This window comes from Zea mays, chromosome 9 (assembly GCF_902167145.1).
Source record: "Zea mays cultivar B73 chromosome 9, Zm-B73-REFERENCE-NAM-5.0, whole genome shotgun sequence".
In the NCBI taxonomy this organism is placed as follows: domain Eukaryota; kingdom Viridiplantae; phylum Streptophyta; class Magnoliopsida; order Poales; family Poaceae; genus Zea; species Zea mays.
In genome coordinates, this window is record NC_050104.1 from 62,582,556 (window position 1) to 62,654,644 (window position 72,089).

Consider the following 72,089-nt stretch of genomic DNA (forward strand, 5'->3'; position numbering starts at 1 on the left):
TGGCGACACCTCCAAGCAGATCCGGGTCGGTTCCGGGCTCGACCCCAAATAGGAAGCAGTGCTCGTCGACTTTCTCCGCGCAAACACCGACGTTTTTGCGTGGAGTCCCTCGGACATGCCCGGCATACCGAGGGACGTCGCCGAGCACTCGCTGGATATTCGGGCCGGAGCCCGACCCGTCAGGCAGCCTCTGTGCCGATTCGACGAGGAGAAGCGCAGAGTGATAGGCGAGGAGATCCACAAGCTAATGGCAGCAGGGTTCATCAAAGAGGTATTCCATCCCGAATGGCTTGCCAACCCTGTGCTTGTGAGGAAGAAAGGGGGGAAATGGCGGATGTGTGTGGACTACACTGGTCTCAACAAAGCATGTCCGAAGGTTCCCTACCCTCTGCCTCGCATCGATCAAATCGTGGATTCCACTGCTGGGTGCGAAACCCTGTCCTTCCTCGATGCCTACTCAGGGTATCACCAAATCCGGATGAAAGAGTCCGACCAGCTCGCGACTTCTTTCATCACGCCCTTCGGCATGTACTGCTATGTCACCATGCCGTTCGGTTTGAGGAATGCGGGCGCGACGTACCAGCGGTGCATGAACCATGTGTTCGGCGAACACATCGGTCACACAGTCGAGGCCTACGTCGACGACATCGTAGTCAAGACAAGGAAGGCTTCCGACCTCCTCTCCGACCTTGAAGTGACATTCTGATGTCTCAAGGCGAAAGGAGTCAAGCTCAATCCTGAGAAGTGTGTCTTCGGGGTGCCCCGGGGCATGCTCTTGGGGTTCATCGTCTCCAAGCGAGGCATCGAAGCCAACCTGGAGAAGATCGCAGCTATCACCAGCATGGGGCCCATCAAGGACTTAAAAGGCGTACAGAGGGTCATGGGATGTCTCGCGGCCCTGAGCCGCTTCATCTCACGCCTCGGCGAAAGAGGTCTGCCTCTGTACCGCCTCTTGAGGAAGGCCGAGTGCTTCGCTTGGACCCCTGAGGCTGAGGAAGCTCTCGGGAACCTGAAGGCGCTCATTACAAAGGCGCCTATCTTGGTGCCCCCAGCTGATGGAGAAACCCTCTTGGTCTACGTCGCCGCGACCACTCAGGTGGTTAGCGCCGCGATTGTAGTCGAGAGGCAAGAAGAGGGGCATGCACTGCCCGTTCAGAGGCCGGTCTACTTCGTCAGCGAGGTACTCTCCGAGACCAAGATCCGCTACCCACAAGTTCAGAAGCTGTTGTATGCAGTGATCCTGACGAGGCAGAAGTTACGACACTACTTCGAATCTCATCCGGTAACTGTGGTGTCATCCTTCCCCCTGGGGGAGATCATCCAGTGCCGAGAGGCTTCGGGCAGGATTGCAAAGTGGGCGGTGGAGATCATGGGCGAGACAATCTCGTTCGCCCCTCGGAAGGCCATCAAGTCCCAGGTGTTGGCGGACTTCGTAGCCGAATGGGTCGACACCCAGCTGCCGACGGCTCCGATCCAACCGGAGCTCTGGACCATGTTTTTCGACGGGTCGCTGATGAAGACGGGAGCCGGCGCGGGCCTACTCTTCATCTCGCCCCTCGGGAAACACCTACGCTACGTGCTACGCCTCCATTTCCCGGCGTCCAACAATGTGGCTGAGTACGAGGCTCTGGTCAACGGGTTGCGGATCGCCATCGAGCTAGGGGTCAGACGCCTCGACGCCCGCGGTGACTCGCAGCTCGTCATCGACCAAGTCATGAAGAACTCCCACTGCCGCGACCCGAAGATGGAGGCCTACTGCGATGAGGTTCGGCGCCTGGAAGACAAGTTCTTCGGGCTCGAGCTTAACCACATCGCTCGGCGCTACAACGAGACTGCGGACGAGCTGGCGAAAATAGCCTCGGGGCGAACAACGGTTCCCCCGGACGTCTTCTCCCGGGATCTGCATCAGCCCTCCGTCAAGATCAACGACACGCCCGAGCCCGAGGCACCCTCGGTCCAGCCCGAGGTACCCTCGGCTCAGCCCGAGGCGTCCTCGGTTCAGCCCGAGGCGTCCTCGGTTCAGCCCGAGGTACCCTCGGCCCCCGGGGCCGAGGCACTGCACGTCGAGGAGGAGCAGAGCGGGGCCACGCCTGATCGAAATTGGCAGACCTCGTACCTGCAATATCTCCGCCAAGGAGAGCTACCCCTTGACCAAGCCGAGGCTCGGCGGGTAGCGCGACGCGCCAAGTCGTTCGTCTTGCTGGGCGATGAGGAGGAGCTCTACCACCGCAGCCCCTCGGGCATCCTCCAGCGATGCATCTCCATCGCCGAAGGTCAGGAACTCCTGCAAGAAATACACTCGGGGGCTTGCGGCCATCATGCAGCGCCTCGAGCCCTTGTCGGGAACGCTTTCCGGCAAGGCTTCTACTGGCCAACGGCGGTGGCTGACGCCACTAGAATTGTCCGCACCTGCGAAGGGTGCCAATTCTATGCGAAGCAGACCCACCTGCCCGCTCAGGCTCTGCAGACGATACCCATCACCTGGCCCTTTGCTGTATGGGGTCTGGACCTCGTCGGTCCCTTGCAGAAGGCGCCCAGGGGCTACACGCACCTGCTGGTCGCCATCGACAAATTCTCCAAGTGGATCGAGGTCCGACCCCTGAACAGCATCAGGTCCGAGCAGGCGGTGGCGTTCTTCACCAACATCATCCATCGCTTCGGGGTCCCAAACTCCATCATCACCGACAACGGTACCCAGTTCACCGGCAAAAAATTCTTGGATTTTTGCGAGGATCATCACATCCGGGTGGACTGGGCCGCCGTGGCTCATCCCATGTCGAATGGGCAAGTAGAGCGTGCCAACGGCATGATTCTACAAGGGCTCAAGCCCCGGATTTACAACGACCTCAACAAGTTCGGCAAGCGATGGATGAAGGAACTCCCCTCGGTGGTCTGGAGCTTGAGGACAACGCCGAGCCGAGCCACGGGTTTCACGCCGTTCTTCCTGGTCTACGGGGCCGAGGCCATCTTGCCCACTGACCTGGAATACGGCTCCCCGAGGACGAGGGCCTACAACGATCAAAGCAACCAAGCTAGCCGAGAGGAATCGCTGGACCAGCTGGAAGAGGCTCGGGACAAGGACTTACTACACTCGGCGCGGTACCAGCAGTCCCTGCGACGCTACCACGCCCGAGGGGTCCGGCCCCGAGACCTCCAGGTGGGCGACCTGGTGCTTCGGCTGCGGCAAGACGCCCGAGGGAGGCACAAGCTCACGCCCCCCTGGGAGGGGCCATTCGTCATCGCCAAAGTTCTGAAGCCCGGAACATACAAGCTGGCCAACAATCAAGGCGAGATCTACGGCAACGCTTGGAACATCAAACAGCTACGTCGCTTCTACCCTTAAGATGTTTTCAAGTTGTTCATATACCTCGCACCCACGCAAAGTTTAGTCATCAAGGAAGGGTCGGCCTCGCCTCGGCAAAGCCCGACCCTCCCTCGGGGGCTAAAAGGGGGGGACCCCCTCTGCGTCGAAATTTTCCTCGAAAAAGGATCTCTTTTAGCAGAATATCTTTCGTGCTTTTTGACTACTTCGAAAAGCAGATCCTGAAAACGACGGAGTACACGTAAGCAGCCAAGGCTGACCGAGCCGAGGGACTCCTACGCCTCCGGGATACGGATACCTCACTCATCACCTTCTGCGATAAGTAACTCGCGTTCGGATAAAGTGATTCCGCGGACCGAACAAGTCTTTACGTTCGGAAGCTCTTCTGCCGAAGTGGTCCTTCAAGCCTTCTCGACCGAATCGGTGACAGGGCCTCATGGACGGGTGAAAGTACACGTAAGCGGCAAGGCCGACTGAGCCGAGGGATTCCCACGCCTCCGGGATACAGATACCTCACTCATCACCTTCCGCGAGAAGCAACTCTCGCTCGCACAAACATCCCTGTTACCGACGAAAAGTCCAGATGCTCGAAATAACAGGAAAGGAGACGCAGCTTTACAACGCAGCGAGGGTGTGTTTTCTGGCCTCAGCGGCCGCAGAAGGCACACGCTACAAGACAATCTGATCCTGCAGGCTCGGGTCTTCACGCTGGAAGGGGGCTGTAGCACCCTCGGCATCGACGACGCCTTCGGCGAGATCCGACCCAGCCTCGGACGGCGACGCGGTCCAGGGACTTCTCCGGGAATCCGGCCCGAGCAGGCGGCTCGGCCGTTACCCCAGGGGCCTCGGCTAACCATCTTGCAAGGGCGCCAACCCGGTCCGAGGCCTCGGCTGATCAACTCCGGCGTCGGCCCCGCTGACGGACAACCCGGGTAGGCTCCGGCCAACCAGGTTTTCATTTTCGAGCCAACTATGCCTCTGTTCGTGCTGATATCGCTACCCCTGGCCTCGGCTCGTCAAAGAGCGGCCAAGGGGTCTCTTTAACCAAGCTAGAGGAGCCTCAGACAACAAGGCCGATCGAGCCGAGGGACTCCTACGCCTCCGGGATACGGATACCTCACTCGTCACCTTGACACGGGGTGACTCATGCTTGGTGAAGCGGTTCAGATAATCAACAGGCGAGACTTAGTGCTCGAAAATGAGGAAAAAACACGACTCCGTGCAAAAATTACATACATGTTCAGGCCTCGACAGCCACAATGAACAAAAACACTGGCATTCAAGGTGCCATTACCAACGGAACTCCAGTTCCATCCCCGCGGGTACGAATAACCCCACAAGATCGGGGAACCCGCGGAGCGACCGCGAACCGACGGGCGGCCCGCCGCCGCCCGATCCGGCAGCAGCGGCAACCACCCTCGCCCCGGGCGGCGAAGCAGCTTCGACAGCGGCTTCGGGGCAGGTGTTACGATAGGAGGGCTCTCACTCGCAGAGGACGAGAACCAGCCATTCAGGCCGGGAGACGGAGACCCAGGGCTACTGGCGCCCTAGCCGAGTGACGGCGGCCCACCTATCCCGGCATGGCTGGAGGAAGTCCCCGCGCAACTGGAGGATGCCTTTCTCCCCCAGACGCCAGGGGAAGAAAAGGGCAGCCGACCCACGCGGGGGCAGCCCCCCGACTCGCCTCATCCTCCATCTTGGCCTGGATGACGAAAATCCTTGAGGCCGAGGGAGGGGCAGAGGCCGCAGCCTGGCTCGCTTTCCCCACCGTCAAACTGGAGGTCACCATCTTGGGTGACCACCGGCGGGGGGATACAGCCGGGCTGCATGACGAAAATCCTTGAAGCCGAACGATGGTTGAAAGGTACCAACTCCCACGGAGTTGCGTTCCTCCAACGATGAGGCGGAAATACGGCGGATACCCCCCATCCGGGGGCTTGGAAGATGGAAAGACACGACGCATAAGGGAGGAAGAAGACATGGTCGCCTTCCGAAAGGGGTCACCCTCCTTTTAAAGGCGACTCTCCCTACGTGCGCCCCCAAACGTCACGGGCTGAGTCTTCTCCAACACGCTCCAAGGCCCTCCCCTGCGGCGCGGGGGCTGGGTCCCGCATGTCATGCAAACCGGCTCAGAGCAGAAGAAGCCAAACCGCCGCGCGTGGTGCACACAACCGCCCAGCGGTTACAAGCGACCCCCCACTTTTGCCCAGACCAACGGGCGGAAGGAGCGGGCAGCCATGCAGGCGGCATGCAACCGCGCCAAGTGGACACGCTTCTCCGACTCCCAACGCGCCAGCATGGAGGCCCAGGCCCACGCGTCGCGCAACCGGCGCGCCGGATGCTGCATGCAGGCAACTGCACCGCCACCTGCGCCACCATCGCGCCTCTTCGGTTGCAGAACCAATGCCGCGACTCGAGGCGACCCAACGCATGACCCAGCGGCGCCAGCCTGGCGCGACGGTCAATGCGGCCGAAAGTGGGCCGGCAGTAATGACGGTGGCAGGCGGGCGGGAGCAGCAGTCACGTCGTCAGCCAGGCTCACGTCCCATCCTGGGGCAGCAAGAGAGCCTCCTCTCACGGCGTGAAGACGGTGCGCCCGTGATCCGTTCCTCGAACGGCTCGCGCACTCGCAACGGCCGCCCCGCCAACCACTCACCCCGTCGCATTAACTCCGCGGCGGGACAGGCGGCGCCCCTGGCAGGAGAAGCGGGCGACGCTTCGCCTTCGCCGTAATAACCGCGCCAAAAAAGGTACGCCACGTCGTTCGATTTCGTATCCTTTTCCTTTTTTCCTCTTTCTCTATCTCTTGCAACAGGGACCGGGAAAGGGGGATACCCCGAAAAGGATCCTTCCCCGCGAAGGAACCGGGCTCCGAGCCCCCCCTACTGATCAGAGGTTCGAAGGCTGGCCCTCCGAGGGGTTCAACAGTCGCCTCAGATCGCGTGGGCCCTACACCCACTACTGGTCAGAGGTTCGAAGGCCGGCCCCCCGAAGGGCTCCACGGCCGCCTCAGGCTACTCGGGCTCCGCGCCCATTACTGATCAGGGGTTCGAAGGCTGGCCCCCGAAGGGTTCACAGTCGCCTCAGACGCCGAGCGAGGGATGACCAGGGGTACGTTCGATACATAACCAAGGCTCGGGCTGTGCTCCCGAGGTACCCTAGGACATTTCCGAGACCAGCGGGAGCGATCTTGTAACGGAATCCCATCGGAGGGAGGCATCGAGCCCTCGGACCCCGTCGCCAGGGGACCGGGTCCGGCAGATCACCCGCAGGTACTTTTGGGCGTGCCTCTGGGCCCCTAGCCGACCCCCAACGAACGGGACACGGACGTCCACTCGGATTACCCGCTCTCAGCTCACCGGAGACACCATGTTCGGTGCCCATCGAGGGTAACATAGCGCTCTCCCCCCCTCCTCCTTGCGGAAAGGCGACGTAGGGGCGTATGTAAAAAAGCCGAGTCTGTCCCTGATCGCCCTCTCGCCCTGTGCGGAGGCTCGGGGGCTGCTCTCGCAAGCCCGGCTCCGGCCGAACCGTTGACAGCGTCAACATACCAGCCCGAGAACTTGGGCCCCGACCGTGCACCCGGGCTACGGCCAGTTCGCATGAGGGAACAACCAGACCAGCCAAAGCATTACGCAAGGCATTAAGACCTCGAAGGAGTGAAACCACTCCTCCGAGGCCTCGGGGGCTACACCCACCGGAACAAAATGCAACCGAGAAAGGCTGGTCCCCTTGCAAAAAAGTGCAACGAAAGCCTCCAAGCGAGTGCTAACACTCCCTTCGAGGCTCGGGGGCTACTGTCGGGGACCATAATTAGGGGTACCCTCAAGATGCCTAATTCTCAGCTGGTAACCCCCATCAGCATAAAGCTGCAGAGGCCTGATGGGTGCGATTAAGTCAGGGATCAGTCCATACGAGTGACTCGATCACGCCTCGCCCGAGCCTAGCCTCGGGCAAGGGCAGCCGACCCCGAGGGATTTCCGTCTCGCCCGAGGCCCCCCTTTAACGGCGGACACATCTCCGGCTCGCTCGAGGCCTTGCCTTCTCTAAGAAGCAACCCTGACTAAATCGCCGCACCGACCGACCGAGTCGCAGGAGCATTTAACGCAAAGGTGGCCTGACACCTTTATCCTGACGTGCGCCCCCCCGGCTGAGCCGAAGTGACCGCCGTCACTTTGCTGCTTACTGACCGGTCTGACAGAAGGACAGCGCCGCCTGCGCCACTCCGACTGCGGTGCCACTTGACAGAGTGAGACTGACAGGCAGTCAGGCCTTGCCAAAGGCGCCATAGGAAACTCCGCTCCGCCCGACCCAGGGCTCGGACTCGGGCTAAGCCCCAGAAGACGGCGAACTCCGCTCCGCCCGACCCAGGGCTCGGACTCGGGCTAAGCCCCGGAAGACGGCGAACTCCGCTCCGCCCGACCCAGGGCTCGGACTCGGGCTAGGCCCCGGAAGACGGCGAACTCCGCTCCGCCCGACCCAGGGCTTGGACTCGGGCTAGGCCCCGGAAGACGGCGAACTCCGCTCCGCCCGACCCAGGGCTCGGACTCGGGCTAAGCCCCGGAAGACGGCGAACTCCGCTCCGCCTGACCCAGGGCTCGGACTCGGGCTAAGACCCGGAAGACGGCGAACTCCGCTCCGCCCGACCCAGGGCTCGGACTCAGGCTCAGCCCCAGAAGACGACGAACTCCGCTTCGCCCGACCCCAGGGCTCGGACTCCGCCCTGGCCTCTGCCGAACGACCTCCGCCTCGCCAGACCCAGGAGCTCGGGCTCGGCCTCGGCCACGGAAGACAGACTCGACCCCAGCTTCGGAGGAGCCCCCACGTCGTCCGACCTCGGGCGCAGGCCCACCACGTCAACAGGAAGCGCCATCATCGCCCTACCCCGAGCCGACTCGGGCAGCAGAGAACAAGACCGGTGTCCCATCCGGCTAGCTCCGCCAGATAGGCAATGATGGCGCCACGCTAGCCTTGTGATGACGGCGGCTCTCAGCTCCCTTACGGAAGTAGGGGGACGTCAGCAAGGACTCAACCGCTCCGACAGCTGTCCCTCTGCCAGGCTCCGTTGCACCTCCGACAGCCACGACATCACGCCAGCAGGGTGCCAAGATCTCTCCGGCTGCCACATTGGCATGTACTTAGGGCGCTAGCTCTCCCTCCGCTAGACACGTAGCACTCTGCTACACCCCCATTGTACACCTGGATCCTCTCCTTACGCTTATAAAAGGAAGGACCAGGGCCTTCCTAGAGAAGGTTGGCCGCGCGGGGACGAGGACGAGACAGGCGCTCTCTTGGGGCCGTTCGCTTCCCTCACCCGCGTGGACGCTTGTAACCCCCTACTGCAAGCGCACCCGACCTGGGCGCGGGACGAACACGAAGGCCGCGGGATTTCCACCTCTCTCTCGCCCGTCTCCGGCTACCTCGCTTTCCCCCCTTCGCGCTCGCCCACGCGCTCGACCCATCTGGGCTGGGGCACGCGGCACACTCACTCGTCGGCTCAGGGACCCCCCGGTCTCGAAACGCCGACAGCTATCAATAATCCAGCTCGAGCCCCCGGATGCATAAACCTGCAAGGTAATTAAGCTTGGGTTTTAGATACCCAACTCTTGTTGGGTCATACAAGGTTAGTTACAACAGATTTTGGAACCCAAATGCAAGTTTTGTCTCTCTTGCATTTAGATCCCATCTTTCTAGCAACTACTTTAGCACTTTTACATGATAGTACAAATGAAGCATCACATGTATGATAAATAGCAGTTGGACTAGTGGATACTTTCCTAGGCACATGAGGAACAACATGATTACGCCTAGGCCTATTCCTACCATGAGCATACGAGGAGCTAGTTGCAAACATGGCATGAGAACTAAATACATCATCATGACACATAGGAAAAACAGAATGATTATGACATTTATCATGGTGAGTAACATTAGGAACTTCCTTATACAGATAGGCATGATTCTTTTGAGAACTACTAGCCATAAGAGCCTTCTCTTTCTCCTTGTTGAGATTGGAAGTCCTATGGCTTGTAAAGTTCTTGATCTCCTTTTGGAAACCAAGTCCATCCTTAGTTGAGTTGTGTCTACCAATGGTGTAGGCATCCCTAGCAAATTTTAGTTTTTCATAGTCATCCTTGCAAGTCTTAAGTTGAGCATTAAGACTTGCAACATCATTATTTAATTTAAGGATAGTAGAGGCATGTTCATTACAAGCATCAATATCAAAATCTTTACACCTATTGCAGATTACAACATGCTCTACACATGAACTAGCCACATTAACTTTTTCTAGCTTAGTATTTAAATCAGCATTCAAATTTTTTAGACTAGAAATAGAATCATGACAGGTAGACAACTCAGAAGACAACAGTTCATTTTTCTTAACTTCTAGTGCAAGAGATTTTTGAACACTAATAAACTTATCATGTTCCTCATAGAGAATATCTTCTAGTTTTTCTAGTAACTTATCTTTTTCATTAAGAGCATCAATCAATTTATTTATTTTGTCTACCTTAGATCTATCTAATCCTTTAAAAAGATCACTATAATCTATTTCATCATTATCAGAGAATTCCTCATCACTAGAAGAAGTGTACTTAGGTGTATCTCGTATACATACCTTCTTCTCCTTAGCCATGAGGCATGTGTGTCATTCATTGGGAAAGAGAGAAGATTTGTTGAAGGCCGAGGCAGCTAGTCCTTCATCATCGAAGTCGGATGAAGAACAGTCCAAGTCCCACTCTTTTCCAATGTGCGTCTCGCCCTTCGCTTTCCTGTAGTTCTTCTTCCTTTCCTTCTTCCCATACTTTTCTTGTGCCTGGTCATTGTTATTATAGGGACATTGTGCTATGAAATGACCAGACTTACCGCATTTTAAGCAGGAGCGCTTTCCCCTTGATTTGTTCTTGTTAGGGTACATCCTTGCATCCCTTCAAGGCAGTTTTGAAACGCTTGATGATGAGCACCATTTCGTCCTCGTTGAGCCCGGTAGCCTCCACTTGTGCTACCTTGCTAGGTAGCGCCTCCTTGTTGTTGGTTGCTTTGAGAGCAATGGGCTGTGGCTCGTGTAGAGGAAGCGGTCCGTTTAAGGCATCGTCCACATACCTCGCTTCCTTCACCATCATGCGTCCGCTCATGAATTTTCCAAGAATTTCTTCAGGCGTCATCTTGGTGTACCTGGGGTTCTCACGAATAAGATTTACAAGGTGAGGATCAATAATGGTAAATGACCTTAGCATGAGTCGGATGATGTCATAATCTGTCCATCTTGTACTCCCATAGCTTCGGATCTTGTTAATAAGGGTCTTGAGCCTGTTGTATGTTTGTGTTGGCTCCTCTCCCCTTATCATGGCGAACATCCCAAGCTCTCCTTCCACCAGTTCCATCTTTGTGATCATGGTGGCATCATTACCCTTGTGAGAGATCTTGAGGGTATCCCATATTTACTTGGCATTGTCCAAGCCGCTCACTTTGTTGTATTCATCCCTTCATAGAGATGCTAGCAAAATAGGCTTGGGCATTTTTATGTATTTGTTCATTTATGAATACTGGTGGGGCGGAACCGCCCGAATTATTCCAGCTTAAGTGCCCAAGTCGCACCCTTAAAGGCAGCAACACACTTAAACAGAAATAACCCGTCAGTCCCTCGGATCTAGTCCGATAAAGCCACTTATCCAGGATCGAATACCACTAGCTCACTCGAAGGTGAGGCATAGAGAAATACAATAAAGCATAATACCACAAATTTAATAAGTATCAATAGTGATTACATTATCAGAGTTTCAGAAATAATAACCATAAATTTTAATGCAGCGGAAATAACTAACGGAGAAAATCGAGTAACATGGCGAAGCCTGGCCACGCTACTCCTCCTGGTCCTCTCCTGCGGAAGTAGTAACCCACTCGACCGTCTGTCCCGGTGGCAGGGACGAAGGCCAAGTCACACCATCAACCAATCATTCTAAGGAGTACCTGCAAAAATTATGCCACAAGCAAGGCTGAGTATACTAATACTCAGCTAGACTTACCCGGTGTGAGGAGTCTACTCCTCTACCTCTAGACATGCAGCTGTTTGGATGAGGGGTTTGGTTTGCCAAAAGCACTAGCTGAGTCTAAAATCAAGTTTTAGCTTTTCAAGTTTTAGTATGATCCTTTTTAAACTAGATGAGTACCTAGCTATTCATACATGTTTTCAAACATTTTTATCAATCAACATCTTTTTGCCAGTCACCTCATTTCCACTTATTACTCAATGCAGTACAATGGATCAAGCAGTCTCATTAGCTGCGAGAACCAGACGATTCGAATCGGGTTTTTATCCTTGCAAGGTAAACCTGAACACACGACGTGGCGAGGCACTCCGTCCCCACATACATCAACCGTCCCCATCGATTCCCCGTCAACAGATTAGGGCGCACCGCCTTGGCGTACAATGCCTCACTGACCCCGACTGCCGTCGTGCAGTGACAACACTTGTACCCACCATAACCGGAATGGGAGACCAGTCTCAGGTCGCGTGAGGGGTAAAGTCTGCGGGCAGGTTCACTCAGGTACTAGGCTTACCGATTTACCATATTTCTCGGCATGTGTTTATTACGTTCAAACGCTTGACACAGGTATCCGCACGTTAATCCTTATTCCAATTTCTCATCTCGTAGACAGCGCATCCCCATGGATCCGTGTCCACAGACCATCATATTTCCGTTATCAAAGTGGATACAACCAATTTCCTGACCTCACGCGAGTGCTAGAAAAATCACTCGACTTCTACCAAGATCCCTAATTAGCAAAGCAGCTACTCGACCTAGCATACTAGTATCCATCTCAAAAGGAATCCTGAGTTCATGCAACTAGGGTTTCAGACAACTCCTACACTTAAGTGCACAGTACAAGCCTACAAACATTAAGTGCAGTAAAATAGCATATATAACGGTTATGCATAAAACCAGGGCTTGCCTTTAATTTAACACTTAGATAGTGTTTGCTGGGGGTACTCGCTTGGCGAGCATCCACTGGTTAAGTCCATCATTCTTCAGGTCATCCACCAACTGCATCTTGTGGTTGGCACCACATCACTTGCACGATCATCATCTCTCGGTCCTAAATGAGATGCAAGATGCATATGTATGAATACAATGAAAAATATCACAAGATATATAATTACATGGTAGTGAACTAAACACTAATTAGCAAGACACCATAAACAACCACACGCTAGCATTAATTATCTACACGTCATCAGGCATACGTAGTCACTACCACTGGAAAGTTGACGACACTTACTATACTTAACCAACACAAACATGACATCACCAGTATGAGCATTTATTTAATTTGCTACGGCTTTTCATTAGTTCTTCTATTAATCACACAAAAGCATCCCGAACACAAGTTTAACAGAGGACATAGGCATCAATGTCTATGGAAATTCTATATCGCACTCAACTAGAGGAAGAAACATATAAAACATGACACACAGGCAATATTAAGCTTAGTCATGGCAAGTCTACATTTATTTAAGTGCTAACCAAACATTTTTAGCAAAAAGGGTGAACTAACAACCAAATGGGTGCTTGCAGTTTTTTTTGGACAGCAACACAGCAGTTACTTGTTTTAATCATAACTCTTCAAATATTAATCCAAAAATAGCAAACTAGGGCTTTCTGAAAATCTTACAAAGGGCTCTATAGCTTTGGTATTTTCACTTCAGCATGATTCAACACTTAGCAAGGTCAAAAAGTGCTAACACAACAGCTCTGTCCAGATTTGGACACATTCAGACTTGCAACTTCAAAAATTCACAACTAAAGGTTCAGACATCCAAAAAAAGTGATTTTATACTTTCTGGAAATCTAATGAAATTTTCTACAAATCCTTTATAAACATTCCAAGGTGATTCAATATGCAATTTAGGATAAAAGACATTAGAAGGCTTTGCTGTCCAGAATTGGACAGATTCAGTCTTCCGACTTTAAACATCCATAACTTAATCTTCAGATCACCAAAAAGAGTGATCCAAGACTTCTTGGAAAGCTTGGCAAAAGCACTACATAACTTGTATAATCATCAAGAATTGATTCTATGTTGAACTGAATCAAACAATTTTAACACAAGCAATATAAGAAAAACATCTACAACTTTCTTATAACGACCATGAACTGATTGTAACATTAAATTAAGCAAACGATGCAGTTTCTGAAATCTGTATAGAATTTGCACAGATTCAGTTACTGAATTTGTGAACAGCATAACTCCTAAACGATCAGACTTATGGCTGTCAAATTTTAACACAAGTAAGATAATAAGGTTATCTACAACTTTTCTATATGTCTTCTCTATAGAAAACATGATTTTGTTCATCAAACATTCAACACGAGGAAATCACTACGTGCAGTCCAAAACAGTAACTAATCATTTTCAGCTTCTATATAATTCAAGAATTGCCATGTTCTAGAGACTTGAATTATTCTAACACTTTACCATTCATTAGAGTTAAATTAATCAAATGAGGACTAACAAGTAGACTTACAAATTTGTATACAAGTTATTTCGTGCGCTAGAACTACCATACACAATTAATCAACGTATTCACCACAATCATCAAATCTGGCATATATGTATATTGAAACGCTTTTCACCCACTAGTTCGCATTTTAGCTTAGACACCACATGAGCACTAATACTTTTCATCCGCGACCATAACCATACGTATTTAGACTACAACAAGCAATTCACCGTGATTACGAGCTTAACCAAGTCATTTAACAAGTCGGTTAGCTAGAGCAACGACACAGTCCGTTATACAGCATACACGTCGGTTCGCCTATTATTATCACAATCCAAGACAATATATGTATAATAATCTCTTAACGCAATTGACTCTTACTTAACAGGAGTTGGCTAACACAGCGTAAAACTTAGCAAACTATTTTAGACATTGCAACTCAAAAACATGGGGTGGAGCAGATTAATTAGCTTTTCTTAATCATTGCTCAACTTAAATTGGTTAACACACAAGTCACTTAAAACACCATATTTTAGGAGGTTTAACATAGAGACATTAACACATGACATAAAACTCCCTAAGACTTACATTTGCTAATGAAGGACCTAAAGCACTTATGTGCATATCTTAGCGGATTATTCTTTAATTTTAACAAGGACCGACTTATGAACGCTACTTGCCTCCAATAATTATTGGACTGCGATAACGCTCATACAAGACTTCTAATCGATCGACAAAACATTTATTTATCCAATGGACATGGAATGTAATGATTGATAAAGTGAAGCATCACATTGCCATACAACAAAAATCATGACAACACCGATAGATACTATCCACTAATTGTTTAAAATATTAAAATTAATTCTCGCTTGCCACTACATCACTCCTCAATCACACAACCATCATGAGCATCCTTCACACGATTATATAATAGTGACCTAAGCGTCGTGTTACACAATACATACATCTTTCCTCGTCGCGAGTATAACCATATCACGGCCTATACCCGCACACCTCCATCAAATATCTTACGCCACCACTACTATAACACACCACAGCACACACACACATACGTGTCCCCATATTACGCACAAGACATCAACAGCACAAGTGACTCCAATAGGATTAATCATACCCTCCTTTGCATCGACTATCACAATCATCGATCACATGCATAAAACAAATATACTTTTTACGTAGACACCTATCGATGCATTCCCTAAAACATGATCCGCATTTATTTATTTATTTAAACTTAGTCTTCGCGTCAAACAACACATCGCATATATTCCTATCGAAATATAAAAGCATCCGAGTTCTTTTCTACTTTTTCTTTCGCCACAAACTTCAATCCATACCAAAACATTTTTTACACATATACACACATGCACATCATCGACCAAAGCTTAAATAGATTAATCCACAAACTACCAAGTGAACAACCTGGACGAATCGAGGCTAGTCACATGGGCTGTCCACAAGGCTTGGCGTTTCGTCGAACGGGCAAAGCGTGAAGCGCGGCGTCGACCACTAGTTGCGATTAGACACACACAACGGTTCAACATTTTTACCGAGCACACAAAAACAATAAAATGTGATAGCAGCAAGGGAGCGGGGTGTCTCACCGGGGGTCGACATCGTCGCGAGCGGGGCTGCGCAGCGAGCACGAGAGCGATGACACGCGACGAGGGGAGTGGAGATCGAGCGGGAGGGCTGCTGCGTTGTGGAGGAGAGGGAGTCCTTGCTGTTTGCCGCTGGGGACAGAGAGGGGCAGGGAAAGGCGCTGCTTGGGCGCTCGGATGGGGGAGCCGAGGGGGAGAAGGTCGCTGTGCAGAGGAGGCCGACCAGGGGTGGAGAAGGGCGCCGAGCACATGGGCTTTGGACGCCATGGCCATGGCTGCTGGCCGAGAAGGGAAGAACAGGGGGAGGGCGCTGGCTAGGAGAGGGCAAAGGTCCGGCCATGGCCAAGGGGGAGAAGGGAAGCCGGACATGGGATAGAGGTCCCTACGCCATGGGGAAGAAATCGAGCTCCCTGCTGATTGCCGTGGAGACCAGGGAGGAAGAAAAGGGGTGTCGGCTGCTGCTGCGCGAGGGAGAAGGAGCAGTGGGCGCCGAGCAGCTGGAGGGGAGAGCTCGCGGCCATGGGGGAGAAGAGCTCGAGCGCCGTTGACGGCCATGGAGGGATCTGCGCGCTGGGGAAGAAGACTCCACGGAAGAGACGGCTGGGAGAAGAGAGAAAGGGAGTAGCGGCTGAAAAAGAATAGGGGTGGGAGTGAAAAATGACCAAGTGCAAGGGAAGGGGTCCATATTTATAGACATGTGCTAGGGTTAGGGTTTCAAATGGGCCAAATGGGCTGGGTTGGGCTTGGCCCAAACACTAAACTGGGCCGCGATATTTTTTTTTCCATTTTATTTTATGGCGTTTTGATTAAACACAGATTATCGGAACGCTAATTATTTCCCGGAATACAAATGCTCCTGTGGAATTCGCCTCTACGGAGAACAGAGCGAAATAGAGTTCGGAAGAGCGGAAGGTTGAGCGATTAATTCGGCCGAGAGTTCGATTTGACTTTGCTCGCAATAATTCCCTACGCATGATTCGAAAATAAATTGTCTCAGGATATGACCGGTATCGAATTTATGATTAAAAGAGACAAAGCGCGACATTTAAAAATCATTGTCGAGGTTGATTTTCGAATTCGAATCGAACACAGAGGTATTAAATCGAGTCGGATAAGAATTGATTAGAGGACGACATATTGAGTATTCCATGTGAGAGTACGGACTCAGATTAAAATAGTCAGACATAGATCAACGTTCGAGGAATTAAACTCGGGCTCAGACCAAATACAGCTGTCGAGAGTTTGATTTAATGAGCTTCAGATGAGATTTATAATTCGAGAATGATTTTTGAGTTTGCGTTCGTTCCGAGAAATAAAAGTTTTAATAGGCTCTAAATTCAGCATTCGTCGAGATCGAATAGCTCCGAATTTGGTGAAGTATTTATGATTAACTTGATGAAAGGAGATAAATGTGATAAGAAGATAGAAATTTTCACTGAGCGTTCGAGATTAGGACAAATCTCCCGACATAACATGAAACTGACACCTGAGGTGTCACAGCTGGATTATCAGTGCTATCGAAATGCATTCCATTTTCAACAATTTCCTAGATACTAGGATGGAGGGAAAATAAATGACTACGCATTTTATGACTCCAACATGAATAATCCTCTCCATCAAAGTGTGGGGGTTTTACAAGTGGAATAGATAGCAAATGGGCATTCGAGTTATAAGGGATGCGAGAATAATCAAAATAATAGTTTTGATTAATCGTTTTCTTTTTCGACGAAGAGTCTTCGTCGTCGTCATCCCTTCGTGAAGAAGAGGAGGCATCGCTGTCGTAGTAGATAATCTTCTTAATGTGCCTCTTCTTCTTCCCATCCCGCTTTTTGTGACTCGAGCCTGAGTCAGTGGGCTTGTCGTCTTTTGGCTCGTAGAGGGTCTCCTTTTCCTTGTCGCTGATCACCATCCCCTTGCCTTTAGGATCCATCTCTTCGGGCGGTTAGTCCCTTAATGAAGAGTATGGCTCTTATACCAATTGAGAGCACCTAGAGGAGGGTGAATAGGTGATCCTGTAAAAACAAACACTAAATAGTCCAAACTTGGTTATGAAATGTTAGTAAGATTAAGACTAAGTTGCTATAGCGAGAACTCTTCACTTGATTGTTCCTTTCGAATGAGTATTGAACTTGGGAACAATAGCACAAGTGATTAAGTGAGAACTTTAGAGAAGAAACCAATCACAATGAAAAGTAACACAAGAGACAGTGATTTTATCCCGTGGTTTGGACAATGCTTACTCCACGTTGTGGTGACCTCCTTCGGTCAAGGATTGCACTCAATTCGTCTCAAGTGATCCAATGATCAACCTTGAGTACCATGGTTTTCTTCCTTAGAGTTGTTTCTCGTTCGTGAGGAATCTCCACAAGTTGGAGCCTCTCACCCTTACAATGTTGATCACAACAAAAACCACAAGAGTAGGGGAGGGAAAGAAACACACACAAGAACTAGAGTCGCAGCAATGACACACACACAAGACAAGAAAAGTGCACATAAACACAGCGCAGGGAGTTTACAACTCAAGAAGTGCTCAAATCTCAAACACGAAGATCCGAATGCATGCTTGCGGAGTCTAGGCGTCTTAGGATGATCAATTGAGTTTTGGTGATGTGCTCCATGCACCTACGGGTCCCTTTTATAGCCCCAAGGCAGCTAGGAGTCGTTGGATCTCCATTTGGTAGGCAATTCTTGCCTTATGCCGGTTGGCGCACCGGACAATCCGGTGCACCACCGGACATGAACAGTGCACGATTTGTTTCCTTTTCTGGCGAAGCCGACCGTTGAGCCTTCGGTCCCCTTGGCGCACCGGACACTGTCTGGTGCACACCGAGCAGTCCGGTGCGGCCTGGTGACCGTTGGCTCGGCCCACGTGTTGCCCGTTGATCGCGCTGCCAACCGTTGGCGCGGGCGCTGATGGCTCACCGGCCAGTCCGGTGCACCACCGGGCAGTCCGGTGATTTTTAGCCACGGCGCCCTCGCCGATTCCCGAGAGCAGCGACTTCGCTGCTGAACCAGCCTGTGTCCGGTGCACACCGGACAGTCCGGTGCACCGAAGGCTGGTACAAGTTTGGCTGGACTTAGCCAAACTTCTCCAATCCAATTTCATTTGATTTGTTACTGTTCCTAGCACTTAGAGAAATATGTTAGTACCAAAAAACAATTCACTAAGGCCAGAGTCATACCTTGATTCTTTGATTTTCATCTCTTTAGCACTTAGCACATGTGAACCAAAACATTATGTGTTAGGCATCTAATCACCAAAACATTTATTGAAATGACCCAAGTGCACATTTCCCTTTTAGAAACACTATGCAACAACATGAATGCAACAACCAAGGCACTCCTAGGGCTCACGCTAGCATAGAACTAAATAACTCTCGATTGTTTTGATAATGGGAAAAGAAAAGCGAACAAAGGAAAGATTAACACCTGAATTTTGAGTACAGATCAAAGAAATTTTTATACCCCAAAATTTAGGGTGTTACACTCTTTTCCAAATCATTCTGCACATAAAATCATTCCTTCGTCCAGGAAGCTAGCCATTTGCTTCGGTACGCCAAGACAAGGTACCGGACATCCTTCCAGTATTTGAAGGTGTAGCAAATAAAGCTATTATGAAGTTGTTCCTTTCCAGTTGCCTTCGTCTGGCAGTTGAGTTCATGAATGTTGCAGAAGCAATCAGCATTTGGCTCCACACCCTGGCTCCTCATTGCCCAAATAAAAATTCCCATCCTCGTTAAAGCATTTGGGGTCTGTTGATGAAGATAAATATCAAACTTCTTCAAGACCTCCACTAGCATCTTATGAAGAGGAAATTGAAGTCCAGTCCTCATAAAGCTTCAGAATAACACCACCTCATTTTTTTCTTAGGGTGTGGGACAGTCAACATGGCTTGGTTTCCACGACTGGACTATGGCATCATCGATATCTTCTTCAAAGTCAAACTCTTTGCTATCGTCAGAATCATCAGATAGGTCGACCAAGATCTCATTAGTAATCTTCTTAGCATTACACCTCTACATGTCATCATGATATGCAACAAGAGCAAGCTACTCACTTTTCCATCTAAAAACTCACAAAGCTCGAAGCTACACAGGCAAAGGCAAGCTTCGGAGTTTTAGCAAATGGAATGGCTAGCAAAAGCAAATGAATGTCGTGATTGGTGAACATGACCCCCAACTTATTTTATACACAATAAGTGCAGGAGAAAAATTTTAAAACCCGACCTTTCACTGCAAATGGGTACCCCTTGGCACTTTCTTATGAAGGCATGTTTTCAGTAATTCATTTTTTCGCTAACAAGCTTAGGAAAGGTGTTTTTCAGACCTTCGGCTCGAGGCCTTCGTTTATTTTGCGGTCTAAGCTCGTTATGAAAAATGAATTGATACCACGAGGGGCAATTGTTGGGGGTCTTCTTCCTCTGAATGTCCCCAAAACACTAACTTAACAAATATTTTCTAGTCTGTTTCAAGTGTTACAAGTAGAATACCAAAGGTCATCTTCGGCTAGAGCTGCTATGGACACAAGACAAAGCTATGAGGAGTCCTCAAGACTTGCTCAACAAAACAGCAAGAGAAAAGGACAACACTACCCTTAGTTGTTCACTAGTTCAAATGTGTAGACTTAAGTGCACAATTATAATTTTGCTGAAGATGTACCTCACGTAAGTAGAGGAACAGTGTCACATACCTTAGACACACTTTTTTAGTCAGAGAGGAACAAACCACTGTCTATGAAGCTGTATTTCACATATCTTCGTCTTATAATCTTACAAAGCTAAAGGTATATATGTAAACTTTTGTTAAATAATAAAAAGAAAGGATAAATTAATATCTTATAAGGTTAAATTATGTGATTTATCTCTACATTATGCACAAGTTACATTGGTTATCTTTTATATTGTCCTCACTCACATCTTCATCCAACCTTCTCCCTGAGAAGGAAGAATTAGAAGATGAAGATTAATCTAATTTCGTTACCGTGTTTTTTGATACCCAAAGAAATAAAAACAAGTGACCAACATGCATATTTAATTATTTATGTATACATTTCACAAAGACTTCCATAGTTTTTGAGACCTTATTTGATTAATCTATGTATCCACCTTAATCCATATGCAAAGAATGATATATTGACATAAAAATAAGCCCTAATGAGATCTTTATTCGCATGGCACGGTATATATCTCATAAATTGAAGTGCATATGGTTCAGATTAAGGGTTGGCTAGAGATGACACATTATGTACATGTGTTTCTTAGGTACATACTCAAGTAATTTAACGATGCTATGATTTTCATGAAATTAATCACAGTAACAGTGTTGCGCTTTCTTTTAACTAAAATAAATAACATATGCTAGAATGTACAGCCATTTCTAACTGATGATGATAAAAAAAAATCAGTACACCTGAGGATCTGCTCAATGAACACTTTGTCCTGTTTGAATTTCCTGAAAAGACAAGACTGCTGCCGCAGGAGCAAAATTGTGTACTTTTTTGTAATGAAGCCATAACTCATTGTACTTGTCAGTTCCATATCGACTCCATTAATGCAAAACTGTGGATACAAGGTGAATGAGTAGTTTTGCTCTATTTTAAGAAAACTTGCATTTGAATGGATTTCGTTTCCCTAGGCAACAAAACTAATCAGCCTCCATCTTTTACCTGGATAAAAATTGGAAGGCATGTAGGTGTTAACTTTCAATCCATTTGTATTGGCATTACATGCTCACTTGACAGTTGATTCACCTTTCCTGCAACATGAAACTAACCTAGCTGTCTATATCCATAGCTGTTGAGATTACAACCATAAATCTCCAAATATATGACTCAAATAGAGCTGGGCTGCAGATAGTCAATTAACCACTCAATCAACAGTGCCCTACCCTCAGCTGATCAATGGGTTAGCTAACAATGCCATGAACCTACTTTGATGTTACAGGCAAAGTTTGTGGCAACTCAATAAGCATGTGCACAGGCATAAAATACATCTGCAGGGAAATTATACAAATGATAATGCCCAAGAAGAGCTGCAAAAAAAAAAGGTTAAAGCATGTGAGTACAAATAAGAAACTACAACCACCCCAATGGAACAGGAGTAACAATATAGCCATAGTATAGCACCTGAATTGTAGCTTTCACACTGAAAAGATATATAGATAAAACCATCGTTAAAAGCATTGCCATTGAAGTTGAGTACACCTATTAAAACAAAGCTCCATGACACATGTTTTCACTAAAGAATTAGGTAAAATAAATAGAACACATAACAAAATCCAATATCATCTGATTAAAAAGGTCAGGTGAGTTCAGGGACAAGCTTTGACAACATAAATGTACCAAACCATCTCACAAGAAATTTCAGATGAAAAACTTCAAATTTTCAATAGAACAAAATGCTTGTGTGCACTATGAACTTCATCGATCCTGTTGTCAGACACAGGATGTACATAGTTCACTTCGCATGTTTCTTAAGAATAGATAGATAGCACATCCTAAGCATGCAATAAAAAGGCCAAAACCGTCACATAAACCATTTTTAAACAAGTAGCAACACAGGAACTTGACATAAGAAAAAAAACGTAGCTTCACTTTATAGCAATGATTTCAAGTCGTCCGACTAATCGCGATTAATCACGATTAGTCGTGCTGGTCGGCAATTAGGACACGATTTGCTGGACGATTCGACTAGAAGACCTAGTCGTCCTGGTCGTCCGACTAATCGTCGACTAGGGCGACTAGTCGTCCGAGTTATGTGTTCTGGTCGTCCCGGCTAGGGTTTAGTTATTGGGCCTTTTTTAGCCCATCTACAGTCTAATTTAGAGTACCCTCTCCTCTCCTATTCTAACCTAGCCGCCAACAGTCTCCACCTGCACGTCTCCTCTCCTCTCTTGGCACCGCCCCTGCAGTCCTGGACTCCTGATTGTTGGCGGCTACACTGGCGGCTACAACACCCTGCGTCCCCTGTCCCTTCTCCTACAGTCCTGCTCGCCTGCTGCAGTCTCCAGCCGGCAGTGGCTGCGAACCAGTGACGAGATGAGCACGTCATCTGAAGGTCCCTCCTGCTCCCCCCTTCTCCCCCTTCTCTGTACTCCATTATGGGATGTCACATGTCACATGACATGTCAGGTTTAGGTAAGTCACAAATCACAATGAAGCAATATGTTACTTTGTTTATCCTAGTTGTTTGTTCTAATTTATATAATGTATACATGTATATTTATATATATACCTATATAAGTCTAACTACTAGTCTAGGACGACCAGGGACCGACTAGGACCGACTAGGAGTCGACTAGTCGTCCTAGTCGTCGCCTAATCGCGACTAGTCGCCTGGTCGGTCCCAGGGTTCGACCAGGCGACTAGGCGACTTGAAATCATTGCTTTATAGGCATTAGAAAGAGACATAATGGTGAAAAATTTTAGCTGTGCATATAAAGAGATAAGACAGGGTTAGTTTGTGGTGGTTGTGCTGCAATTGTTTCTAAGCTGCAGCAGAAAGCAATTAAAATACATTATAATTTGTTTTGGAAACTAAACTGAGGTTCAATATATTCTGCTACCTCTTATCCCGCTGTTGTTTCTGTAATAACTGATCTATGCTTTGAAGTGGTTATATACACACCAAAACTTTTAAACTGGTTGAAACAAGTGCTATTCTAATATTCCACCTAAATGGCAGAGAATCTGAGTGATCTAACCTTGACTATATTGTCAGAATATTTCATCAACCATGATACTAGAAGACCAGTAGATCCTAAATTGAACACTACCATCCATGTTGTGATCGAATAACCATTAAAAAGGCGCTGCCACCATGGACCTAGCTCAAATCCAGCTTTAAAATCGCCATAAATTAGCCAGCCCATGTTAAAGATAACTCCAAACCTGCACATAGGATGAGTATCATAGAGTTTATCGTGCTTGCTCAAGCATATTGCTGGTAATCAAGAATTCAAGATGCATGCCCAGCTGCACACATGGTTTCTGGGCATGAGAAATTACTGACAATGAACCAGTGTTAGATATAGATACCTACGTATATAATTGTACATTTTGCCAGTACAAACTATCATTATTCTTCTTCATCAAATATTCTGTGTACACACCAGCTAGAGCTGAAAGACAAGCAGAAAGTATTCCAAGCAAGTAACCCTCCAATGGTGCTGAGAAAAGAGAATCACATGGTGAATCTCCACATCCTTTAACCTGTAAGAGACAGTATGTTTAATCTGTCAAAATCTAATTACTAAACACAAACCACAGCTACAACCAATACAAATATTACAAGTTAATCCCTACAGTGTTTTATTTGAATGAAAAAAATGTTGCAAACAAAAATAAATTTGAATTGACAGGCTACTACTGCCTCTGTTTCTTTTGAAAAGGTGTATTTGGATCTGAAGAAGTCCTTACAAATATATTATGACAACGATATATCATCAGTGATTACAAATCAATTCATATTAAAATATATGTGCAATCTGAATCTATTGGCACGACTTTTATGTACTAAGTTTGCATATAGTTTAAATACTTCCTGATCAAAAATTACAAAGTCTGACTTCTCCAAATCCTAACATGACCTGTAGATTGAAATGGAGTGGTTTAATTACATATAAAGAATGCCACCGGTCAACATTACTAAACAGTTAGCTTAACAAACTTCCCAAGACATTCGGTAATTAGTGATACTTGTGATTTTAGTGTCTGGAAAATAGATCAGTGTATCTACCAACGAAATTATACATTAATGTATAAGTGCAAATTGTTAAAAAGAAAACTTTGAAGCATATATGCTGAGACTTGTGAGTAGGTCAAACGTCTCAACACCACAACCAAATAGTGTTCCTAATGCTTACAATTCTTGTAACCATCCAATAAACATAACCTAAGAAGTAATATCGACTTTAAATACATTTTAGGTAATAAAAACCCTATCACTGAGAAACAAGATATATATACTCCCTCGATTCCAAAATATAGTTTACAGCCTTGTCCTAAGTCAAACTTTATAACATCTACAACACCCAATTAGTTTCATTACATTCTACATGAATATTATTTACATAGTGCTTTCATTTGAAGCTTTAGATGTTAATATATTTTTCCAACAACCAGGTCAGAGATAGAAAAGTTTGACTTAGGAGAACCAAACTGAACAATAGCTAGGAACGGAGAGAGTATTTGATAATATTAACAAACCTGGCTTGTAGTTGTACCAACAGCCAATAAAACAATTGCCATCCATTGTATATTGGACAACTTCCTTTTTAGGACAAGCCTAGTAGAATTCGCAGAGAACAAAATAAGAACACTAATCAATCAATGAGAAAAAGAATCAAGAACAATAGCTCAGCATACACATTCATTATCATGCTGACACTACTAGTTTCCTGGCAACAGAACTCTGAACAAGTCAGGACACACAAGCATAAAGTAACTGAAATAAGCAAACTCTGAAAGCTCAACAACAAAGTGTGCAAAAAAATGCAAACATCATGTGAAAAGAATCTTCCTTTGAGATGTAATTCAATAAATGAATAGTGCAAGGAATAGACCGGCGGAGATAGACGGTAGGCGATCTGCTGCCCCAGCCCATGCCAGAACAACAACGGAGGCAGCACATCAATAGGATCTGCCGTCGAAACAAGGACGCTGCTCCCAGCGGAGATCAATCTCCCTGAGGCATGCGATGTGGAAGTGATGTCTTGTGGTCGAGCATAATCTTAAAATGCATGATGTATTCACTATTCAGACGATAAATGGTGGTACATGTGAGGTAACTGCCTAAGGTTATAGTAGAAACAAACCCAAACTCCCTCCAATGCTTAAATTATAATTAGTTAACTATTTCAATAGCACTTGTGCACTTAAAAGTCTTTGATTCACTAATACAAAGAAAATCCTGAAATGGAATTTCCTTCAAGGCATGGTACAGAGCATAATAGGAAATGAAATAGGAATTCTATCATGGAATGGTGTTAAGCATAAAAGAATGAGCATTTCAGTCAGCAGACAAATTGCACACCTAAACAAAATCCCAGTCGTGACAATTTTCAAGTTTCCCATTATCTGATAGGTAGATGGGTCAACATAGGTCAATGTCGCAAACTGGACATTGTTGTGGATGAGGTATATAACTGAAGGAACAACATATAGTCGCACGCTCCTCCATTCCTTTGTCATCCTTGGTGGAGATGAAGAATGGCATTCCTTCCAGAGGAAGAAGCCTGAGACAGATAACTGCACCAAGAATAGCGCAATGTTAGCACAATAAATGATGAACCACTGCACCGTCTACACATGTATTCATCATTATGATTAAAAATGGGTATGAGGCTATCAAAGATTAAATATAAATTATTTACCTTGAAGAGCTCAGCTAAAAAAGGAATTGTGGCATAATCATAATTGTATTTGCCATTGCTCTGGGAAAGGGTGGTCAATATTCCCTGCATATATAGATAAGCTGATTAGACACATTGGAACTAAAAATCTAAAACAAATCATGTGCAGCTTTCCAAGCCTGTCCAACATTGGTTGAGATGGTTTAAACATGTCCAACGAAGACCTCCAGAGACATCAGCGTGCAGTGGGTTCTACGGCACAATAGCAATAAGAAGAGAGCAGAGAGGGTTTTTTTCTGGCTCCGTCCCTGGAAGGGAGGGGGAGAAAGAACCAAGTTGACATAGGAAGAGGCAGTAAAAGAAGACTTGAAAGGATGGGATATACAAAAAAAAGAGTGTTGAATAGAAGTGCATGAAAATCAGTTATCCATGTCTCCAAACTTTGACTTGTGGGTTCTATTGGATTTTTAATCCTAGCCAGCCCCAACTTGTTTGGGATAAAAAGCTTTGTTGTTGTTGTTGTGCAACTTTCCAATCCTGTTTAACCATGGCTTGATGCTGCCAAAAGTCCTTAGCTCTAGTCTGCAGTCCTGCACATGATCATGTTCCCTCACTTGAGAGAGATTTCCACAGCACAGCATCACAAGCATGTCATTTCTCATTCCACAATTCCACCAAATCATCCCATGTATCTCACCAGATAACCAATACCAAGCTTCTCGACGACAATCAATCTGCCCTGGAATCCAGGGTAACAATCACGAGTCATCTGAACCGCGTCTTTCTTCACAAAGGGTATGGCGACTCCGCTCGAAAACATAAACTGCCGATCCAGCAACCTAGGACGCCTAATCCACAGTGCATCTCATCAAAGACCCAAATGGGAAGCAACCGAAAGTTCACAACCAATCCCAGCTTGGCGACAGATCTAAGACACTATGGTGTAATCGAAGCAAACCAAAAAGCAAGGAAGGGGAATCGACGAAATATGTAGGGTTTGGGGGATTGCCTGGGAGCTGGTGAGGATGGTGAGGAGCGCGGCCACCAAGTACCACTGCATCGTCGTCTCCGCCGCCGCCGCCGTCCAGTTCTCTCCCTCTCTCTTTGTCTTCTACGGGATTGGAGGTGGGCGGCATTCGGCAGGGCAGCACTATCTTCTACGGGATTGGAGGTGGGCTGCACATTTTGAGTTCGGTCATGTTGGCCCTACGAGGCTACTACATTCAATTCTGCCAAAATAACTATAGATTAGTAGGTAGTTGCTCTTAATTTAATTTGCAACCACGTACAAAATATTCGAAAAAACCAGTGAGAGGGAGAGTGAAATAGGAACGAATGCAAGTGTACCGTACAAAAAACATATAATATATACAACATCTAGAATGTAAATAGTAGCTAGTAAGTTTAGAAGAATTTCTATATATCAAAGACGGACGGAAAACTGAACTTCTGTGTGTCCACGTCATCCTTTCTCACCTCAGTCACACGATTCTCCTTTAACGGCCAGTGCTCCTTCAACAGCCATCGTCCCAGGATAGGACGAATTTTGGCTTCTCCACACGACGGAAGCATTCTAGAAGACGCGATTGGAAAAAAGAAAACCCGTTTGTATGACCATCGTCGTTTCGGTTGCTCGGATGGGGAGTGGCACTGAAACTGAATCAATGGCAGCGACGGGGACGTGCTTTGTTCCGCTAGCCTGGTGGCAGCGCTCTTCTTCGACGGAGCGGAGGCGGCAGGGAATACCGGAGGCCAGCCACTGACGCTGAGGCAGTGCCGTTGGCAGCTACATGCGACGGCACCAGGTGCGTAACCACCTCAAACGGCTCAACAAGGCCCCGCTCGCCACCATTGAGGTACTGTTGTTTGTCTCCTCCACCGCGCGACCATGCGTTTTGCATTTCCTCGGTTTCAGTTATTGTAAGAGTTGTAGTAAATGTGAATCCAAGTGAATCGATTCCATGGGTGGGAAAAGGTGCTGCATTTGGTATGGAAGTAGGAGCCCGACAAAGATGCCTCTTTCGATAAAGGGTTCTGAAAGAGTTGTTCTCTCTATTTTTTGAGAAAAACTAACGATCTCAAATTTGTCCTTGGTCCACCTTAGAATATAATGTTTTCCACGCATCCATATTCAGCTGTGTTTTGGAGAGAAAAAAGAAGCACTTACAACTGACCTAGCCCTCGTTGGCCAATGTTTTTATTGTTTTGTGTTGTTGAAAGTGACATGAAAAGGCTCGTATGTTCTAACCATGCTTTGTTCCCAACAAAATATGTAATGAATGTAATCTAATCACTCTATAATGTTAGCTTGCTGCCTTTGGTGCCCAAAAACAAAGCTTGCTTGCTGATTTGGCGCTGCCTAAAAATGGAAAAACTGTGTTATATGACGCTTAGGATGTCTAATCTGTTTCAATTTGTTCATCACTTGATAGTAGTTTATTATAGTACTTCAACCTTATTTCTTTTAAATCCTTTTAGCACAAAGGACCTAGAACATTTACACAAGTTTTGCATCGTAGACCATTATAAGTTCGTGTACATCAAAAGAAAGTTTGTGAGCACATCCATTGCGTTGAATGGATGATTGGAAAATAAGCTCGCCGCCCTTCGCATCCAAAAAAAAATAAAATAAATGTTTGGCTGCTAATTGATGCCTTGGCACCAATTGTCTATTTCGATGGATTCTTTGTCTTCCTGTGTTCATTTGGCATAAGACCCTTTTTAATCTCCTTCTTTAGCATCTTATTGTTTTGTAACTAGGTATAATACATGCACGTATAGTTATCCTTTACATTGTGCTACCTGCTTTCTGAAGATAACGGATCATTGCAACATATATATTTTCAATAATGCATAACTTCAAATTGGTATGCATATCATCGTATCTTCAGTTTAATCATAAAAAATAACAAAGTTGTGTTATAACAATACCTATATATATATATATATATATATATATATATCATTCTTCCTTTTTATTTTATATATAAATTTTGATAGGAATATAAAAAATACCACGCGTAGGGCGCGCATTAGATACTAGTAGAATACAACAGAGCTAAACATTAGCATCATGCACCACATCCTTGTTTCTGACACGCATCATCTACGGTCGAGTAAGTTACACAGTTTTTACTGACTGTAGATATAAATACAGTCTTTCTCCTAAACTCTTGCAAAATACAAATGTAATACTGCACGACACAAGTGACCATGTTCATGCACTGGAATAGACTTGCCTGCTTACCAAACAATGAGGCAATAAGTGAAATGATACGCTCTTCTAGTTCCTGTTGATAGCTCTCTTTCTTGTTTTTCTTGTTGATGCAAATTAGTGACCTAATTTTAATTTAATTTAATATTGGCTCTGTTTTCGAATATTTATCGCCCGCTAGTTCATTTTAAACTAAACCAATAAAAAGAATGAAAGGAGTAATAGACAAGCTAGCTTACTAAGCGGCCGATGGGATTATGCCATTATTACATAGCACATAGCATCAGAGATTGGATAGCGCCTGAATGATGAACATCCCTAATAACAAGCTTGATAGCATCTGTCGTTGTTATATCTTGGTTAGCTGGGGAGGTAGTCAAGATGACGCAATTTGGCTGAAGTTTCCAGACAAAAACAGTAGAAAACAGTAAAAATTGGGCTGCAGAGAAGACCTCTCCTTGCCCCCACTTCTTGGGCGCTAGCAGGGACGACGCAGCCGCCCGACCGAAGATGCAACCCATTTCACAATGTAGCTAAAGATACTATGTTGATTTCAGACTGATCTCTTCATAAGTGGAAGTGGTTAATGAGCTCTTGCATCTCATACTTCAAAAGAGAACATTACAAGCCATTGTTTGAAGCAAATGTTAAGCTGTATAAATAGTTGAAGAGCACGAATGGCCATAATTTAGTGATTGAATAAAATAGAATGACAACTAATGTAGATGTTCAAATGCTTCAAGCATTTGAAATATTCTATAAAACATTTGCATTAAATTTCTAGTAATTATGCAAAAAATTCTATGCTACCATTCACAAGGAAACAATATAAGGTAAATCTGGCATAATAACCCTCATTCGATTCATGCTCATGAGCTCCTCAGGTCCATATTGCCGCGCATTAGCCTACATAGAATTTCGAGAAAGATGTTAAGAGATAGAAGTAATAGCAAAACAAGCACCATACAGATTTGATTGACCTATTACTTCAAAAATAGCTTAGGCATTCAATAGGTGGAGTGAAGGAATCACATTAGTAAGAATTTATAAGGGTTTTTTTAGATTGGACCGTGAGCAAAAGTGTTGACAACCTGATCACACGCAGACAACAATTTAACGATTTTGGTTGCACTACCGGTCAAAGTGGTGGGGCTTCTTCATAAGCCATGAACTGTTGCGCTACCAACTTGTACAGTTGCAGCCATTTGGCTTGAAAAAATGAGATAGCCTTGTTCTTTAATGATTAGCCTCTTATGGGTTTAGGCCAAGCTCCTTCACTTAATGAGACTATAGAATTCACATGTATACTCGTATAGACTGTCCAAAGAAACAAACTGTAACATGTACAGAAAGAATATCAGAACATGTATCATATACATAGTGTTGCGAAAGAAAACATTTGACATTCGTTGTATACATTATGTAACACTGGGCCAAACCAGCCCAGCTCAGTATAGCCTTAAAACCTCATAAAGAATGTATCCAAAAACCTGCTATTATATGAGTTGCTTTCCGTGCTAATCCCCACCTATGCATTGCCAGCTAATCATGCGTAGCCTACTTCACCTTTCTCTTCTTTTTTTGGAACTCAGAACTCTTCAATTGTAGTAGTATAATAGAACCAGACAATACCCGCCAGGTTCACTCGAGACAAGATCCCTGCTAATACTCAACCTGCATGTATGCAGTGTACACAGCAAAATCACCAGCACAAGAAAGTATTTCAGGAGCACAAAGAACATTTATATGTAGAGCTGTACTGTCAGAACGCCAGTGGTGAGTGGGCACCGTCAAATACTCAAATGCACAGTGGATCTTGAAAGTTGAAAGACCATAGCTGTGAGGTGCGTGGGAGTGGAAATGTATCCAAATTGAAATTATGGTGTTCTAGAAAATTGATGTGCATTTCAAAGACACTTCGGACAATGTTTCCAGATAGCATTGGCTTTTTCTGCCAAATATCTGCAAGGAGCAAACTAAGATGAGGAGATAAATACTATAATAAAGGTAAACCTTATAATGCAACCTCATGGTTGTTTCGAAAACACTCGCATCATAATCCTTGTCAAAGTCTAATGACTCCGCCACCCAGCTATTATATGACATAGGAATTAGTCAGATTCGGTGTACATCATAAAATTAGAATAAAGCATTGAAACAATTCCAAGGAGCATTACCATGCCAAAATAGCAATATTAAAGCATAAAAATAAATACCATTTATCAAATAGAACAGATGAACCATTATTAGTGCATGTTTAATGCTGATCAATGGAAATGGTAAGAGGTCTTAAGCCGATCCAAGGTCATGAAGAATGTTGTTGGATCTGAAATATTCGATAACTTAGATTGATCGACAATAGGCACTGGTTTGCTACAAAGAAAATGGTATCAAGAAAAGTTAATTTAACGACAGTCAAGCTCACACTACTCTTGGAGATCTATAGGAAGGTTTTTGCCTAGCAAACAGTTTTTGCCTTCCAGTGTCCATAGCAAACCGAGCCCGTTTGCGGTTCAGTGTTGGCCTTCTTCCCTGTTGCTCTTTGCTGCCATTTGTAGAGGGGTTGTCTTTCACTCCATCATCTTGGTACAGAACCTGAATGTCACTATGCTCCTTCAGCACATTGTAGCATGTCCACTGCTTGGCTCTGCACCTATGGTAGCTTATGGAGGAAAGTATCATGGTCTTCGCTTCCTTGATGGTCTGAATATAGGCTTTCAGAGCCTCCCTCGGTTGGGAAAATATCATATGAAGAATATTTGACATTTTAGAGAAGTGAAGGTATAGAATCAAATGGTCATGCTGCAGACTCTACTAAACCCAACAAATGAACTGCAAAGCTTCACAACAACAACACCATGGACACTAAAAGGCATAAGTAAATGGACTATAAATTTTAAGGAGAGCAGGCTAGTTGTTGTCATCTAATAAGTCGATATAGAACATACCATAGTTCAGATTTCCTTGAAAAATGTTAAATCCAAACAAATCAAATCTAACAGGCACAATATTTGAGCCACATACTCACAAAAACCATAGACAAACTATTTTTTAAAAGAGATTCAGGAACCCTATGAAATGGGAAATTTTGGGGAAACCAAAACAAAAGGCACTTGAGGGGATTAAATCAACTAATGATTAAGAAGTCTCCTCACATGCTCTATCACCAAAATCCTTCAAGAAGTTCGCCCCAAATGCAGCCAAAATTGAAGAATTAAAATCCACCAATTAAGTCATAAATCACATTAAAAGAAAAATCGGAGTCAAAGAGGGAGACAAATCTTGCATAAACTTGCTAGAAAATTGGAGATGTACTCAACTCTATATACTAAACCAGAGAGTCCTCGAGGTCGAATGTGAGGGTCAGTGTGACGGTGGGGGACCCACGCGCGGCATAGGGGCCGTAACACCCAAAAATTACGTTTTCATGATTTAAGAAATAATAATAATAATACTAATAATAATAATAATAATAAATGTCTGTCAATAATGATTTCCTTCCTTCACAAAGTAAATCTCTCTAAAAATAATAGTATGGTAACTCAAAGCTTAAATCCAAGTTTGGAAAGCAAAAAATTAAAGTTGAAACTTGGAACAATAGAAGAAAGTATGTTACCTAAAAAAGGTTTAAAAAAAGAGTCTATATGTGAACTAAAATATTCCCTTGTTAAATTATGTATTTAAAAAATTCTTTCTATGGGATTCTATCCAACTAGGAATTATTTCGTTAAAATGCCTATTTTTGTATATATGAGTGGCATACTTAAAATCATTAACTTAAATAGGATAATAAATAATAAATTAATAATAGATTTTTGTTATGATTGGTAATTTTTGGATTGTTGCAAATTTGAAATTTAAATTCTAAATTCGAAATTTGAAAATAAAATAAAACTAGAAATAGAAAGGAAAGAACTCACCTGCTACTGGGCCAAATGCCATGGACACGCGGCCCATTTATTCATGTGCGACCTGTTTCCCTCACACCTGTGCCCAGCCCAACCCTAGGAGCCTGCCATAGCATTGTCTCACTGCTGGTGGGTCCCGTCGTGGCAGCTCCTAAGTCCCGCGCCCTATCCAGCTGCTGTCGGGTGGGCCCTATCGGCCAGCCCGTTATCACTCGCCTCCATGTGGGACCTGCTTGTCAGCTCTCCCCTCTACCTCAAGTAGTTGCGTGCGGCCGGTGAGATTGTCCAAGAATCACGATCCGCGAGCAGCGTAACCACCCACGTAGCGGCCTCCTGGTAACTCGTGCCAGTCGTCCCTATCCATGTGTATAAGTACCATACATCCATGCCGCTAACTCGGGTAGGGCATGAACCGTGAGCCGTCGCGCATCCATGTGAGAGGGCGGAAGAAGGAGCAGGAGATGTGGTGCCTTCAACGCATCACCGACGCCGTCTTAGGATCGGGGAGGTGTGTGCAACAATGGGGGACATGTTCCAGTGAACTATTGTTCTTGGGTGGCGGTGTGCCGTGGTCAATTGCTTGTTGGTGGACCGACATCCACCTGCGCCATGGTGACACACCCGGTTCTGGGGGCAAAACCGAATGCATAGCATATGTGGGCCAGGATCCATTTCCCACACATATGTTGACGTCACAAGTGTAATATATCAAAAGACAATGCAATAAAGGAGTAAAGAGAGTAGAGTAACTTTTTACATCATCTAAATCATTGTATCTTTAACAAGTATCAAAATCAAAGTACGACGGAATTAAATATGGGCACTCTTCACAGGAAGGTGACTGGCGCATCGTTAGACTCAAAACTCATCAGCGTCATCAGCGAAGTCTTCAGCATCACCCTCTGATCAAAATATTAGCAAGGGTGAGCTCACTTATGGTCGGGGCTCAACAAGTGGGGGAAAATTAATGCAAGTTAACAAGGTAGGCTATGGATAAGCGATAAGCATTTTAGTTGGTCAATATTTTATTAGCAACACGTGTCTTACTAATAAGTGGGTATCCCAAGTATCCCAATTAATCAAATGTATAAGATTATATCAAAAGCACTTAAGTGAGATCACTTAAGCAAACCATTGGTAGATCATCATATCTCGATTTATTGTCCATCTTTAAGTTCAATTATCATGTGAGGGTCCAGGTTGCTCTTAACCGTGAGCACGGCTGACATATCAGTTTTACAATCTGCAGATGTGGTACAACTTTACCCACAAACCATGTATCCCATCTAGCCTATGTTGATCGGACCCGTAAACACTGCCAAGGTGAATGGCTAGGGATCTATTATGAGGCTTTCACAAAATATCCTTAGTACAAAGCCACCCGCTAAGGTTTCCACGTTAGTATTGTTGATGGCCCTCTGGGTGAGGTAACTTAGCCAAGACTACCATACCATGTTAACATGAGCTACCACCAAACCACTACAGCCCCCTCTTGCCCATCTTTTAGGTAGGGTTGCTAAGCACTAAGTCTATAGAGCTAATTACCAAAGCCAGAGCCATGATAGCACTCGTGGTTGCACTGTTATCCTGGGTGGTCACTCCATGTTCCATTTAGCACAAAATGTTCTTGTTTAACCATCGGGTTAACAACATAATAAAACTTCATTTCTTGAACATAGTATCATTAAAAGAGTGACATCATGTTCATCAAGTTGAGCAATAGCAAAAATTGTTAAGCATAGCATTTATCCCAGGGTAATTCAAGGAATAGGGTTGGTAATTCTAGGAAATCCTTATTTATGCAAATCCCATTTGTAGAATATGCAGAGGGAGAAACCACTTGCCTTGCTCGAAAGTGTCCTGTGGGTCGTCCTCGAACGAGTTTGGTTCGTCTACCTCACAGTCAACTTTTAGCATCGATTTGTGTATCGTACATACGAAAATAATACGTACGCCAAATAAATAAACATACACCATTACAGGGGTAATCATTCACCATTACATACACATTCATACATCACACCATTATACTCATAAATACGTCTTAAGCGTAAATACTTATTAATCCATTATGACTACTACTACGAGTTATTATTGGTGAAAATATGAGTAAGTGACTATGACACTAGTTTCATCTAGTATATTATAGATAAACATGTATTAACAATCTTTATGGAAAATAATTTTTCTTTATTACTAATAATAGACTTTTGAGTTTTATCCCTTTTATTTCTAAATAGAAATTATACGTATAGCTAAAAATTGTTTATTTATAATTCTTCTAACATTAATATTCTAAGAATTAATTATAAATTACTAATTGGACTTTTAATAACATAATCATGGTTATTATGACATAAATAAGTATTTTACCAATTCTAAGTAATTAAGTGCTATACTTATGAATACATTTATTATGACTAGTAAAAATCTATTTTCATCTGACCGAAAATATGTGGCCTAGTATTTCTTCTACTTTCTTATATCAATAAAATTATACTTAAACCACTACTAACAAATATCGTTCATGTGCTAAAGCGAGATTAATCATAACCATTTCTAGTATGAAAATCACCAAGTTAGTGACTAGTGACAAAATTTATTTTTGAAATATAAAATCATACACCTGCCAAAATATTGTTGCAAGGCTTGTTTATGACTATACATATACATCGGAGAGTAGCACATAAGGTTTTTGGGTCTCTTTTACATACATTTGTAATGCAGAAAATACAGAAATAATTTTCGAAAATTCAGAGGGCCAAAACGCAAAACGACTTTCTTCTACCTTGAGCTAGCGCTTGTGCATAGGGAAGGAGCTCGACGGGGAGGGGATTGGGCGAGCAGGACGCGGACGGTCCGGGCTAGGGCACGGCCGGGCGGACGGTCCGGGCGCGGGCGAGCTCCGGCGTGGCGGGTGTGGCTCCGGCGATCGATGGCGCGACGAACGGCGAGGGCGTGGGCAGGGGAGAGAGGTAGGGAGTGCGGGTAGGGAGGGAGGAGATCTCGGTCGAGTCCTTTTATAGAGAGGGAGAGGGAGAGCGAGAGAGATAGGTCGTTGGGGAGGGGGAGAGTAACGGCTATACAGCGCCAACGGTCGCCTGCAAAGGAACAGTGAAACGCTACAGTGCGTGCCTGCGCGCAGAAGCCAGAGCAGGCATCAGATGGCGCACCGGACAGTGAACATGACCTGTCCGGTGCACCACCGGACTGTCCCATGGCCCACATGTCAGAAGCTCCAACGGTCGAACCCTAACGGTTGGGTGACGTGGCTGGCGCACCGGACAGTGTCCGGTGCGCCATACGACAGCAGCCTTCCACAACGGCCATTTTGGTGGTTGGGGCTATAAATACCCCCAACCACCACTCTTCAAGGCATCCAAGCATTCACTACTCCTCATTCAATACAAGAGCAATACACAACACTCCAAGACACAAATCAAAGCCTCCGATCAAATCAAAGTCCCCAATTCAACTCTAGTTCTTAGGACTTGTGAGAAGATCGGCTTGTGTTCTTTTGTTGTTCTTGTTGCTTGGTTGGCTTTCTTCTTCCCCATTTCTTGTTCCCAAGATCATTGTAATCAAAGCAAGAGACACCAAGTTGTGGTGGTCCTTGTAGTGGACTTAGTGTCCTGTTTGATTGAGAAGAGAAGCTCACTCGGTCGTGGCCTCTAGATCTGCCTTGGTCGCAGCTTGGGCGCAATCAACGCGGTCGTGGCCTCCCTGTTAATCTGCTTGGATCGTTGTGGCCTCTATGTGGTGCATTTAGGTCCCAATCCCGCGCTGCTCGGACTCAACGGAACCAGCGAATAATCCAGCCGCTGTTGTGGACCTCTTTGACTGATCTACCGGCGCTATTTTGGTATTGGAGAGGGCCTCGTTTCTCTTCTTTTCCATCTCCACGACCACCTCCACGAGGGATTGTGCGTGTGCAGCGACGCAGAAAACAAGAGCCGCCACCATGGTCGAGCACAGAGAGAGAGAGACCAAGGCGAGAGAGAAGGGCGCCTGAGGTGAACCGCGGTTGTGCCTAACCAAACGACGTGGATGCTTCCCCGTTGGATGTCGATCATGACTGGGGGTGTTGCGTGATTGGAGCGCCGCAGCAAGGATACGATGGCTCGTCGGAGCTCGCGTCCCATGGAAGAACCGCTCCACGCCGTCGACCCACGTCCTGGTCACCGTGATGGCCTCGATGTCAGTCCGAGGAACTCCACAGCTTAGCCTGGATGGCGCCCGTGGCCGTGACGGGGTGGATGGACCACTGTGGCGGCATCAATTGCTCATCGTGAAGGCCATCACTGATTGCGTCTCTCCGTGGATCGCCCTCACCTCGACGTCACGGCTGGTAGGAGCTTACAACCTCGATTCGTTTTAATCTTGGCCTCGTGTTGCGGTAGTCGGGGTGGTAAATTGTGGGCCGCAGTGGAAGAAGACCCGGCGACGGCGAGGTCCATCGTGGTGGCTGGGCGGCGGCGCCATGCTCTGGGCGATCGGGCGGCTGTCATGTGAGGATACCCCTTCGGCCACGCTAGTTTGCTAAAGAGCCCCAACATTTTATTCATAATAACCCGCAGTCCACACAGAGGGAAGCCCAAGTCTTAGGAATTTTTGCGAGTTAGCCCCTGCGTTTTCCAATATTCTGCGCGCAATCTAGACAACAAATAAAATCAAGGAAATTCATTTTAATACAAAAATAATGGTAGAAACTTGTATAAATCATAGAAAATGCATATTAAATCCTTTTTAGTCTGTTCCAATTCCTATAATTTTATAATATTATTGTTTATCACCTAGTGTCTCTGTTTTGGCATGAAAATAATATTAAAATTGCTTTCCTAGTTAATCCTATACCAAGTAAATAAAACCTTCGGAAATTCATAACTTTCCCATTTTAACTCCAATTTGATATGTTCAAGTTGCGTTAGTCTCGTACAAGTATTTACTACGCAGTAACAACATTTATTATACCATGTCTCATTATTTTATAATTAGATATTTATTTAACTTATGTTGTATAGTCTTGTTAATCTGCTTATCATTATAATATACTAGAATGTGATCTATGGCCAATTTATAACTTAGATTAAAGTTGAGATAATTATTTACAGAATAACTTCTCATATGATTTATATTAACCAATTTATAATATAGCTTATCATTTTAATCACATAAATCCTCTATAAAATTGTAACTCCTTAATCGACTCCGATCTTAGTAGTTCTCGATCTCACGATCTCGTAGCGACGCGTAGATCATTATTATTCAGTTTGTTCTTATATTTGGTGTGATGTTAATTTTGTCTATACCATGTTTGTTTGTATTGCTACGACTAGCGTGAGGTTTCGAGGATCTGAAGAATCACCCTGGTAACTGGAATCTCAAGTGCCAGGCAAGTTGTGCCCTTGATCACATTTACTTACCCAACAATGTTCTTTAATGTCATTTATTCATGCATAGGTTTAATTTTGATGGGACCTAATAGGTCACCCTAGTCTGTTTATCCTTTTTATCTTGTTACCCCTGAATCACATGGGTAGTTTCTGCTATTGCTTTATATGGTTTTGGGATAATATTTCATTATATCCATGTTCCAATTATTTTGTTATTCTATTTATGTTCATGTCAAGATCATTAATGTTAATTGGAACATGGAGCTTAACTTGAGAAACACGTGCCACCACAAGGGTTTAATGGGACGCCCTTGGCCAACTAACTAGGAAAGCTACTGGAAGACTACCTTACCCTAAAGGGGCAAGGGCAGTAGGGGATTGCATGCAAGGAGGTTCTCGGGTTGATTTTGCTGCGATGGCGGTCAGACGGGGGATTCTTGCAAGTGCTCTTCCCATAAACTGTAGCGGGTTTTCAGAAGCTAGTGGAACTTTGTAATGACCTTGTAGTGGATCCCTAGCCATTCACCTCGGTAGTGTCTAAGGGCCTTGCAAACCCTGGCGACATGGGATACACGACTTGTGGGTACAGGGTACAACCTCTGCAGAGTGTAAAACTGATATACTAGCCGAGCTCACGGTCTTGAGCATCTTAGGACTCTCGCATGATTAATCTATGGAACATAAATTCAATTTGTCATATGCATTTGCATGGGATTATTTATTAATTTTGTTCTATTATTATTTATTATGGTTTGGAATTTACTTACATTTAGTAATTGCTAATAAAATTTTGATCAACTTATTAAAAGCAATGCTCAGCTTTAACCCCTATTGTTGATTAGCCTTACACATCACATGAACTCCCACCTTTGTCGAGTTCATGCCACATTATTCCCCACAACTTGTTGAGCGATGAACATGTGTGAGCTCACCCTTGCTGTCTCACACCCCCCACAGGAGAAGAACATGTGGTTCAAGTGGAGCCTCATAACGAGGAGTTCGATTTGATCTAGGTGGTGTCTCCCAGTTGACTTTCTGGCGCCAAGGATGGATTTTAGATCCGGTTATATTTATCTTTTATTTTGTAGGACTTCCGCTATGTAATAAATACTCTGATTATTGTGACATTTATCTCTATATACTCTGTTATTATATATGTTGTCTTCTTTGGCGCATGTATTAGATGCACCCGACTTTGTCCCTTAAAGCCCGGGTGTGACAGAAGTGGTATCAGAGGAATGTTGACTGTAGGACGAAACCTAGATAGAAATGGACAAACCCTTGCCTACTTACCTTACTCTGATTCTTTTCTAAACTTATCTTAATCTTTTCTCATCTATTTCCGCTTTACTCTGATTATTCTTACCTTTTCCTTCTAAAGACCAATGTGGATTTCACACTTTGAAATCCTGTGCCTAAAGTGACCTTTAGGAATAGGAGACCTACTCTTAGGAACAAAAAAATAAAACTATTTTTATAGGTATCTATATGCCTGAGTGTTTGTTCTTGTGATACTTGTCTGATTTGGATCTTTGATTGAGTGTGATTAGTTGTGGAGTAATGCCCACAATTACATCTGCATATACATATAGGCATAAATAAAATCAATGAGATAACTAAACAACTTGGATTATCCTCTATTAAAGTGTATCTATTTTAAATGGATCCTTCTTACCTTAAAAGATACTTTCTTACTTTAATGGACCCCTCTTAACTTAAAGAAACGTATCTTATCCTAATAGGTTCATCTTGTGTTAAAAAAATCTTATCCTCTTAAATTGATTATAAGATAAACTAGACCAACTAAAAGTACCCCAACTAGAATATATCAAATAGATCCATCTTATCTTGGAAGGTGCTCCCTTATCTTAATAGATCCATCATATCTTAAAAGATTCTTTCTTACCTTAATAGATTCATCTTACCTTGAAAAGATTTTATCTTATCCTAATAGATCTAACTAATCTCAAAAGATTCTACCATAATCTTAGAGACTCATCTTGTCCTAACAAGCATACTTATCCCAACCACTTTGCTTATCTCATAATAGTGTAACAAACATGATCTATTCCAAAATAAATTTAGTAGATCTTATCTACTCTAATCTGGTTATACCAATTTAATCCTGATCAGATCTAATTGACAAACATGTTAGATAACACTGGTAAAATAAATTAGACCCTACTCCTATAAACATGATTAACCAAAACCGGTTCCCTATACCAGCTCAAGTACTTGACTTATGTGTTGGGTTGCAAAATCTATATAGACTGACATAAAATTTTAAGCACCCAAGATTTTCAACTATCATAACTGATCCTACCCACATCTACCTACTTGTCCCTAAATAAATTAATCAGATCTTAACTAGTTTAATCTAGTCATTCCAACCAAATCTAGATTATATATAATCTATTATGATCTAATCTAGAGTGAGTTACTTAATGCTGATACAAAGGATAAGGCCATATTCCTAATTCACTCAAGCCTAAATTGGCGACTTCGATCAACTCGGCCAACTCAGCCATATACCAACGACCTACACATTCTTGATAAATTGCCTAATCTGTCTAAAAAAATTAATCTATCTGTTTTACCTACATATTTTCAATGATATACATCATTGTTTTTTCCAAGCCCTGCCTAAAACAATGTCACCCAACTGAATTTTGACATAACACACTCAACTTGCACTAAGCTAGAGCTTATTCAATCTAATGTGGGTCACTTAACAAGTTAACACTAGTAAAATAAACTTGATCCTACTCCTATAATCTTGTTCTCCCCTCATGCATTTAAACCTAAAATTAGTGCATAAGATCAACTTAACCATAAGTATAAGAGCTAACCCAACCCATAGAGTCATGATGAATGGTATAATCTATCCATCCCCACCTAACATCAGATAAACTTTTGACCTACACCATATAGTTTATCCCATCTTGACAAATTCTATTTTAACCTTGGGTATTCACCTTATACAACTAGTTAACCCAAGCTTGGTATAAAAGAAAGATTAAGCCCTACCAAAGAATCTTCAGAGCATAACCAGCTACTAGCTTATTCATTCCGCTTATCGAATAAATTCCCTTGAAAAACTATTTTGCCATATGCTTCTAACTCTCATGGTCAATACTAGGAAGGAAAGATTATCAGAAAACAACAAACAGAAATGAATACTCCAAATCCTCCACCTGTTGGAATCGATCAAGTGGTTGCCGCCCAAATGCTGGTATACAACTAATGGCAGACATGATTACCGAAATGAAAAATTAGATAAGATAAGAACGCGAGGAAATACGTCAGGACCGGCTGGAGATACATCGAGAAATAAGGCAAGCACAGTTGGAAAGACAACGACAACAACAACCACCACCACCAGCTCCACCAAGCTACATAAACATATATACACGTTACTACTATTTGTAAAATCTAAATGTTACTGTAGTTATTGGTTGGTATGATACTGTTTTAGGAGTAATAATAAGGTCTATTTGACCCCATGTGTTGCTAATAAAGTACGCATCATGCCGAGATTTTTGTTTGTGCATATGTGTTGAGACAATATGAGCATACACCCTTTCCTTACAAATCTCGAGGATGAGATATCTGTTAAGGGGGGTAGGATTTGTAAGGCCCAAAATCTGTAAAAGAAAATAATAATAATATTAATAAATAAAATAAATAAATATACAAATATGTTTATGATGATGTTTTGAGAATTGTTGAAACTTTTGGGAAATCATTGATATCCTTCCCTTTTCATAATAAATTAATAGTATTAGATTAATTGAGTAACCAATAAAGGCATGAAGAAAAGTACTATATAAATATAAATAAAATATGTATAATCAAATAATTGTACTTGAGCATACTAGAATATGAACTTATATTTTTGGTCCAAGAATAAACTCCACAACAGCATTTGAAATTCAAAAATTTGAAAGCATACACTTAGGAAAGAAAAGAAAAGAAAGAAAAGAAAAGGAGAAACGAAAAACGCCTTGACTGGGCCCAAGACTCACCTTTCGGCCCATTTCCAAACTTTACCCCGCGCAGCTCGTTTCCACTCCCCTGCGCGCGCCTCCTCTGCGGCAAACACTAGCCACCACACTCCTCTCACGCGCACCCGCGTCACAGCCTGCTATGCTCTCAATCACTGACTATCGGTCCCGTGCGGTCAGTGACTCATCTTCTTGCTGGCGCGGCTGACGAGTGGGCCACCCAGGACCGCGTCTTCTTCAACCGTCCGCAGAACTCGTGGGCAGCTCTGGGCTTGCCCAAATCGTGCGCCCCTAGCTAAACGCCTCTAGCTCTGCCTTGGCCGCAGCTTGGGCGCAATCAACGCAGTCGTGGCCTCCCCGTTAATCCGCTTGGATCGTTGTGGCCTCTATGCGGTGCATTTAGGTCCCAATCCCGCGCTGCTCGGACTCAACGGAACCAACGAATAATCCGGCCGCCGTTGTGGACCTCTTGGACCGATCTACCGGCGCTATTTAGGTATTGGGGAGGGCCTCGTTTCTCTTCTTTTCCATCTCCACGACCACCTCCACGAGGGATTGTGCGTGTGCGGCGACGCAGAAAACAAGAGCCGCCACCACGGTCGAGCGCAGAGAGAGAGAGAGACCAAGGCGAGAGAGAAGGGCGCCTGCGGTGAACCGCGGCTGCGCCTCACCAAACGGCGCGGATGCTTCCCCATTGGATGTCGATCATGGCTAGGGGCGTTGCGTGATTGGAGCGTCGCAGCAAGGATACGATGGCTCGTCGAAACTCGCGTCCCATGGAAGAACCGCTCCGCGCCGTCGACCCACGTCCTGGTCACTGTGATGGCCTCGATGTCAGTCCGGGGAACTCCACAGCTTAGCCTGGATGGCGCCCGTGGCCGTGGCAGGGTGGATCGACCACTGTGGCGGCATCAATTGCTCATCGGAGAAGGAAGGCCGCCACAGATTGCGTCTCTCCGTGGACCGCCCTCACCTCGACGTCACGGCTGGTAGGAGCTTACAACCTCGATTCGTTTTAATCTTGGCCTCGTGTTGTGGTAGTCGGGGTGGTAAATTCTGGGCCGCAGCGGAAGAAGACCCAGCGACGACGAGGTCTGTCGTGGTGGCTTGGCGGTGGCGCCATGCTCTGGGTGGTCGAGAGGTGGAGGATGGCTCTGTGCCATTGATATTCCGTTGGACGATGTAGATTAGATGGTAGGATAACCCTTGGATTGTGATCACAAGGCCATGATTAGATCAGACATTATAGGAATCTCGACCATCGGATCTCGGGTGAAGGGACTAGATTAGAATAGAGCATACCCTTTCGCGGATCTAATCTAGGCCGCCAGATGGCGATCGGGCGGCTGTCATGTGAGGATACCCCTTTGGCCACGCTAGTTTGCTAAAGAGCCCCAGCATTTTATTCATATTAACCCGCGCGCAGTCTAGACAACAAATAAAATCAAGGAAATTCATTTTAATACAAAAATAATGGTAGAAACTTGTATAAATCATAGAAAATGCATATTAAATCCTTTTTATAATATTATTGTTTGTCACCTAGTGTCTCTGTTTTGGCATGAAAATAATATTAAAATTGCTTTCCTAGTTAATCCTATACCAAGTACATAAAACCTTTGGAAATTTATAACTTTCCCATTTTAACTCCAATTTGATCTGTTCAAGTTGCGTTAGTCTCGTACAAGTATTTACTACGCAGTAACAACATTTATTATACCATGTTTCATTATTTTATAATTAGATATTTATTTAACATATGTTGGATAGTCTTGTTAATCTGCTTATCATTATATTATACTAGAATGTGATCTATGATCAATTTATAACTTAGATTAAAGTTGAGATAATTATTTACAGAATAACTTCTCATATGATTTATATTAACCAATTTATAATATAGTTTATCATTTTAATCACATAAATCCTATATAAAATCATAACTGCTTAATCGACTCCGATCTTAGTAGTTCTCGATCCCACGATCTTGTAGCGACGCGTAGATCATTATTATTCAGTTTGTTATGTTTGGTGTGATGTTAATTTTGTCTATACTATGTTTGTTTGTATTGCTATGACCAGCGCGAGGTTTCGAGGATATGAAGAATCACCCTGGTAACTTGAATCTCAAGTGCCAGACAAGTTGTGCCCTTGATCACATTTACTTACCCAACAATGTTCTTTAATGTCATTTATTCATGCATAGGTTTAATTTTGATGGGACCCAATAGGTCACCCTAGTCTGTTTATCCTTTTTACCTTGTTACCCCTGAATCACATGGGTAGTTTCTGCTATTGCTTTATATGGTTTTGGGATATTATTTCATTATATCCATGTTCCAATTATTTTTTTATTCTATTTTTGTTCATGTCAGGATCATTAATGTTAATTGGAACATGGAGCTTAACTTGAGAAACACTTGCCACCACAAGGGTTTAATGGGATGCCCTTGGCCAATTAACAAGGAAAGCTAGTGGAAGGCTACCTTACCCGAAAGGGGCAAGGGCAGTTGGGGTTTGCATGCAAGGAGGTTCTCGGGTTGATTTTGCTGCGATGGCGGTCAGACGGGGATTATTGCAAGTGCTCTTCCCATAAACTGTAGCGGGTTTTCGGAAGCTAGTGGAACTTTGTAAAGGCCTCGTAGTGGATCCCTAGCCATTCACCTCGGTAGTGTCTAAGGGCCTTGCAAACCCTGGCGACATGGGATACTCGACTTGTGGGTACAGGGTACAACCTCTGCAGAGTGTAAAACTGGTATACTAGTCGAGCTCACGGTCATGAGCAGCTCAGGACTCTCGCATGATTAATCTATGGAACTTAAATTCAATTTGTCATATGCATTTGCATGTGATTATTTATTAATTTTGTTCTATTATTATTTATTATGGTTTGGTATTTACTTACATTTAGTAATTGCTAATAAAATTTTGATCAACTCATTAAAAGCAATGCTCAGCTTTAACCCCTATTGTTGATCAGCCTTACACATCACATGAACTCCCACCTTTGGCGAGTTCATGCCACATTATTCCCCACAACTTGTTGAGCGATGAACATGTGTGAGCTCACCCTTGCTGTCTCACACCCCCCACTGGAGAAGAATAGATGGTTCAAGTGGAGCCACGTAACGAGGAGTTCGATTCGATCTAGATGGTGTCTCCTAATTGACTTTCTGGCGCCAAGGATGGATTTTATATCCTGTTATATTTATCTTTTATTTTGTAAGACTTCCGCTATGTAATAAATACTCTGATTATTGTGACATTTATCTCTATACACTCTATTATTAAATATATTGTCTTCTTTGGCGCATGTATGAGATGCACCCGGCTTTGTCCCTTAAAGCCCGGGTGTGATAGCCAGAGCCAACCAAGTCAGTGCTGATGCTACCACTGATGGAGCTTTTATCACTATTGGTATGTTTTACATTAAATCTGTTCCTGCAACCATATTATTTGATTCTGGCGCTACACATTCGTTTATTTTTGCTCGCTATGCCAACACAAATGAGTTACCACTTCAAACTACGCAAAAACAACTGATAGTAATTACCCCCTAAAGGGCCTATTGAAGCAAACTATATGACCAATAGATTGACCCTAACAATCATGGGAAGGGAATTCTGGTCTATGCCTATAGTATTAGTGGAGAGCAGTATAGATCTGATACTTGGTATGTCATGGTTAAGAAAAGCAAAGGCAGTTATACATTGTGCTAGGGGAACCGTAGAACTCACTAGTCCAAAAGGAGAAAGATTCGAAGTAATGATTACCATAACTGCTTCTACCATACCCACCGTATATCTAGTAGATGGTAAATTTGTGGGCAGAAACATACGTGTGGTTAGAGATTTCCCTGATGTCTTTCCAGAGGAGTTACCTGGGATGCCACCAGATAGGGAAGTTGAATTTGTGATTGATCACTTACCTGGAACCGCCCCTATTTATAAAAGGCCATATAGGATGTTAGTGGAAGAATTAAAAGAACTTAAGAAGCAACTAACAAAGTTATAGGAGGCGGGGTACATTCGTCCGAGTTTCTCACCTTGCGGAGCACTGGTTCTGTTTGTACAGAAGAAGGATGGTTCACAGAGGATGTGTGTTGATTATAGATTAATAAATGATGTTACAATTAAGAACAAGTATCCTTTACCTCTTATTGAAGATTTATTTGATCAAATGAGAGGTGCCAGGGTATTCTCTAAGATTGATCTCCGATCGGGTTACCATCAAATGAAGATTAGGCCTTTTGATATTCTCAAGATGGCTTTCTCTACCCGATATGGTCTATATAAGTTCATAGTCATGTCGTTTGGCTTTTTCTGAAGCTAGTGGAACTTTGTAAAGGCCTCGTAGTTACCCTGCCTCGTCTCCTCGATAGAGATGAATGGGACTTCTAGACCTCTTGGCTATGGCAGAACCTCCCAAGTTATTGGGCCCACATGCACCTATCCTTGTCTCAAAGACCTCAGACGGCTATGCATGTGCACCAGATAACTTAACAGGATCCTTCCGAGTGTCCCAAGGACCCCGGATAAACCACTTACAACCAAGATCGCAAGATTAAGTAAACACAAATCACACACCAACATTTTGTAGCGGAATTTCTTTATTACAAAAGGTTATAAGTTACATCAAATTTACATTATGTTTATCAGAGTGATTACAAAGTGATTCAAAGAAATAAACTTTAAAATGTTATAAATTACTTGTAAGTTTGAAATATATGCTAGCTTAAGTGACCATCCTCAATAAGAAGTATAGAAGAGGTACTTAGACTTATAAGAAGGCCGAGCCCACCGGCACTTAGCACCATCCACAGCAACGCACTTCTATTTTCGGTTCTTCCTCCTGCTTGGGAACCACCTTTGCACAAAAGTAGCAAAGCTTCGTAGGCTCTTTACCTAAAACAACATGGGACAAAGCCCTCAGTACGAAGTGTACTTTCGCAAGTCTTACCCGACTAAGGAAAAAGACTCTCAAGGATATGCTGGATTTAGGAATTAAGGAGAGGCTCTTAGCAAGAATAAACTTAGATACTTTTGCAGAAACAACTTACTAAAGTGAGTCCTTACTTTCAATATTTTAACGCCAGATTAAATATTAATAGACTCTGGTTGCACCTAGTCTAGTTTCACCATCTCATCAATACAACATCATTTTTACTCATAATGTTTACATCTTGACTTAGGTTACAGGTCAGTGATCAAGTCTCCACTCTCCGGGGATATAACGGAGATCCGAATTGATTTACTCAGTTGAGGATCTCTAACCACACGACATATGTAGCACTTAACCCTTGCATATGTCAACCGTTCCCACAGATCCTCCACAACGTGAACCAGTCCGCGCTACCCAGGAGCACAATACTCCTCCATCCAGCCTCCAGCCAGGAGGGTACACGCTACTCCCACCATCTCCCAAGCCCAGTGCGTGGTTGTCTTTTCACGTATGGAATAGCCGGGTTCAAGCTTACCCTGTCCCATATCCAGGTCATGTGGCCAGTTAAGATAGTCCTTGATCATACATGCCTACATACGCATCCAATACTTAATTAACCTGGGTGGAGCATCACCTGTTCCTAGCCCAAGTCTCGAGTTAAGTACTTCCACCCTTAGGATTAATTTTTGTTCCTTAGGATGAAAAGAGCATTATAGGGAACTTTGCAGTAAGATCCCACCATGCTCCTAATGAAAATATTCTTGCAGGTAGAAGCCATCCTTCCTCAGGATAAACCTGAGCTGGGCATAAGTGCAAAGGACAAACTCCATCTACTTATAAGCAGGGTAAGCATTTTTTTGTAAATCATATTTTGATACTTTGCGAGAAGTATCTATAAAAGGAATGGATTTCAAGGTAAGCAATGCATCAAAGGGTTTCCAAGCAACTCCTGTAAACCTAATGCACATTTCGCTAGACTCAAAGTGTGTAAAAATCATTTAAAAACACAAGGAAGGGGTTGCATGCACCGGGGCTTGCCTGAGTAACACTAGGTTAATGTTGTTAAACGACGTTCGCTTGACGATCATCCTTGTCCTAGCACTTGATCAGGCAGGTTCATCCATCAGCATCACCATGCGGAGTAGCCCACGCTTGGGGTCGACTTGGCTCAGGTTCTCCGCATCATGTGGTTAATTCACGTACCTGAATGAAATGCATTATGAACATGAATGTATATAGACAGGAATATTACAAACCTAAATACTGCTACGTGATAGCGAATTAAACACCTAGCGGCGAGGCGTTGTACAACTTCATACGATATACGACTAAGTGCAATAGTCATAAAATAATAAATTATACGCACGTCTATTTTCCTTAGCTAAGGTCCAACATCAGAAGACTATCAAACCTAGATTTATTTATTAGGAAAACAATAGACCATATAAGTTCCACCTTTCTATTTGACTAAAGCATAATACTGAAAGACTAATTACTTAGACTCATTATTTTGGAACACGAAATTCGAAGTATGGACCGAAACAACTCAACTAACTATTTAAACCACTCTTTTGAATTAATCCTTAAAATATCCTAACTAATGAAACATCACACTATACTTAATTTATCAAGTAGAGCATCATCACACCACTCTCTAGATAAGAAAATCGCCGATCATATCCTACTCCAACATTATCGATCACAAACATAGATGACACTACTACTAGCGCAGGACATCGACTTTAGCTTACGTGCATTGAACACCATTAGCATCGACATAGTTATAGACAATAGCATAAAATACTGAATTTAACCCACGCGTCACCGAAATACTATACTCTACAAAATAGAACTAGTTCGAATATATTTGGCAACTAAACTCCTCGAAGCACACCTCGCATCACTGGTATTTCTAATTTAAACTTCATACGCAAACTAAGCATCTTATTTCATGATCATAAAATCTATAGTAACAATAGTGATTTGGCTCACTGTTATCAACTTGATTCGGTGTTTGTGAGAACGACGACAGTCTTCGATTGATGTCTTCGATCAAACAGCTGACGAGTATGGAACGAAGCTTCACTTTCTTTTCCATTCACAACTCTTGGAATCTCTCTATATTAAGTAGAACTCCGCATAAACGACGATGATTCTTGTTCTGGCCTTTCGTCGAGCACTTGGGCATCGACTAGGGAATTGCTTCTCTATATCTTCTTGGGGTCCTTTTGTCGGCGCGAACACAAGTCGGAGACAACACGTAGGGATTGCCATCGAGGCGGGGTGACCGAACGACGATGACAAGACAAGGGAAACAGGGGCGCGCTTGACCGTCAACTAAAACCCATGCTAGACCGAGCAGAAAGCGTAGGACCGCGGCAAAGTGAGCGTTCCCACGAAAGAACACAGCCACACAGACGCGACCAGGGACTCTGGCAATGCAGCGACTGTGAGCTGGAGCACAGGGCAGGGCCGAGCTCGGCGTTGGGACGAGCTGCGGAACAACAGCAAGGTCGCGACCGAGCCAGACGAGGAGCAAGCGACCAACATCAAGGGCGAGCGCAGCAGGGAACGATGTCCCGCCTGGCCGAGCTGAAGGAAACGCGGACCAGAGGGAGTGCTGCGGCACGGAGACTAGGCGAGCTGGAGTGCCACGATGGGGCTTTAGCCGGCCCGACGACGAGCTGGCCTAGCACTAAAGAAAGGCAGCCACGACACTGGGAGTTCCGAGCTGGGACTGCGGCGGTGAGGCTCCACGACGACCATGGCATAGGAGCGCGCGGAGGGACTCGGCTACAGACTGAAGATTGGATTAGAGGAATACGACACCAGGGGCTTGCTCAGCAGGACAAGAGACTAGGCAGAGCTGGGACGACTAAGAACAGCGCAGCGTGATAGCTAGAGGAACGGCGAGGCGGGCGTGCGTCCATGGAAAGTGAGGCGAGCAGGGACTAAAAACGGCGAGGGTGCATCACTACCATAGGGTCACGACCAGCGATTTCAGGGGTCAAGCGTACGGAACAACGACATTGTGGACAGGGAGGTGCGTGCAGAGGACAGGGAACTGCGACGACGAAGCACCATAACTGGAGCACCGGCGAGCAGCAAGCAGAGAGCAAGGCACGACGCAGGAGAGAGGGAGGGGCGACCAACGCGCAGGGGAGTTGGGCGCTGAGGAGAGGAGGAACGAGCGACCGCCAGGAGCTGGAGCTGAGACGGCACGCAGGGGAGGAGGGAGATCCTGTTGGATCTTTTATGGGTTTGGCCCATTTATTGAATAAACTCTATGGTGTGTAATGGTGGAGAATACCAATAGTACCACATTGGAAGTCCAAGGGTCTTTTGCCTTGACTTATATGGTGGGATTTATTCCACTTAACTTGAGAAGTCAAGAAATGGACAAGGGCGTGCCACACGCGCGCGCGCGCCGCCGCCGCCGCCGGCCGGGCCGGGCCGGGCCGGGCCGGGTGTGGCGAGGCGAGGCCAGGCAGGCAGGCAGGCAGGCAAGCGAGCGGGCGTGGTGTGGTTGTATTAATTTTTAGCACTCACTAACTACGTACGTCAGCCGAGTGACCCTGTCTCTTCGTCTGCCGAGTGACCCTGTCTCTTCGTCAGCCAGCCGAGTGACCCTTCTCCTTTAGCTGCCGACTCATGGCGTGACTCGGCGAGAGCTGGCCGACTCATGGCATAACTCGGCTAGAGCTGGCCGACTCTTGGCGTGACTCGGCGACCTTTCTCCTTCAGCTTCCCTCTGCGAGAGGTTAAATAGAGGAGCACCCCTGTCACTCGGTACACGCGAGAAACACTTTCAGTCTCACAATCCAGCCGCCGAGTGAGGGTATTTCCATCTCGTGACTCTGCGCGCACAGAGTAGCGAGAGGGCAGGTGCCTTCGAAGCCAGTGTCGTTCGAGACCTTGCACGGGGGATCAGCAATTAGGTTTTTGGGGAGCGTCTTCGCGACTGCCCAACGTCTATTGTTGTCTTCATCGCTGGTTCTTGGCGTCTTCATCTCGATCGGATGACAAGAGAAGTTGGACAAGGATCAGGATCCTCGGAGCGCATGGGAGGGTATGATCAATTCAGTTCATTACTGTTTTATATTCTGCATATTATATATGTCGTACGTACCTCTGTTCTATCATGTTATAATATGTTATATCTGTGTGTCTTACAGTCATCCTGTTTATATTGTTATCTGTTTATTTCCAGTTGTTCCGCAATAATCCATGAACCATGCTTATATACTTATTTTATTTATATGATTTACATGCTTCATATGCTTTGTGTTCTCATGATCCATATTGTTATGGATATTTTTGAGATCACGTTTTCTATGTTTGATTATCTATTATATGTCATCATCATAATGTTAATTTATGGAATTAAAATAATACGGAAAATGCCTATAATTCTAACAATCCAAAAACCTAATGTTAGGCATTTTTCTGTTAGAGGTTTTGCTGCTGTGCTAAAGCCTGATCCTTTTGATGGTAAAAACTTCTTGATATGGAAAGCTAAGATGGAATTGTGGCTAACTGCAATGTCTTGTTTTCATGCCGCTGAGGGCAAGCCTGCCAACTTACCTCCTGTGGATGAGGCTAAGTTTAAGGCTGAAGACAACCTCTTTCGAGGTGCAGTGATTAGCGCACTTGACACAAAATTCCAGAAAAGCTATATCATCCTTCCCACGAGGAAAGAGTTGTGGGATGCTCTTGTTGGAAAGTTTGGAGTTACTGACGCTGGTAGCGAGCTGTATCTCATGGAGCAGCTGTATGACTACAAAATGGTTGAGAACCGATCTGTAGTGGAACAGGCTCATGAGTTTCAGGCACTAGCTAAGGAACTCGAACTTTTTCCTTGTCCTTTGCCTGACAAGTTTGTGGCTGGTGGTATAATCGCCAAGTTGCCACCTTCTTGGAAGGACTTTGCTACCTCTCTCAAACATAAGAGACAAGAGTTCAATGTAGAAGAGCTCATTGGTACTCTTGATGTTGAGGAAAGGGCTAGAACAAAGGACAGTGGAAAAGGTGTTGAGACCTCTAATGCTAATGTGGTGCAGAAGAGAAACTTCCGCAAGTTTAACAAGAAGAAAAACCAGAACAAACAAGAGAATGCAAATAAGCCTGTTCATACAACACAGTTTAAAAAGAAGAACAACAATAACAAGGGAAAGGGAGGATGCTTTGTCTGTGGCAGTGATCAACATTGGGCAAGAGAGTGCCCTGATCGCAAGTTCACTCAAGACAAGAAATCAACTCATGTTGTAACCACTGAAACTGAAGGAGGAACATCTGGGTATGGTAATTCTTTACCATTTGTTCTTTCAGTCTGTAATTCACCTGAGTGGTGGATGGACAGTGGTGCAAACATTCATGTGTGTGCTGATGCCTCTATGTTCACTTCCTATCAGGTCGGGAGGTCTAGCGCCTTGTTGATGGGAAATGGGTCGCGTGCTCATGTTCTTGGTGTTGGTACGGTCATTCTGAAGTTTACTTCGGGAAAGACGGTGCCATTGAAGAGCGTGCAGCATGTGCCCTCTATCAAGAAGAATCTCGTTAGCGCTTCTATGCTATGTCGAGATGGATACAAAGTTGTTCTTGAATCTAATAAATGTGTTATGTCGAAACATGGTACCTTTGTTGGTAAAGGATATGACTGCGGAGGCTTGTTCCGCTTATCACTGCATGATGTGTGTAATAAAATGGTGAATTCTGTTAATTTTTCTGACGAGTCAGATTTATGGCATTCACGTTTTTGTCATGCAAGCTTTGGCTGTCTTATGCGGTTAGCAAATATAAATTTAATTCCTAAATTTAACTTGGTCAAAAAGTCTAAGTGCCATGTGTGTGTTGAATCAAAACAACCCCGCAAGCCTCACAAGGCTGCTGAGGCGAGGAGTTTGGCACCTCTAGAACTTGTTCATTCTGATCTGTGCGAGATGAATGGAATTTTGACCAAAGGTGGTAAAAGATACTTTCTCACTCTTATAGATGACTCCACTAGATTTTGTTATGTGTATCTCTTAAAAACAAAAGATGAAGCGTTCAATTATTTTAAGGCCTATAAAGCTGAAGTTGAGAACCAACTTGAGAGGAAAATAAAACGTTTAAGGTCTGACCGAGGTGGAGAATATTTCTCTAATGTGTTCGATGAGTTCTGCGTGGAACATGGTATTATTCATGAGAGGACACCGCCATTCTCACCACAATCCAATGGGATTGCTGAAAGGAAAAACCGCACTCTAACAGATTTGGTGAATGCCATGTTGAGTACAGTGGGATTATCCAAGGCATGGTGGGGTGAGGTGATTTTGACAGCATGTCATGTCCTGAATAGAGTTCCAACAAAGAACAAAGAGATCACACCATTCGAGGAATGGGAAAAGAGAAGATTAAATCTCTCATATTTGCGCACTTGGGGTTGCTTGGCTAAAGTGAACGTGCCAATCAACAAAAAGCGTAAACTTGGGCCTAAAACTGTTGAATGTATATTCCTTGGGTACTCTTTTCACAGCACTGGGTATAGGTTCTTAATTATAAAATCTGATGTGCCTGATATGTATGTTGATACTATCATGGAATCAAGAGACGCAACATTTTTTGAGAATGAGTTTCCTATGAAGAATACACCTAGTGATATAAGTCATGAGACTATAATTCCCCATGAGCACAAACTGTCGATTCCTATAGATCATGCTGAGGATTCTCACGTGCACATCCCTGAGGAGGATGACACTATAGTCACTCGAAAGAGCAAGAGACAGAGGGTTGCAAAATCCTTTGGTAATGACTTTATAGTGTACCTTGTGGAAGACACACCAACTACCATTAGTGAGGCATATTCCTCTCCTGATGCTGACTTATGGAAGGAAGCAGTAAGGAGTGAGATGGAATCTATTATGTCTAATGGAACTTGGGAGGTCGTTGACCGTCCTTATGGTTGTCAACCTATAGGTTGCAAATGGATCTTCAAGAAAAAGCTTAGGCCTGATGGTACAATTGAGAGGTACAAGGCAAGGCTTGTGGCCAAAGGATATACCCAAAAGGAGGGTGAAGATTTCTTTGATACCTACTCACCAGTGGCTCGACTGACTACAATTCGCACATTAATAGCCGTGGCAGCCTCTTATGGTCTTATCATTCATCAGATGGATGTTAAGACAGCTTTCCTAAATGGAGAGTTGGATGAGGAGATCTATATGGATCAGCCAGAAGGGTTTATTGCGGATGGTCAAGAGAACAAGGTGTGCAGGTTGATAAAATCATTGTATGGCCTAAAACAAGCACCTAAGCAATGGCATGAAAAGTTTGATAATACTCTTACAGCAGCTGGCTTTGTTGTAAATGAATCTGACACGTGTGTATACTATCGGTATGGTGGGGGTGAGTCTGTTATGCTGTGTCTTTATGTTGATGACATTTTGATCTTTGGATCAAATCTCAATGTGATTGAGGAAGTTAAAAAGCTTCTATCGAGCAATTTCGAGATGAAAGATTTGGGAGAGGCTGATGTCATTCTAAACATCAAGCTTGTTAGAGAAGCTGATGGTGGGGTAACTTTGTTACAATCCCATTATGTGGAAAAGGTATTGAGTCGCTTTGGTTTTAGTGACTGTGATCCTGCTCCAACACCTTATGATCCCAGTGTGCTATTAAGAAAGAATCGGAGAATAGCAAGGGATCAATTGACATACTCCCAGATCATTGGCTCGCTCATGTACCTTGCAAGTGCAACAAGGCCAGACATCTCTTATGCTGTGAGTAAGCTAAGTCGGTTTGTGTCGAAACCAGGAGATGATCACTGGCGTGCTCTTGAGAGAGTGTTGCGGTATTTGAAAGGTACTATGACATACGGTATTCATTATACCGGAAACCCAAAAGTGCTGGAAGGCTATTGTGATGCCAACTGGATTTCTGATGCTGATGAGCTTTATGCCACAAGCGGATATGTGTTTCTGTTTGGAGGTGGCGCTGTTTCCTGGAAGTCTTGCAAGCAGACTATCTTAACGAAGCCTACAATGGAAGCAGAACTCGCAGCATTAGACACTGCTGGGGCTGAGGCTGAGTGGCTTCGTGATTTCCTATTGGACTTACCGGTGGTTGAAAAACCGATACCGGCTATTTCCATGAACTGTGACAACCAAACGGTGATTACAAAGGTTAACAGTTCTAGGAATAACATGAAGTCTACAAGGCATGTTAAGAGGAGATTGAAATCTGTCAGAAAGTTGAAAAACTCCGGAGTTATAACTGTGGATTATGTCCACATATCAAATAATCTGACAGATCAATTCACTAAGGGTCTATCACGCAATGTGATAGAAAGTGCATCGAGGGAAATGGGTATGAGACCCATGTGAGATCTACTCTAGTGGTAACCTGCTCTATGTGATCGGAGATCCCGTGAAGTAGAGTGGAGAAACAAGCTAGGAGTAGATTGTGAGGAAAGATCCCTTCTTTAACTCATTTCTGATGCACATCTTTCCTATCTGTAAGGCAGGATGGTTTTTTACCTTAATGTATTCCAAGAGTCTTATAAAGGTAAGATGTTGTCCTACAGAACATCTTCTGAGGAATACACCTATATGAGTCAGACTGCTAGTCACAGTCTATGGGACTTGGGTAATCCCTAAATACTCATGAAAGGCACTGAAGTGTGACTTATATGCTTCTAAACAGCGGGAATACCCTTTTGCAGCCTAGTATCAGCAAAGGATTTGAGTGAATCTTATCTCGCACAAAACTGTCAATTCAAGGCATAGTCCATTGTTCAGTTGTGAATGAGTGAAACTCTTATTCTAGATGGATGTTCAACTTAACAGTCTCCATCGAAACACTGGTATATCAAAGGATTGTGATTCTGATACTTCATCATTACAAACCCTAGAGTTTGGTGGGGATTGTTGGATCTTTTATGGGCTTGGCCCATTTATTGAATAAACTCTATGGTGTGTAATGGTGGAGAATACCAATAGTACCACATTGGAAGTCCAAGGGTCTTTTGCCTTGACTTATATGGTGGGATTTATTCCACTTAACTTGAGAAGTCAAGAAATGGACAAGGGCGTGCCACACACGCGCGCGCGCCGCCGCCGCCGCCGGCCGGGCCGGGCCAGGCGTGGCGAGGTGAGGCCAGGCAGGCAGGCAGGCAGGCAGGCAGGCAGGCGAGCGGGCGTGGTGTGGTTGTATTAATTTTTAGCACTCACTAACCGCGTACGTCAGCCGAGTGACCCTGTCTCTTCGTCTGCCGAGTGACCCTGTCTCTTCGTCAGCCAGCCGAGTGACCCTTCTCCTTCAGCTGCCGACTCATGGCGTGACTCGGCGAGAGCTGGCCGACTCATGGCATAACTCGGCTAGAGCTGGCCGACTCTTGGCGTGACTCGGCGACCTTTCTCCTTCAGCTTCCCTCTGCGAGAGGTTAAATAGAGGAGCACCCCTGTCACTCGGTACACGCGAGAAACACTTTCAGTCTCACAATCCAGCCGCCGAGTGAGGGTATTTCCATCTCGTGACTCTGCGCGCACAGAGTAGCGAGAGGGCAGGTGCCTCCGAAGCCGGTGTCGTTCGAGACCTTGCACGGGGGATCGGCAATTAGGTTTTTGGGGAGCGTCTTCGCGACTGCCCAACGTCTGTCGTTGTCTTCATCACTGGTTCTTGGCGTCTTCATCTCGATCGGATGACAAGAGAAGTTGGACAAGGATCAGGATCCTCGGAGCGCATGGGAGGGTATGATCAATTCAGTTCATTACTGTTTTATATTCTGCATATTATATATGTCGTACGTACCTCTGTTCTATCATGTTATAATATGTTATATCTGTCTGTCTTACAGTCATCCTGTTTATATTGTTATCTGTTTATTTCCAGTTGTTCCGCAATAATCCATGAACCATGCTTATATACTTATTTTATTTATATGATTTACATGCTTCATATGCTTTGTGTTCTCATGATCCATATTGTTATGGATATTTTTGAGATCACGTTTTCTATGTTTGATTATCTATTATATGTCATCATCATAATGTTAATTTATGGAATTAAAATAATACGGAAAATGACTATAATTCTAACAGATCCAGGCGCCGAATTGGAGGAGATAGCCGCTGGGGAGAGACCTCGGCTGCGGGGAGAAGAAGACTGCGTGAGTGCGCGCGGCATGGGCGAGCCAGGGAGGGAGAAGACCCCGGGCACGCTGCACGCGGCTGGAGGAGAACGGAGGAGTGGCTGGGCGTGCGCCATGGGAGCCGCTCGGTGAGCGCAGGGGCATGGCTCTCCTCCTCCGCGCGTGGGAGAGGAAGCTTGGAGATGGCGGCGTGGAAGACGCAGAGACCCAAGGCATGCACGATTTTTATCCCGCGATGGCTGAAAAAATCAACATGGCGGCGAGATTTTCTTCTCAGGCATAGGGCGGCGCGGGGGATAACGTCGAGGAAGAAAAAATCCCCCTAGCAAGCGGCGTGGAGATAGGATCCCTGGGATATTTTCCCTTTTTTTATTTCTTTTGATACAAAAATCTGTGTACCTCTATGCTCTAAGATGTAGATCAAAACGAGATGCAATCGGATCGAATCATAGCATTGGCTTCGATATTTTAATCTGCATTTGATTCAGTTGAATTTAGACGAATTCCGTTCGCTACTCGAACATTCGACTAGAGAATAATTCAATCAAGAATATGTAGACGCGATGTCATGGTTGACAGAAGGGGATTAAATTATTTTACACTGAAAGCTTAGTCGTCGAGTTCTTCTTAATCTGTTCGGGATAAATTCATCCGAGTGGGTCAGGGTTCCGAGTTCGCATTCGCGCGAGCGATAAATTTTAAATAATCATCGGACGCACCGATTTTCGGAACAACTATGTTCCGAACATCACGAAAATTTAGGAAGAGCCCGGATAGATAAAAGCGATGTCGAACTCGCGACTGACGAAACAGATATGATATTAAAATCACGATAGACGAAGATGTTTAAAATTTAGCATCCGTTTTATCCACTGATATTACATGCTTACATTTATACTCGTTGTCAATATAAACACCAGGGGTGTTACATTGGCAACCAGGTGACATGACTTGTGGGTAAAGGGTACAACCTCTACAGAGTGTAAAACTCATATACTAACCGTGCTCGCGTTCATGAGCAGCTTAGGACTCTTGCATGATTAATTTATGGAATTAAACTCAATTTGTCATTTGCATCGCATTGTGGTTTATTATTAATTTTGATCTATTATTACTCTGGTTTGGTATCTACTTACATTTAGTAACTTGTTGGGGGCCTTCTCCTTCCAAAGGTCCTCAAGGACATAATTAACCATTTTCTTTCAGCATAAGCTATTACATGAAGCTTCATCTTCAGGATACAAGCCTCTTCCTCATGACGAAGGTACACAAGATGAAGACAGATCTAAAGAGGATAAGAGTAAATGCCGAAGCTATCACTAGATGGACATCTTTGGCCCACAACGAAGATGAAGTATAATGATGATGTTGACCGAAAGAGGAAAAGACTACTTAGTCCTTAATAACTTGTATTATGATCATATGTGAATATTAGGGACATAAATGTACTTTTACTGGGGTTGCGTCCCGTGTCTATAAATAGATGAACAGTAGCACCGTACTGTTCACACTGAATTGTAATCACCTTCTCGCGCCAGCACCTTCGAACAAGCCGAAGGTATCGATGTAATATTAACTTTGTTAATATTTATGTGTATATCATGAAATACAAATGCAAATGAATCAATGAATTATATTGGCTATCTTTATATATTCTTATTTATTCATGAAATAATGAAGGCAGGTCCTTCATAACCTTCATCCAAAGATCATTATATCTGGGAAGAGATAATGCTTCAGAGGACAAAGGTACTTAATGCGTAACAATTATGCTGCCTTGTTCTTGACTCACAACATTTGAGAACAAGTAAACAACATTGGTGCCCACCTCTAGTGAATTCAAACGACCACCTTCGACAAGCATTCACCTTTGTCATGCCGCCGAAGAAGACAACAGCGCCAGGGGTTGCCCTGCAGCCACTGGACACAAATCAGGAGACACTCTCACTTCGAAAAGCTAGGAGCCATAAGAGAAAGGCTACCAGCCCAACACCTCAGGAAGGAGTTGGACCAGGAGATCAGGGATTTGGAGGCTATTCACCAGCAAGTGCAAAGGAAGAGAGAAACGATGCTTCGGCTAGCCGACCTTTAGAGGAAGATCGACGCAGCTGCTGAAGAAATGCATCACATTACTCAGGATGACCAAGGCCGAAGGCCCCAACACAGGGAGCTTTGTCAAGAAAGCCCAACCAATGATGATGAATGGTATGATGATTTTCATCATGGTAACATTGCTTTTGATGATGCTTCTCCTCTAGCAGCAGAGTTGCAGGCTACCCCGTGGCCACCATCTTACAAGCCACCTCAGCTCCCCATGTATGATGGGCACTCAGATCCAAAGCAGTTTCTGATGAGCTACGAAGCAACTATATCCTCATATGGGGACAACACCGCTATCATGGCGAAGTCCTTTGCCATGGCAGTCAGAAGTGTGGCTCAAACATGGTATTCTTCTCTTCGACCGGGGACAATCACGTCGTGGCAGAAGCTGAAGGATATGCTAGTCACCAGCTTTCAGGGTTTCTAGATGAAGCCAGTCACTGCTCAAGCTCTGTTCCAATGTACACAAGACCATGAGGAGTACTTGCAGGTGTACGTTCGAAGGTTCTTGCGACTTAGAGCTTAGGCGTCTACAGTGCCTAATGAGATCATAATTGAAGCCATGATCACCAGGACCCATGGTACAATATTTTGCAAGGAAGCCACCACAGACCTTGGAGAAGCTCCTCAAAAAAATGGACGAGTACATCAGAGCCGACAATGACTTTCTGCAGAGAAGGGAAGAAGCCTACATATATTCCGAGATGACCAGGGGCTTCAGAGGAAGACTCCACCCTAGGCATGTCAGAACGATTCATAACCCCAGCTCAAGCGACGACAAGTGAAATCATACTCAAGGGCATCAACATTGTGGCGGAACTGCCCAAATTATTCCAACTTAAGTGCCTAAGTCCCGCCTTAGAGGCTAGACCACACTTAAATGGGAATAACTCGTCAATCCCTCGGATCTAGTTCGACGAGGCCACTGACAGGATCAAGTACCACAATCTCACTCGATGGTGAGTCACAGAGCAAATACAATAAAACATAAAACCATACATTAAGGGGTATTAAATTATTACATCATCATCGGAGTTTTTGCAAAAGTAGTCATCATTGTTCGAAGTGCAGCGGAATGAAACTAACGATAAATAAACAGAGAGATGGGGAAGCCTGTCCCATCACTCCTCATGCTCCTCCTCAGCCGAGGCGGGGTCCCACTCGACAGTCCAACCCGGTGGCAAGATGGACGGCCAAGTCACTCCAGCAACCATGTCCTCCAAAGAACCTATAAAATTATGCCACAAGCAAGGCTGAGTATACTAATACTCAGCTAGACTTACCCGGTGTGAGGAGTCTACTCCTCTACCTCTAGACATGCAGTTGTTTGGCTGTGGGGTTTGGTTGCCAAAAGCACTAGCTGAGTTTATAAATCAAGTTTTAGCTTTGTCAAGTTTAAGTGTGACTCTCTTAAGGCTAAAAGTGTACTATCTACTCATACATGGTATCAAACATATTTAGCAATCAACATCTTGCGTCAACTCATCACATTTCCACTTGTTACTCAATGTAGCAGCATGGATCAAGCAGTCTCATTAGCTGCGAGAAGCAGACGATTCGAATCGAGTTTTTATCCTTGCAAGGTAAACCTAAACACACGACATGTAGGGGCACTCTGTCCCCACACACATCAACCGTCCCCATCGATTCCCTGGCAACAGAAAGGGGCTCACCGCCTTGGCGTACAATGCCTCACTGACCCCGACTGCCGTCGTGCAGTGACCACACTTGTACCCACCATAACCGGAATGGGAGACCACGTCTCAGGTCGCGTGAGGAGGGCAATCTGCGGGCAGGTTCACTCATGTACTAGGCTTACCGATTTACCATATTTCTCGGTATGTGTTTAGTACGTTCAAACGCTTGACACACGGTACCACACCTTAATCCTTATTCCAATTTTTATCCCGTGGACAACCAATCCCCATGGATTGTTGTCCACAAACCAGCATCATTATGATAAGAAAGTGGATACAACCAATTTCCTGACCTCGCGCGAGTGCTAGAAAAATCACTCGACTTCTACCGAGATCCTAATTAATAAAGCAGCTACTCGACCTAGCATACTAGTATTCATCTCAACAGGATTCCTGAGATCATGCAACTAGGGTTTCAAACAACTCCTACACTTAAGTGCACATTCAATCCTACAATCAATAAGTGTAGTAAAATAGCATAAATAACAGGTTATGCATAAACCGGGGCTTGCCTTCCAAAGCAGTGGCAGGCAGATCCTCTGGTGCAGGCTTTGGTGCTGGATCCGGGGCTACCTCCTGAGCAGCTCCTTGCTCCGGCACGAGGACGTACTCTCCGTCAGCGAGGTTGCAGTCTATCGAATGCAATGAATATGTATGTCATGATTATGCAGGATTTAACAACATTATGCTAAAAGAAGAAAAACTAAGTTAGTTAGTAACTTAGGGTTTCATGGTCATACGTGACTTTTAGTGGTTTATGCTTATCATTCTAGGTTTAGGTTTGGTTGAGAATAAGCATAGTGGATTTGTATTTTCCTTACATATTTCAGTGGGCAATTTAAAAAGGGTTTTGCTTGTGGGGTTAGGGTGACACAAGTTTCTACTATCAATTTCCCCCTTTTTCATTTTTTAATATGAATTCTAGTGTGAGTTTGAACTACAACAGTGGTTTAACTTTTTCCAAAAATTCTGTAAAAATTACAGTGGGTTGCCATTGGTCACTATAGTCTGTTCTAGGAATTTGAGGTCCAGAATAAAAAGAGTATGCCTTGGACAAAAATAACAAAAGTTGGGCAAAGGGGGGTCACTTTGCACTACAACTCTTAACTAGGTGTGGGTTCTGTCCTAAGGGTTATTTTTGTTAGCATCTAACAGTAATCACAAGCTTCTGTGCCAAAAATCACAGAAAGTTAATTGGTGGTTATTTAGTTGTGATTTTCTAAAGTTTAATGTCAAAAAGACACTTTCTACTATCTTGTTATTTGAAAAATGTCAAACAGCAGATTTCATATTTTTCCTATGTCCTTAATAACAAATCATTAATTATCTCAAGGTTTGGGGTGTTTTCACCTTGGGATTAGTTTTCTAGGATTTTTCTAAGTTTTCCTTGTTTTCTTAAAATAAAAGGTATCCCAATTACTTTGTACTAAACCAGAGTATAATAGATTTTTCTAGTGAACTATACTGAATAAGTAGACTAACAAAAATATGGATGCTCCCTGGTTCTCTATTTAAATTACCTTTTCTATTTTCTTTAACTTTAAGCACAAGGTGAAATAAATGGCAAACTTTACTTTAATGGGGTATACAGAAGGGTTTATCATTTTTAAACAGGTCAGTAGGTGATCAAGTACTTCTCTAAATTTTCTTAACCTCAGTTAAATAGTGTAACTATTTTTCCTTATTTCTTTTTGCTTTTGGCTAATTAATCATTTAATTCACAACTCTAAAGTTTTCTGTAACACTGAGGGGTTTTATATTTTTCTTAAGTAGTTTACATTATTTAAGATCTGGCAAAATTGGTTTGACTCGATTTAGGTGAACAAAACAGAAGATATGAATTATTCAAGTTCTGTTTGAATTTAAATCAGATTAAATAAAAGGTTTCCTGGAAAAACCACTTTGCACCGAAGTCCTCGGGTTCTTTCCAAACTAATCCTCTCAGTTATACCCCTGCACTACTATTCCTCTTAGTCACTGACAATGCGCAAAACCCCCTAGCCTTTTCTTCTTCTCCCCCGCGGTCCCTCCCTAGGTTTAAACAGTACCCGCGGAAAAGAAATGGGTGGCGCGGCTTACCGGCGGCGAGAGAGGTCCGGCGAGGGGCGGGGTTGGCTCCGGGAGGTCCTGGCGGTCACAACGGTGTACGGCTCGACGGCGGGGGTGGCCAGAATCGTCGGGTCCACGCGCGCAGGCGGGTGGTCTCGTCGGCGGCGGTTGTTCCGGCTAAACCACGGCGATCTAGTTCAATCAAAGGGCACGATGAGCTTCACGGGGCGACGTAGAGGCTGTGTTCACAAGGAATCGAAGAATGGAGCAGAGTATTACCCGGTCTACGCTCACCGGCGGTCGGGCAAAGTCTAGCGACCGTGGACTGGCTTCTCCGGCGAAGCAAACTCCGATTCCTTGCTCGGGGAGCTTTACCGAGGTGTGCACAGTCTTCTCCGAGGGTTGGACGGGGTTGGGAATGGTTCTGTTGGCCGGTCTACGGTGGCAGGGGCTCGGGTGGCCGCGGGCACACCGTGCACGGGGCAAACGCCGGTGGTTTCGGGCTCCGGTGAGGTCGAGCATGCGCGGAAGGGTATGGCCGAAGTCCCTGGGGGCTTTATAGGCGCGGGTGCGGGCGACGGTGCCGGCTGGGCTTTGGCGCGACGCGGGGCACGCGAGGTCGGGCGCGGGCGTGCTCTGGCGCGCGCAGAACGTGTCGAACACGTGGAGGTGTTCATCTGCCCGTGTTCAAAAGCTTGCTGAGATCGCAAACGTGCGAATCTTGGAAAAAATTCGGCACAGACCTCTTCCTGGCACCTATGGCTATCTCTTGTATGTGAGTTCCAAGGGAAGATAAGCCCTAGGTCAGAAGATATGCGGACGCCAAATCTGGCTTGTCCCCCTGCCCGCTGCGCGACAAAAGTGATGCCAAGACATGTCAAATGTCAAGGGCTCGGTCTCAACTTTTTCCAGGGGGTGCCTTAGGTGGTATGCCACATTTTTGGTATAGAACTTAGGTGGTTTTGGTGCCATCTTCAAGGTGAACACGGTGGATCTTTAGATTAGGTGTAGATTTTGACTTAGAGAGAATTAGAGAGCTCTAGCTCTTTCTCTACATAAGGAATGGATTTGGGGTTTCTTAAGGGGTCTTTTAGCAATGTTTCCTCTCTATATTTGTAGATTAATAAGTTACTTAACTTTATGCCAAAGGTTTGGTCATGATTTGCACCTTTGCTTAATCTCTCCCCTTCAACCAAGGTGTTTAGGAGATAGGGGTTCAAGAGAGGTCTAGGGTTTACTCCCTTCTTGTCCAAGGTGATAAGTGCACACAAGCTTGGGTAATGCTTTTGGTCATTCACATTTCTTGGTTAAAACCTAGTCTCCAAGGTTCTTATACTCTTCTCCTTAAGTTTCTTCCACATGTGATCACAGTCATTAGTGCATAGATGTGCCCTAGCCATGGTAACACCTGGGGTGTTACAGCCCTCCCCCCTTAAAGGAATCTCGTCCTGAGATTTTAGGTAGAGTCCTCTGGAGGGGTGCCATAAAGGCATGTTGGTGCGTTGTTCCTTCTTTTGTTCAAGTTTCTCTAGTTAACTGCTCTTCGAATGTCATTCTCTTTGCGACTTCAGAAGGAAGTCCTTTTTAAGTTAAATCCACAACTTAGACTACCCTTGTCATCTAAGTTTTTCTTATATTTGTATTCAAAGGGCAGGTGGGAGTGGGGTTTTAGGTTACGTACCGACTCCTTTGGGCAGAAAGTCGGGGAAGCGAGAGCGTAGAAAATCCTCAGTCTCCCATGTAGCTTCTTCTACTGAATGGTGACTCCACTGGACCTTATACATTCTGATCGACCTTGCCCGCGTTGACCTCTCTTTCCGATCCAATACCTTGACGGGGTACTCTTGATAAGATAAGTCTGGTTCTATCTCAATGTCTGGCTCAGGTAGCACTTCAGTGGGTAGGCGGACACATTTCCGCAGCTGAGATACATGGAACACATCATGAACAGCTGACATGTTGGGTGGCAACTTCAATTGATATGCTATAGGTCCACAAGTCTCCTTGATCTCGTAGGGTCCAATGTAGCGAGGAGCTAACTTGCCCTTGATTCCAAATCTCTGGATGCCCTTGGTGGGTGACACCCTAAGATAAACATGCTCCCCCACTTCAAACTGCAGAGGTTTCCGCCTCTTATCATGGCTCTTTTGCCTGGCCTGAGCAGCTTCTAAGTTCTTCTTAATGACTCTGACCTTTTCCTCTGCTTCAAGTACAAAATCTGGCCCAAATATTTCTCTTTCTCCAGCTTGCGACCAATTCAGCGGGGTCCTACACCTTCTCCCATACAAGGCTTCAAAAGGTGCCATCTTTAGACTGGACTGGTAGCTGTTATTATAAGAAAACTCTACCAAAGAAAGACACTTGTCCCAATCCTTTCCATAGTGTAGCACACATGCCCTCAACATGTCTTCCAAAATTTGATTTACCCTTTCTGCCTGGCCATCTGTTTGAGGATGGTATGCTGAGCTTCGTATTACATGGGTCCCAAGTGATTTTTGCAATTGCTCCCAAAATCGTGCCACAAATGGTGCTCCTCTGTCTGATACTATAGTCCTTGGTATTCCATGCAAACGAACTATCTGGTCAATGTAGATCTCCGCATACTTCTCCGTCCCGTGGGTGGTGTGTACTAGCAAGAAATGAGCTGACTTGGTCAATCTGTCCACAATGACCCAAATGGAATCATGATGCCTGGAGGTGTTGGGCAATCCCACGATAAAGTCCATGCAAATGTCCTCCCATTTCCAAGATGGTATGGGAAGGGGTTGCAAAGGGCCTGCTGCCTTCAAATGACTGGCTTTGATCCTCTGGCAGGTGTCACACTCGGATATGTACTTGGCAATCTCCCTCTTCATTCTGGTCCACCAGTATAAGGATCTGAGATCATGATACATCTTGTTGCTGCCGGGGTGCATGGAGAATTTTGAAAGGTGAGCTTCATCCAATATCTTCTTTCTGAGCTCAGGGTCCTTGGGAACAACCAATCGATCTCCAAACCATAGAATTCCCTTGCTGTCCTGACGGAAGCACTTGTATTTTTCTGCTTTCTGCTTGATCATTTCCTTGATAACCTGAACACCCTTGTCTTCAATCTGTGCCCTGACTATTTGCTCTTGTAATGTGGGCTCTACCGAGATATAATTTAAATCACCTGAAGAAACAACTTCCAGGTTCAACTTGCACAACTCATCACACAGGGTGGTAATTCTTGCATCCATGCTCATACAATTGCACTGGGCCTTTCTGCTCAAGGCATCTGCCACAACATTGGCCTTGCCAGGATGGTAATGCACCTCCAAATCATAGTCCTTGATTAATTCTAACCATCTCTTCTGCCTCATGTTAAGATCTGCCTGAGTGAAAATGTATTTGAGACTCTTATGATTAGTGTAAATGTTACAGTGAGCTCCCATCAAGTAATGTCTCCATATCTTGAGAGCATGAACCACGGCTGCTAACTCCAGATCATGTGTAGGGTAGTTCTTCTCATGGGGTCTGAGTGCTCGGGAGGCATAAGCAATTACTCTGTTATCTTGCATTAAGACGCATCCCAATCCAGTACCAGAAGCATCACAATAAACTTCAAAGGGCTTGGTGTTATCAGGTTGAGCTAGCACTGGGGCTGTTGTCAAATGCTGCCTTAGTGTATGAAAGGCATCTTCGCACTTTTGGCTCCAATTATACTTGACTCCCTTCTTCAACAGTTCAGTCATTGGCTTGGCAATTCTGGAGAAATCCGGAATAAATCGTCGATAATACCCTGCCAATCCCAAAAAACTCCGAATCTGTCTCACTGTGGTAGGAGGTTTCCAATCCATTACCTCTTGTACCTTCTCAGGATCAACTGATACCCCATCCTGAGAAATGGTGTGACCCAAAAATTTAATTTCCTTCAGCCAGAATTCACATTTAGACAATTTGGCATACAACTGATGGTCACGCAGCCTCTGAAGTACAGTATGCAAATGTTTAGTGTGCTCGACTTCATTCTTGGAATAAACCAGAATATCATCAATGAAAACGACCACGAATTTGTCCAGCTCTGGCATGAATACTGAGTTCATCAGGTACATAAAATAAGCCGGGGCATTGGTCAGCCCAAAAGACATCACCAAAAACTCATAGAGCCCATATCTGGTCGAGAAAGCCGTCTTCGGAATATCACTGGCACGGATCTTGATCTGATGGTAGCCTGAGCGAAGGTCTATTTTGGAGAACACTTTGGCTCCCACCAACTGGTCAAACAAAACATCAATGCGGGGCAGTGGGTATTTGTTCTTGATGGTCACCGCATTGAGAGGGCGGTAATCGACGCACATTCTCAGACTTTCATCCTTCTTCTTTACAAACAAGGCTGGGCATCCCCAAGGTGAAGTACTTGGGCGAATGAACCCCTTGTCCAACAACTCTTGCAGTTGCCTTTTTAGTTCTGCCAATTCCGCGGGAGGCATCCTATAGGGTCTCTTGGAGATAGGAGCAGTCCCGGGTTGTAATTCAATTGCGAACTCAATGTCTCTATCAGGTGGCATCCCTGGCAATTCATCCGGAAAAACATCTGGGTAGTCACGGACCACTAGGATCCTTTCCACTGGTGACTCTATCATAGTGAATGCACAAGAACGGGTACAACCCTGATCAGGCAAATATAAAGTAGTCTCGCCGTAAGCAGGGGAGTGAATCTCAATGGCCCTTGCTGCAATATCCAATACTGCCTGATGCCTGGTTAACCAATTAGTTCCCAATATAATATCCACGCTATCCAATCCTAAGATGAGAAGGGTGGTTCTAATCACAAGACTACCCAATTTTATAGGCACTTGCCTGTTGATTTGGTAGGTGGCAACCCTGCCTCCTGGTGTTGAAATTGTAATACCCCCATCGGTGTGGTGAAAAGGTAATTGGCACTTGGCACTAAATTTGGCACTGATAAAACTGTGTGATGCACCAGAATCAAAAAGAATAATAGCAGGATAATTCAAAACTGTAAAGATACCAGTCATGACGGGTGCTCCCTCTGGAATATCAGCCATGGTAGTGAAGTTCAGCCTGCCTTGCCTCACTTGCACCTTCTGCCTCTTGCCTTGGTTTTGATAACATTCTGCCCCTGCCTCTGCTGGTTTCTGGGGCAATTCTTGGCATAATGTCCGGTGTTGCCACATGTGAAACACATGTTGTCATTGGCTTGACGATGTTGCTGCTGCTGTTGATTGTTCCTCTGAGCTGGAAACTGAGTACGGTTGGGTGCCTGCTGCTGCTGTTGTGGTCGGATCACCCAACGTCCTTGCTGCTACTGCGGTCCCCTGTTCTGAGTGTCAGACACAATCCTGAAACGCTGTGGCTGAGCTGAAGGTCCTGCCACAGGGGTCTTCCTCTTCTTCTCTGCCTGACGAGCCGTGATATAGTCCTCCTGAGAAATGGCCATGTTGACCAACTCATTATAGCTGTTGGCCCTGACGGTGTTGAGACGGTCACGGAGCTTAGTGCTGAGCCCCCTTCTGAACCTGTCCCTCTTCTTCTCGTCTGTGTCTGCGTGATATCCGGCATACTGGCACAGGTCATTGAAGGCCTGAGCATATTGTAACACTGTCCTGTTTCCCTGAGTGAGTGCTAGAAACTCGTTGAGCTTTCGATCCATAATGCCTGCTGGTATATGGTGCCCCCTGAAAGCTACCTTGAACTCTCTCCATTCTACCTCTCGGTCATCTGGCTGCATAGCAAGAAAATGGTCCCACCAAGTCCTTGCGGGTCCGCGAAGCTGCTGGGTGGCGAACCTGACTTTAGTGACCTCTGAACAAGCTCCATGGAGTAGCGGGAATTTGGATTCCACTACTCTCAACCATACATCCGCATCAAGTGGGTCCTCTGCCCTGGTGAACAATGGTGGCTGGGTACTGAGGAACTCTTGGTAGGTGGCTGCTGCGGGGTGACGCTGATGATCACCACCACCATAGTGCTGGGGTGGCGGCTAACGCTGAGCTAGCTGCCTCAAGATCTCATTCTGCTGGGCCATTAGCTCCTGCAGAGTAGGAGGCGGTGGCGGCAGTGGAGGAACGCACTCATTTTGACCACGACACGCTCTCCCGGCCATCTGAAAAATCACATATATTTTTAATACACATCTTTGAGGTTCAAGGTTCAAGCGTGATGAAAGAGTCAAAAGGCGAAACTGATAGATTCTTGCATAATCATAAAAGATTTCACATTGCATAAATTTCCTTCTTAAATTAAGACTGACATCATTCATCAACCATGCTTCCAAAAGAGTTTATCGCGATTACATCAATAGCCCAAAAGGACTCAACTCTATCTAGCCTAGTACCCCAAGGGTGCAAAAGCTAGGCTAGCTTCGAGGAGTTCTACTATCACTGACTTCTAGCTCTATCCCTGGTACCTAGTGAGCGAACGAGGCAACACTCGACTCGGGGGAAGGTGGTCTCCCTGAGCCAGCAGTGTCCAAGCTGGAGGTAGGCTCCTCTCCTCCCTCGATGTTGACATCCTCGTTGGCCTCCATGTCCTGGATCTCCTGGTGATGCATATCCAGGTGCTCGTTAGCCTCGGCAAGCTACTGCTGAGTGTTGATAAGCTGATCCTCAAGAACCTCGATGGTGTTCTCCCTTGTTCCCACCAGTTCCTCAAGCTCTTGGATCTCATTCGACAGCTGCTCCACCTGTAAGTCTTTTTCCACCATCTCAGTGGACAAGTCAACCACAAGCTCCTCTCTGTTATCCAGGGTGATCTTAGTTGCCTTCAACAGTGCCATCAGATGGGACATTGCCTCACCACGCATCACTTGCAGACGGTACAAGGCATTCATGCACCACACTGTCAAGTGAGCAGTCTGACCTGGGTAGATAGCCCAGATGTCCTTGGCATGCTCCACTCGGTCCTTCCACATTGGGTCGTCCTCCTTCTCAGCGGGGAACAAGCCAATGGGGTGGGTGGACAGCTCCAAGGGGTGGAATCCGCAGAAAGTGGTCAATCCGTGCAGAGCAATCGCCTCGATCGTATCCTCAGCCCGGTATCCAAAGGACTCGGAGTCCAGCGAACGCCAGCCTGGCTGTAGGGGATGAGGCTCCAGGGTCATCCTCACCCTACAACGGGGCACTCGGTGCTTCTCGAACTGCTGCACCGCGTACTGAGGAGGCGTCGTGTATCCGGCCCCCTGAAGTACCTCCCACAGAATACGGGGAAAGCCCTCTCGTGCAAGCCCGTCAGTGTGGGACAGTGCATTCCCTTCGTCCAAGGATCCGTGGGAAGTCATCTGTGTACGATTAAGCGTAAGTAAAAGAAAAAGAATTATAAAAAGAAAAAGGAAAACATAACTCAGCCTCTCTTCTAACTACAACAATGGTACTGGGGTACTTAGTTGGTCATCAGTTTGTATTAAAGTTCTTACCCAATTATCCATTAGTTTAATTAAGAATGCATGCATGCTCGTCCTGAACGATCTCACATCAACGTAAAGGGAATAGGGAAGAACCCCCATCCCTTATAGTAGCCTGTAGGGCTCAATCACTTAGCCACCTAACTACCCCTCTATCCTCCTAAGGCTTCACGTCCTAGGTCTATCCTGATCGTCCTGCGATCTATCCAACATTTGTTTCTATCAAGTTTTACTTTGGAAAAGGATGGTATTTATAGTTTATTGATTCCTCTGTGGTGGTACAAGCTCTGATACCAGCTGTGGCGGAACTGCCCGAATTATTCCAACTTAAGTGCCTAAGTCCCGCCTTAGAGGCTAGACCACACTTAAATGGGAATAACTCGTCAATCCCTCGGATCTAGTCCGACGAGGCCACTGACAGGAATACAATCTCACTCGATGGTGAGTCACAAAGCAAATACAATAAAACATAAAACCATACATTAAGGGGTATTAAATTATTACATCACCATCGGAGTTTTTTGCAAAAGTAGTCATCATTGTTCGAAGTGCAGCGGAATGAAACTAACGATAAATAAACAGAGAGATGGGGAAGCCTGTCCCATCACTCCTCATGCTCCTCCTCAGCCGAGGCGGGGTCCCACTCGACAGTCCAACCCGGTGGCAAGATGGACGACCAAGTCACTCCAGCAACCATGTCCTCCAAAGAACATGTAAAATTATGCCACAAGCAAGGCTGAGTAATACTTAGCTAGACTTACCCGGTGTGAGGAGTCTACTCCTCTACCTCTAGACATGCAGCTGTTTGGCTGTGGGGTTTGGTTGCCAAAAGCACTAGCTGAGTTTATAAATCAAGTTTTAGCTTTGTCAAGTTTAAGTGTGACTCTCTTAAGGCTAAAAGTGTACTATCTACTCATACATGGTATCAAACATATTTAGCAATCAACATCTTGAGTCAACTCATCACATTTCCACTGTTACTCAATGTAGCAGCATGGATCAAGCAGTCTCATTAGCTGCGAGAAGCAGACGATTCGAATCGAGTTTTTATCCTTGCAAGATAAACCTAAACCCACGACATGTAGGGGCACTCCGTCCCCACACACATCAACCGTCCCCATCGATTCCCTGGCAACAGAAAGGGGCTCACCGCCTTGGCGTACAATGCCTCACTGACCCCGACTACCGTCGTGCAGTGACCGCACTTGTACCCACCATAACCGGAATGGGAGACCACGTCTCAGGTCGCGTGAGGAGGGCAATCTGCGGGCAGGTTCACTCAGGTACTAGGCTTACTGATTTACCATATTTCTCGGTATGTGTTTAGTACGTTCAAACGCTTGACACACGGTACCACACCTTAATCCTTATTCCAATTTTTATCCCGTGGACAACCAATCCCCATGGATTGTTGTCCACAAACCAGCATCATTATGATAAGAAAGTGGATACAACCAATTTCCTGACCTCACG

At 44.9% G+C, this 72,089-nt stretch overlaps 1 protein-coding gene across 2 annotated transcripts; it reads right to left on the reverse strand.

Annotated features, from left to right (window-relative positions):
* Positions 1 to 20,724: 20,724 nt before the first annotated feature.
* Positions 20,725 to 27,193, reverse strand: LOC100274139 (uncharacterized). 2 transcript variants are annotated; one of them, XR_558235.2, is made up of 9 exons: positions 26,810 to 27,193; positions 25,822 to 25,905; positions 25,482 to 25,696; positions 24,656 to 24,734; positions 23,490 to 23,659; positions 23,152 to 23,338; positions 21,575 to 21,652; positions 21,116 to 21,480; positions 20,725 to 21,008 (listed from the first exon to the last, which is right to left on the reverse strand). XR_558235.2 is itself a non-coding variant. In NM_001148517.1 (8 exons), the coding sequence occupies exons 1-8, from the start codon at positions 26,858 to 26,860 to the stop codon at positions 21,376 to 21,378; spliced, it is 969 nt and encodes a 322-aa protein (NP_001141989.1). In that variant the 5' UTR covers positions 26,861 to 26,943; the 3' UTR covers positions 20,726 to 21,375. The 2 variants fall into 2 exon arrangements, 1 of the variants encoding a protein (NP_001141989.1); NM_001148517.1 differs by having other exon boundaries at positions 20,726 to 21,480; positions 26,810 to 26,943.
* Between the last annotated feature and the right edge of the window lie 44,896 nt (positions 27,194 to 72,089).

Coding starts and splice junctions, on each gene's coding strand:
- LOC100274139 (NM_001148517.1), bottom strand. CDS start 26,860: ATGCAGTGGTACTTGGTGGCCGCGCTCCTCACCATCCTCACCAGCTCC. Junction 24,735..25,481: donor ACGACTGGGATTTTGTTTAG/GTGTGCAATTTG, acceptor GAATTCTACTAG/GCTTGTCCTAAAAAGGAAGT. Junction 21,481..21,574: donor GTGTGAAAGCTACAATTCAG/GTGCTATACTAT, acceptor TTTTTTTTGCAG/CTCTTCTTGGGCATTATCAT.